Source organism: Mus caroli, unplaced genomic scaffold (genome assembly GCF_978045245.1).
Source record: "Mus caroli unplaced genomic scaffold, Mus_caroli_1 scaffold_5, whole genome shotgun sequence".
NCBI classification, from domain to species: domain Eukaryota; kingdom Metazoa; phylum Chordata; class Mammalia; order Rodentia; family Muridae; genus Mus; species Mus caroli.
The window spans coordinates 116,528,979-116,589,926 of NW_028227260.1; the positions used below are offsets into that span (position 1 = coordinate 116,528,979).

At 41.7% G+C, this 60,948-nt stretch overlaps 2 protein-coding genes across 5 annotated transcripts; one reads left to right on the plus strand and one right to left on the minus strand.

Moving 5' to 3' along the window:
* The first annotated feature begins 8,242 nt into the window (after positions 1 to 8,242).
* On the plus strand, positions 8,243 to 16,357 carry Pgrmc1 (progesterone receptor membrane component 1). Its single transcript, XM_021153310.2, has 3 exons — positions 8,243 to 8,669; positions 12,187 to 12,342; positions 15,068 to 16,357. Exons 1-3 carry the CDS (start codon positions 8,342 to 8,344, stop codon positions 15,169 to 15,171), a joined length of 588 nt encoding a protein of 195 aa, XP_021008969.1. The 5' UTR covers positions 8,243 to 8,341; the 3' UTR covers positions 15,172 to 16,357.
* A 2,155-nt stretch (positions 16,358 to 18,512) lies between these two features.
* On the minus strand, positions 18,513 to 58,042 carry LOC110286758 (A-kinase anchor protein 17B). Of its 4 annotated transcripts, XM_021153335.2 has the most exons (7): positions 57,661 to 58,042; positions 48,923 to 49,024; positions 33,968 to 34,736; positions 29,044 to 29,174; positions 24,934 to 25,168; positions 24,490 to 24,558; positions 18,513 to 22,909 (listed from the first exon to the last, which is right to left on the minus strand). In XM_021153335.2, the coding sequence occupies exons 3-7, from the start codon at positions 34,718 to 34,720 to the stop codon at positions 21,218 to 21,220; spliced, it is 2,880 nt and encodes a 959-aa protein (XP_021008994.1). In that variant the 5' UTR covers positions 34,721 to 34,736; positions 48,923 to 49,024; positions 57,661 to 58,042; the 3' UTR covers positions 18,513 to 21,217. The 4 variants fall into 4 exon arrangements, with proteins under 4 accessions (XP_021008994.1, XP_085694303.1, XP_085694305.1 ...); XM_085838177.1 differs by lacking the exon at positions 33,968 to 34,736 and having other exon boundaries at positions 18,514 to 22,909; XM_085838179.1 differs by lacking the exons at positions 33,968 to 34,736; positions 48,923 to 49,024; positions 57,661 to 58,042 and adding exons at positions 30,330 to 31,043; positions 33,211 to 33,958 and having other exon boundaries at positions 18,514 to 22,909.
* Positions 58,043 to 60,948: the final 2,906 nt, after the last annotated feature.

Below are 60,948 nucleotides of genomic sequence, written 5' to 3' on the forward strand. Positions count from 1 at the left end.
GTAGATATATGGGAGGGCCCAGAAGGGAGGTAAGGAGAGAGAGAGATGTTGTAATTAAATTATAATCTTAAAGATAAACAAAAAAGTTACTGGGCAGGAGAGATGGCTGGGAGGTTAAGAGTGTTTATTGCTCTGCCAGAGAACCTGAATTTAGTTCTTAGCACCCACATCAGGCATGTTACAATCACCTGTACATGAGGATCAACAGCCTCTTCTATTACCTGCACAAATGGAACTCTGTCTCTCTATCTCTTCCCCCTCAGTAAACAAAAAGAAGTCTAAAATTTTAAAAGTAAAAGTTTTGTACTTTTCCATTTTTAATCATCTCTTAGATTCATTTGTTTCTCTAGCTACAGCTAAAACGCCTATAAAAGAACTAAGGAAGTATAGAAGACCTTTCTGTCCCCTACTTTGAAAGTGAATATGTTTTTAATTGAAAGAACTTAAAAATCAAATAAACATGTGTTTGATTCAGCCCTAACCACCACGGCCAACAGTTTTCACCCTTGACTTAGCACAGAGTGCAACGAGCCTTGGAGAGACCTATGCCCTATGTTCTCTCCGTGATCTAGTTCAACACCATTGATCTCAGCTACCACCTACACAGGTTCCTATCACCTACCTTTCTTCCTCCAAACCAGACCTGTACCTGAGACACAAACCCAAATATCCGCCTGGGAACATTATTGGCTGTCTTCACTAGGATGTTCTGTTGTCTGCGCTTGTACAGCACGAGCCTGTATGTGATTCATCTCAACACCATTGTCGGTGATTCTAATTCAGTAGGTTAGATATGCTACATACAACAAGGTCTTGCAACTCTAGTGAGCTCCCGAGTAAAGTCAATGTTCTATTTAAACATGAGTTCTATTTAAACATGAAGTCTTGTCTGCAAGCTTGCTTCTTCCCTCGTGCACTTTCTAAGTCCCGTCTACCCAGCTCTGGAACATGTGCCCTAGCTATCTTGGAATATAGACCCTCAATCTCACAACTTTGACGTGAGACACACACACACACACACACACACACACACACACACACACACACACTTTCTCCCATGGTAAGACTCCTCACTGATATCATTGTTCAGTGTCTGCCTCCCTGATTTCAATCCTAATGCTCCTGCCAGCACAATACTTCCAACAAGGAAAAATGATCTCAAGAAGAGAGCGCAGGCTCTGGGTCCAGACTGCTAGATTTAAATCCCACTTCTATCTCTCACTGACTATGTGACAAGAAATTCCTCCATGTATAATTTTCTTATACAGAATAAGATGATAATTTAACTTGGCGTGTGAGAGGGTATTAGAGAAATAGAGTATTTATAGCAGTCAGTAACTGCATATTCTCTGAGATGTTGCATCATTCCTGGCTACAGCATGGTTGGAATGTTGAATGTGAAGAGATAGTAGAGGAAAGAAGTGAACAGGCCAGATCAGGAAGAGCTGGGTTTCCTGGGAAACTGATGGAAAGTACTATATAAGAAATTTACTGATAAGTGCCCTCGGCATCTATACCCAAAGGGGAAGGAAAGCAAATACTAGGCAGCAGCAGAAGCTAGCCTGCTATGTCTTTTCAGCTGAGCTTCAACTCCTCTCTCTAGGGAGTGAGGCAAGAAAAAGAGGTTTATATCCCCATATTAACCATTTGCTACCTGCAGGCTGCACAGATAAGAACTCCGGTGTGACTTGGGTAGGAAGGGCTCTTCAACCCAGTGTAATCTCAGACGATCTACTTCCAGACTCGTAGCTGCCAACACTTGGAGCAGTTGAGCAACCAGAGACAGAGTGCTTGTATCCTGACTGGAGGTTGAAGGTGAAATCCGAATAGTGCACCAGTTAGGTAAACCTTGCTTCAGACTTTGGACTTACTTTCACTGTCAACAGGGAGTAATTACAAGGTTTTTCCAGAATAGAGCAAGTTGTATCATATCTCTATGCCTTCCTTCGTTCAAATAACTTCTATCTAATTTCTTCGGAAGCAAATTGGAATCATATGGGCATGTTGGTGAAACTGTTAGAATGGAGATAGAATAGTGGAACGGTAAACACCTACCATTTAGATTCAGGCTGACTGTGAGTTCTGACCTGGTTCTTTACTAGCCAGGTAATATTAAGGAAGTTCCTCCTGTTCTCTCGACTTCAGTTTCCTTAGTTGTGAAATGGGGATAATATAACCAATATCCTTACGGAGTTTCATGAATAACACATAGGGTTAATCCACAAAGTATTTAGACTAGTACATGGCATATAATCCATGCTCAGACAATGTTAGCTATTATTAAAGATTCAAGATTTCCCAGGCTGCTGTTATTTGCTTATCGGTTGCAGTGATAAAACATTGATCAAAATCAACTTGAGAGAAGGGATTATTTAATCTTACAACTTCCCAGAGGGAAGTTGAGGCAAAAACTCAAAGCATGGGCCTGGCAGCAGGAACGGAAGCAGAAGCCATGGAGAAACACTGCTTTCTAGCTTGCTCTCCATGGCTTGCTCAGTCTGCTTTCTTACACAACCCAGAAACACCTGCCCAGGGGCAGCATCACCCACTTTAGGTTGCACCCTCCGACATCAATCATCAGTCAAGAACCTGCACCATAGACTTGTCTACAGGCCAATTTTGATGGAGGTATTTTCTCAGTTGAGGTTCTGTCTTCTCGAATGACTGTTAAACAACAGCACCAGCAGCAACAACAACAACAAAACCTAACCAAAACATAGGCTTTACACAACATCCCTGAAAAGAACAGATTTGCTTATCGGAGAAGTCACTGTAGCTGGAGCCTAAGCATCAGGGCAGGTAGTGGTAAGTGAGGGCCTAAAGTTCTAAAGGTAACAGTGGGTGGGAGAGAGCAGATTCTCCTGAGCCCTGCAGGATTCTGCCAGGGGTTGGTTTGTTTTTACTGTAAAATGGATAACCATTTGGGGATGTTTAGGTGGTTTCCATGTTTTTCCTATCATGTATCATTCTGTGTAATTTTTCAATATCAATCTTTGTTCAGGTTTCTGAACAAGTCCCTAGGAAAATTCCTAGAAGTTATTGTCTTCATAAAAGGATTGTTAGGAATGATTTGAGGCATTTGATACATATCACCAAGGGACTTTATAGAAAGCCTATGTCTAGTTACAACATAAGTGAGTTCAATAAATATTTGAGTGCCTACTATGTATCAGACATGGTCTAGGGACTAGTGAACAAGATGTATCTTGTATTCTAGCAGTTTCCTTCTTGCCAGAATTTGTCAGAATACTTGTCATATATATGCCTGCAAACTCCAAGTATTTCTGTTTTTAAGAACTCCAAGGGGAGAGAGAAAAATGTACTAATAATTGGAATGATGAAAACTGATACACTGCTTCTTTGGATTTGATTAGTGCTGTGGTTGAATTGTTTCCTATGCATTCTCTAACTAATCAGGCAATTGTCCTAGCTTTCTTGAAAGGCCTTTTAGAACCAGGGAAGATTATTTAAAGGAGGCAGTTTGAAATCGAGAAAAGACTTAACATATATCTTGGGTCAAGTACATAGGATCTAGGGATTACTTTCCAGCCACAAGTATGTACAATGAAAGTTATGTGGAGGGGGGGGGGTTTAAGTAACAAGGATCCTTGGTTATTTCTTGGCAACTTGAGAACCTCCACCCTGGATGACACCTATCCATGTGGTATGGATTCTAACAAAAGCCAGACAGGTGGAATGCTTTTGAACAATCTCAATGTCCCAGAGTTACCAGCAGTCCATTTCATTTAACATTAAATCAAAATATGTATATTTTGAACTGTATCCCCTGAGGTTTTACAGTGCAGATTTTCTATTCGCCACATAAAGCAAAACTTCTTTCCCGGGTCTGGAAAGATGGCTCCGAAGTTGAGAGCACTTGTTCTTGCTGAGGACCCTAGTTCAGCTCTCAACACCCACATGATGGCTCACATCAGTCTGGAATTCCAGTTCCAGGTGATTCAGCATCATATACTGGTCTCTGTGGGGACCTGGCAAGCACATCGTGCACACACATAAATGTGGACACAATACTCATAAACATAAACTAAAACAAAGAAATATTTTTTTAATTTTAAGAACTTACTTTCTTTATGCCATTCCCCTTCCAGAAAGACATTGATCTGAATAGCAAATCTCTGGCCCACCATACAAACGATTCCTACATATTTTTTTTTAATAGTACTTACCTTGGAGGAAGAGGAATGAAGAGTGTGAGGAGAGGGGATTTATTTTCCGCTCTGTTTTTCCATAGTTTGAAGTCTAACAGTCTTGCTATACAGCCCAGGCTTATCTTAAACTCATATCCTTCTATTTCTACCCAGAATCTGCTGGGATTAAAGGTATGTGTTGCCAAGACTAGTCCATAATTTTTACCTTTGAATAAATATAACTTCGAAAAGTTCCAACAGGAGATGTCTAGAGAACCTAATGACTTTCTTTCTTTCTTTTTGTTCTTTTTAAACATAGTGCTTGTATTAGAAAAGAGTAGGTCAATATGTTGTCATTTGAAAGTACTTCTAGTGTGATAAAATAAAATTTGTATGTGCCCAAGTTTCATTTTTGTTATTGTTTTTATTTTATACATTTAAGTACTTCTTAAGCTTGTAATAATGAACATGTATAAGCTTTATTTATTTATCGATTTATTTATGTATAAAAGTAAACCATTTTCCCCAATACTTAAAGTGACTTGTGCATCTGGGCAGTAGTGGTGCATACCTTTAATCCCAGCACTCTGGAGACAGAGGCAGGTGGATTTCTGAGTTTGAGGCCAGTCTGGTCTACCGAGTGAATTCCAGGACAGCCATGGATACACAGAGAGACCCTGTCTCTAAAAACAAAGGAGGAGGATATATATATATATATATATATATATATATATATATATATATATATAGAGAGAGAGAGAGAGAGAGAGAGAGAGAGAGATGGAGAGGGAGGGAAGGAGGAAGGAAGGAAGGGAGGGAGGAAGGAAGGAAAGAAGGAAGGAAGGAAGGAGAAATGCCACATGCACCTTGTGAAAAATTAAGAATAACATTATTGTGTCTCCTTTTGGGCTTCCCTTTATGTATTTTTAGGGATATCATCTGTCTTAGTCAGGGTTTCTATTCCTGCATAAACGTCATGACCAAGAAGCAAGTTGGGGAGGAAAGGGTTTATTCAGCTTACACTTCCACATTGCTGTTCTTCACCAAAGGATGTCAGGACTGGAACTCATGCAGGTCAGGAAGCAGGACCTGATGCAGAGGCCGTGGAGGGATGTTACTTACTGGCTTGCTTCCCCTGGCTTGCTCAACTTGCTTTCTTATAGAACCCAAGACTACCAGCCCAGAAATGGTATCTATCACCCACAGGGGGCCTTCCCACTTGACCACCAACTGATTAAATGCCCCACAGCTGGATCTCATGGAGGCACTTCCTCAAATGAAGCTCCTTTCTCTGTGATAACTCCAGCCTGTGTCAAATTGACATACAAAACCTGCCAGTATACTGTCGAATTCACACTGTATATAGTTTTTCATGCTATTTTCTCCCTGTATACGGAAACATAAACATTTCCCCATGATGTGATGATATTTGAATAATCCAACTATGATTTATCACAATATACAGTGAATTAATTAGCCACTTTATTTGAACTTGAACATTTGGGTTGTGTCCAGAGTTTCCATTTCAAAAATGAATGTTTGATGAACATCTTCCTAATGAAATCCTGGTCTTCATTCTAAGCAAGATTGATTCCTAGAAGTGGATTACTGGGACAAAAATTCTATTGCTAGAAGCAGGTTTCATGAAAACACTTATGGCTAACAAAAACTTATGCTGATGTTGATGTATGGGAGCATCCTCACTTTCCTACCAGCATGTTATTCGTTTCTGCTCTTTATACCCATCCTATACAAAGGTGGCAGATGACGATGTTATTTCCATGTATTTCTTAATTACTAACAAAACTGAACATTTTATATGCTTTTATTCACCACTGATATTTCCTCATTTTTCTCCATTATGACTAGAGGATTTCTCTAGTGATTTTCTTTTCTTTTCTTTCTTTTTTTGTTTCTTTCTTCTTTGCCACATGGTCTGTGAGTGTGGTATGTGTTTGAGTATGCAAACACATGTGGTATGTATTGAGTATGTGTGTGTATGGGGGGTGCACTTGTGTGGATGGCAGAGGTTGGAGTATAGTGTATCCCTTAATTACCCCCCACCTTAGATAGCAGGGCAAAAGATAGTCTAGTTAACCTGTTGCCCACTCTCCAGCTCTGCATTAAAGGCTAGCTGCCAAACCTCCTAGCTTTTATATGAGTACTGGGAATGGCGAAGCTGGTCTTCCACTTGCATGCCAATGTGTTTTGCCCACTAGGCCATTTCCTCAGCCTCTTAACGATCTTCCTATCAGTTAACATGAACACTGAAAGATAGATTCTTTTTTTTTTTGACCATATTAGTTTCAAATGAAAATTTTTTCACAAGTTTATTATTTTTTAAGAAATATCTTGATGGAACACAGGGCCCCCAATGGAGGAGCTAGAGAAAGTACCCAAGGAGCTGAAGGGATCTGCAATCCTATAGGTGGAACAACAATATGAACTAACCAGTACTCCCGGAGCTCGTGTCTCTAGCTGCATATGTGTCAAAAGATGGCCTAGTCAGCCATCATTGGGAAGAGAGGCCCATTGGTCTTGCAAACTTTATATGCCTCAGTACAGGGGAACGCCAGGGCCAAGAAGTGGGAGGGTAGGGGAGTGGGTGGGGGAGCTTGTGGGGGACTTTTGGGATAGCATTGGAAATGTAAATGAAATAAATACCTAAAAAAAAAAGAAGAAAGAAATATCTTTGCTGCTCACAGTACTCTGTGAAAGGGATAACTGGATTCTAACCTGAGCTGAGTGCTCTCACTTTGAGCTTGTTTCATGATGATTAAGTTGAAGAGTTTTGACAAAAGATCTGGAGGGGCCGGTTTAGCTAATCCTAAATTTAGCTCTGGGGGAAAAATGTGTGGGCTGGATATAAAGAGTGTTTGACTCATTACACTTTAAGAAGATGGGGGGGGGCAGGGATTACAGCAGTCTTTGCCAAAATTTTTCAGAATTTAGCCAATTCTCTGCACAAATCTCTTGCATGTAAGTGGTGGTGGTAAACTATGTACAGGCAGGATTGTATGGAAAAGTTGTGCCCTGCTCTGCAGATGTGTGCATGGCTTGGTTTTAATTATTCTCCTTTTTCTTCTGTTACCCTCTCCCAATTACAGTTTTTTAAAGGGGCAGCCAGATTAGGTCTCTGAAAAATAGGCACAATCCTTGTTCCATAGAGGCCTGCTCCCGCGTAGCCTGTTTGCACATCAGAGGCCTAGGGATCTAAAAAGATAAAATCTAGGATCCTTCCAAACTCCAGCGTTTATCAGGTTGCTGTAACTTGCAAGGGTAGTTTCCACAGACTTCAAATAGAAGAATGCTGTCAAGCAACGAAACTTTGAACATTATTCTGGTATTTTTATAGAAAAAAAGGCTCAACAACAGAATGTCAGTTGTTGATTACTGATGCCTTGTGACTAAACATAATCGATGATTTCATAAAGAAAAAAAAAAACTTTAAGAACAAACGCAAAATCTGGCGATCTGAGCTCCAGATTTTATAGAATTGACTGGCTGTCCTTTGGGTGTTAGTCCCACAGCTTTTGGGCAAGAATTGGAGGAGAACCATCCCAAAATGGATGTTCGAATAGTCTAGGTCTGTAAGGTGAAAAGGAGTTGAAGGCATGATATTAGAGTATCCCGAAACAGCTACCTGGCTCTAAGGGTACGGCCCAGGGAGAGAGTATAAGGGGCATTAAAATAGAAGCGAAGCAAGAGAAATGCGACCTCATTTTAACTGACGTCATTTGCCTCGAGGAGCGGGCCCTAAAGTCAAGGCTTTCCCACAGGGTCGGCGGGAAGCTATCCACTGTACCCAAGAGACTGAGCTGTGTGTCTGCGAGCTGCTCTATGATCTGAGGGTGCCCGGAAACCGGGGCAGAGGCCCAGCAGGTAGAACAGAGAGGTGGGCTGGGCTCGGTGGCCCTGGTTGACAGAGCGGTTGAGGGAGAAAGACCAAGACCCCCGAGGCTACATAGGGGGCCCGAAGCAGAGGCCGAGCCAGGCCCGAGCAGGGCGGGGCGCTTAGGTGGCCGCGAAGGGCGGGGGCTTATAGGTTCCGCCCCCTCGGAGCCCCGCCCCTCCCGAGCTTTTCTTCCTCTGTCAAAGAACGCTGCGCGCCACTGTTCGCTGGGAGGGCGGAGGAAGCTGTCTGACTGTTCCGGAGCTCTGCCTAGCCGAGCCCAACCTTTGCTCCAGAGATCATGGCTGCCGAGGATGTGGTGGCGACTGGCGCCGACCCGAGCGAGCTAGAGGGCGGCGGGCTGCTGCACGAGATTTTCACGTCTCCTCTCAACCTGCTCCTCCTGGGCCTCTGCATCTTCCTGCTCTACAAGATCGTTCGCGGGGACCAGCCCGGTGCCAGTGGCGACAACGACGACGACGAGCCACCCCCGCTGCCCCGCCTCAAGCGGCGCGACTTCACCCCTGCCGAGCTGAGGCGCTTCGATGGCGTCCAGGACCCGCGCATTCTCATGGCCATCAACGGCAAGGTGTTCGACGTGACCAAAGGCCGCAAGTTCTACGGGCCGGGTACGGAGGCAGGGCCAGGGGGTCGTGGAGACAAAAGAGGGGACCCTGGCGTGGGAGCGGGGCGGAAGAGAGGCCGGGGGAGGTGGGGCGCCCCCGTGGGAGGGTCGGAGGGAAGGCGGGCGGCAATGGGTGCGGGCCGGGGGCACGAGGCTCTGGGTGGGTGGGGGCGCGTACGGGGGGGGGGGATGGGATGCCCGAATGAGGCTGAGCCTTGGAAACCGCGGGTGGGAGGGACAGCGAGGCCCGAAGCCCCGGGATATTAGGGAACTTTTCGAAGGTAGTGGGCTTTGAGGCGGGGGTCCTGAAAAGAGGGGGAGACTTCGGATTTGAGGGGGAAAAAATGAAGGTGTCTCCAGAGAGGCCCAGACACTTGAGAAGACGTGGAGGCCGATGACGCCGGAGGAGCCATGGTGGAATGTAAGGGTGTGTAAAGAGAGAAAGTGGAGAAGGGGATTAGTGTCAGGTAAAGCAGCATTGTTCCTGGAGGAGAATGTGTGTGTGTGTGTGTACACTGTGTGTGTGTGTGTGTGTGTGTGTGTACACTGTGTGCATGCGCAGTGAATGTGTGTTTGGTGTACACCGTTTGTCTGGGGGGTGGCGCTTGGAATGTGACATGTGTTAGGTATGTCTTTGGTATGTGTATGTGCGTGCAGTGTGGGGTGGACTCAGGCTGGAGGATGAACAAGCGACCAAGCTTGATTGGATGCATTAAGAGAAGAGTGTGTGGTGAACTATGGTAACATGGTGAGATGGTCAGAAACACCATATTTAGTGTATGATAGAGTGGGGAGAATGGGAGGTGGAAAAAATAAAATGAAATGAAACGGGGGTAGGTGGGAGGGAGGGGTGGAAGGGTCCTGAGAAACAAAAGGGTAAGGCTGTGAAGCCCGATGGGTGGGGGGATTTCAGGAAAAGCCAACCAAGGGGAAAACAAGAGATGGACAACTCCCCAGAGATGAGGCTTTTCCAAACTGGTTTGCCTATCACAATCACCTGATGCTTATGAAAATACAGATTCTTGGCCTGACCATCCATAGCCACACTTAGATCTCTGGGGCAGGGAAGAGGGCTAAAAAAATCTACATTTTACTACTCTGCTGTAGGGAATTTGGGAATCAGCCAGATTTGGAAAGCCCTGCTTTCTAGAACATTTAGAGAGGAAGAAGAGGCTTTAGCTCTCCCAATATGGATTCCTCTAAGCACCAGGAACTCGGGGGTGGGGGGGGGGGGTATGTTCACATGCTCATTGGTCTGAGAGGGAAGACTAGCCAGCACTAATCCAAACCAGACATGCCCACTCCGTTAAGTCTCCAGAGTCCAGCCAATCAAAATCACATGTGCCAAAGGCTTTTTAGTGAACTCTCACCCTTCGTTTCTGCTTTCAGACATTTTAGAAAATTACGTTCTGTAGGCATGTGAGGGCAAAATAATTGGAAAACTACATATTATTTGTCACTGTAGTCACACATTATCCATAAACAATGGTGTGATTACCCATAATTATTAAGCTAAACCATAAAGTAATCAACACAAATGCACGAGGCCTCGTCATCTGGTTGTATTTGCTAAGTCATCACACGGGGATCCTCCGTGCTTTCAGAGAGCACAGCTGGAGTCAAGCAGTCTCCATTCTAACCAGGTGGGTTACAGTTTGCAGAGTCATTCTGCCGGATATCGCTGTGTGTACGGGAACAGCTACAACTAGGAGTCAACCAGCACTCTACATTTTGGCCTTGCTGTTGTCCCTGACCAGCTGTGTGATCTAGTGCAACGCCTTATGGTCTCAAGGCCTTAGTTTTCCCTCTGGGAACATAAAAAGACAAGCACGCCCCCAATGTGAGGAGGCCAAGGAACACTGATAATATCATAGTGGAAATATTTTCTGTTACAGAGTACACCTAAAAGTGAAGCCATTTGAGTGTCTAGTACTCTGTGTACAGCACAGTCGTAGGTGCTAGCGAGTAGCAGTGAGTGAAAAGCACAAAGCACTGCTCACCAAGCATCTAGTTAATATGCTTTGTAGTGAACAAAATATATTCTCTAAAGACTATTAATGTTTGCCTTAGATCTTGTTTAAGTATGCATTACCAGTCCAGGGACTGTAATTTCTAAAATGGTAAGAGTCCAAACCAAAACTTTGACTTTGTTTCCAAGCAGTAGGTGCTACTATTTCCATTAGCAGTATATATTTTGTGAAAAGCATATGAATTTTGTTCTTTTTAAACCTTCTCTAGTGGCAGCATGCAATGAGGACTGAAACCAGCCCCTATTTTAGAATCTTAGTTGCATTTACAAGATGATCCTAAGGGCTTGAAGTATATCTCAGCAGTAGGGTGCTTTCCTAGAATATGCAAAGCCCCAGTCCTACAAAAAATGGATTTTAATATGTTAGAAAGAAAAACAGTTTGGTCGTCTAAAGTTTCAGATAACCACAGTGTAATGAAATACCAGCCATTCCTAGTTAGTATGATGATTTTAATGTCAGAGTTGCTATCTAGCCTCCTTTTGGGAAAACGAAGCATTGTTTAAAGTACCCCGAATTCCTTTCATTTGCTTGTGCAATATTTAACTCTAAATAACCACGTTAGGTGTATTCAGATTGATCCACTGTCCTCAGACAAAAGCTTGCTATGATGTTATACATAGTAGCATTTTTCAGGTTTTAGGAGATTATTTGAAGGATTGCAGCCGTTTTCAGTGAAAATTTTAGTGTTTTCACTGCTGTTTACACTCATTTGTATGCTTACACTTAATAATAATACCAAAACTGATCTCCCTTGTTGTGAGTTCTGATTTAAATAAGACAGTAAAGGTTATATAACGTAGAGAGGCTTTTGAACCACTGGTATTTGTAAAACAATTGCTCTTGCAGATGCCTTAGGGTTCATGTCTTGCAACTAAAGATCATTTAAAACATATCAGAATATGTTGATAAGAAAATGTTTTCATTTACACATTAGTGGTTAGAAACTGTAACTTTGACTGTCTTGGCTCAAGCACCCAGAATAAAGCCAACCTGTAGATACAAAGTCTTTGAGCTGAATTCTAACCCATGGAGTGTATAATCGAACAATCCCCATTAAGGCCACCGTCAAAAGAATTACTTGAGCTTATATTAGCTATGTGCAGGACATAGATTTCAAATGCTACACATCTTTATTTCATTTTACTTACCGAAGTGACAGTAAGTCTGTCAATGCCCTTATGTAATGATCAAAGTGTATACGTGCAGCTCAATCATGGAATGTGAAGCCAGGAAGTGGTGGACTCCTTTAATCCCAGTACTCAGGAGGTAGAGGCAAATGGATCTCTGTGAGTTCAAGGCTATTCTGGTCTACAAGAGTGAGTTCCAGGACAGCCAGGGCTACACAGAGAAATCCTGTCTCAAAACAAACAAAAAAATTAAAAGGAGGCTTTCGGTGTTGAAAGCAAGGAAGCCATATTCTGTTTATGTGAGCCAAAGAGAAGTGTATTATCAAGTAAAGAATCTGTCTTTGGTTTCATTTTGTCTTTAAAGAGGGGCCATATGGGGTCTTTGCCGGAAGAGATGCATCCAGGGGCCTTGCCACATTTTGCCTGGACAAAGAAGCACTGAAGGATGAGTATGATGACCTTTCTGACCTCACTCCTGCGCAGCAGGAGACCCTGAGTGACTGGGACTCTCAGTTCACTTGTAAGCATTGCTTTATATTTTGCCTGGATCAAATTTCTACCAGTAATGCAGATTTATGATCAAACAATAGTTATTACTAAGCACCCTGAAATCGGGTGCATTTTGATAGGCTCCTGAATCTTGGACAGGTCAAGTTCGTGGCATAAAGGAATGGTAGCGGTGCTGAGTCACTTACTATGATGACATACCAAGTTTTCTTGATGTGTGCATTTTTGCATGAAGGGATATAGATTCCATACTAGCATTTGAGCATGTAGAGAAAGGACAGTGGGCCTCTTGCCTACAGGAAGAAAGATTTTCATAAGCTCTGTCTTGTCAAACTTACTGTTTAAAAGCAGCCCACAGCTCTCTTGAAGAATGGGAAACTTGTGTTCTGCCAAACAGCTTCTCATTGACTCTGATTTAACCTACCTATAAATTAGGCCTCACCTATAAATGCTGCTTATAATCTGCCCAGCAAACAATGGTGTCTGCATTGTTTTTAAAGAAAAAAGAAAGACTTGTTTCAGACTTATGTATGTATGGGAGGGAGGGTAAAGCATTTACAGTTAGGGTAGAAATTAAGGGGTGAAATTCAAAGCATGAGACTGCAGGAACAGGCTTCAGCCAAACCTAAGTCCCAGGGGTTAAAATGATCATTTTAAGTTTACTTCCCTGGCACACATCTGAACTTATAATAATCTTTTCCAGATTTTATGAAATGTCTGTGAGGGGGAGGCTTTTAATTTCCCTATCCCCACAATCAGTTTGAGTCATGCACACTCTTTTTGGTTATATCCAACTATCTTCTTCAGAATAACCTGAGAGGGCTCTTGGTTAATAATAAGCCAGATGCGACACTACCTTTTGAGTTTGGATCTTGAACAGACCAAGTACAAGCATAGCTTTCAAGTCAGGACGCAAATCTTTGGACTTTGAAAACAGCCCAGCTACCTAACATAGTCACTAACATTTGCCCAAGATGCCTGTGTAATCATAATCTTCTATATGAAACTAGTGAGTTATGCTTTATAATCCACAAAGCTCTGCTCTAGAGCTTTCTGGCATCAGTGGGGAAAAGGTGGTTTTTTTTTCTTTTGCCCACAATTCCTTTCACCTAGGCCTAACCCAGCCTGTTGTGACACCCCAGCTACACTCAGAAATCACTGTGGATTCCTCTTAAGCAGGTTTCCACTTGACTTTTATTTATCTTGCACAGTCCCAAGCCACCCCCCCAACACACAAACACACTTTATACTATGTTCAAATAGGGAAGTTTCAGTTGTTCCCAGCGATTATTTCACATAAAAGCAGCTTTAGTTACCTGTTTAGACAGGTTGCTTACTCTCATTCCTCCCCATATCAGAAAAGAAATGTGCCTTAACCCTGCATTCACTTGATTATAATGGAGCTTGCTAATTCTGACTTCACACCTAAACCTCTTGGCTACAACATCTTCACTCCCTTCCTAGACCCTTGCCATTCCTTTAATTACCCATAGCCTTTTCCCATGCTGAAAAAAAATGTCTTCTGCTGTCCTGCTGATGTTCTTAATTCCAGCCCATCATGGTCTAACATCCTCCAAGTTGCCCCTAGCACTGCTTCAGCTTTCTGTCCCTCCTGATTCTTTTTTTTTTTTTTTTTTAAAGATTCATTTATTTATTATGTGTAAGTACACTGTAGCTGTCTTCAGACACTCCAGAAGAGGGCGTCAGATCTTGTTACAGATGGTTGTGAGCCACCATGTGGTTGCTGGGATTTGAACTCTGGACCTTCAGAAGAGCAGTTGGGTGCTCTTACCCACTGAGCCATCTCACCAGCCTCCCCCTCCTGATTCTTGTCTGGTACTAATTTCTCAATTCTGGCCCGGGCTCTGGCTCTGGCTCTCCTGTCATGTGGCCTTCTCGAGTGGCTCCCTTTTTGCAGTCCTCATTTTGGTTTGCAGGCTGTCCAGATGTCACTTCATTAATGGATGTTTCCAGCTTTCTTTGAAGCTGTCTCATATCCTTTTACTTTAATTCTAGTGGGCTTACCCTACTCCTGGCTGTGGTTCCTTCACATCTGCCTCTGCATACCAGCCTCCTGGTCACCCTGCTCAACTGCTCTTACTGAATTCTGCCCTGCATAGTTGGGTGATAACATTGCTGGAGTGCTATTTTGCTGTGTCATTCTTTCTCTTACAAACTTTCAGTACCTTTGCCACCTATAGGCGAAGTTCAGATTTCTCAGGCTGGCTTTTCAGGTCTTTCATAATATTCCCACACACTGATTAGCCAGACTTATCTCCTACTGTTTCCAAATGCCAATTCTACTCCTGCCGACATGTTCTTACTGTTCCCGAGATATGCCCAGTCTTGCCTATGTGCCTTTGAATATGTTTTCATTTTTCTGGAAATTTCACCCGACATCTGTCCATACATTTCCCAAAGTGTATCTTTCTTCCATGAAATTCCTTACAACCTCCCTAGCTCATAGTGAGGTCTTAATATAAATACTTCCCACAGAGGCTCAGGTCATTTTGATACCACCTGACATGGTTTGCTGCTTTATATTTTAACAAAACTCTTAATTCCATTTTTGGCAAAGAGTATGATATAATCCATTTATATCTATCAAGAAGCCTAAGACATTGCTGAGTATATTGTGTGGACCTCTCATAAATGCTTTAAAATGAAATGTAGTGATTCTGTTGTAAAGCATGAGAGTGACTGATTGTGTGGTGTTTTTTTTCCCCTTCTACTTCCAGTCAAGTATCATCACGTGGGAAAACTGCTGAAGGAAGGGGAGGAGCCTACCGTGTACTCAGATGATGAAGAACCAAAAGACGAGACAGCTCGGAAGAATGACTGAAGCATTCGGTGGAGCATATCTATTTTTGTATTTTGCAAAATCATTTGTAACATTCCAGTCTGTCTTTACAACATGGTGATTTCAATATTTAGAAAAGTTTTGAACTTGCTGTAAATTTTTTAAGTAACATCACTAGTGACACCGATAAAATCAACTCGTCTTAGAATGCATGATGTGTTTGTATGTCACAAATCCAGAAAGTGAACTTCAGTGCTGTCATGCAAATGGTAAAGCTATTTCTCTTCTATCTGTAGTTAGAACAAACTGAATTACAATTTGATTTTCCTGAGAGAGGGAAAACTTGGGTATTTCCACATACTGGTCAAAATGGTAAGTGCACACACACTGGTCAAAATGGTAAATGTCCTAAGAATGAAAAAGGGTCAGCGTCTAGCCATGCTGTATTGTAAAAACAAGCTCATTTTACCCAACTGACTTAACTGCATGATTTTTGTTTTATCTACCCCTAAAGCAAATCTGCAGTATTCCAAAATCTCTGGTATTGATTCAAACCAGAAGTCCAGTAACAAAATGAAAGCTCAATACTGAACTCAGTTAGGGCAAACCCATTGCCTGTGTTCCTGGACTGATTTCTCATCCGTGTCCCCATGTGGACACTCCCACACACAGTAACTCTCACACACACAGTCATTGACAGTTGGAACTAAAACAGCATCGGAAAATTCAAAGGAGAACTTTGCAAAAGAAAATGCTCTTGCTTGGAGCAGGGTGATGGTTATGTGGTCATTGACCAGATGTAAACTTTGAGCGGAATTACAGGGCAGGAACAGGTATGTGCTTTTCCAAAAGCCTTCACTGACATCTCTGAAGAATGAGAAAACACTACATGGCACTAGCTGGGTGAGTTTGAAAGGAAAATACATTCCTAAGGTAACACTTCAATCCTTCTGTTGTTACAAACTTGTAGTCACTTCAAAAGTAGTCGTCAGGCGTCTAGGTCTTGGATAATACTCTTTTGGTTAATACTAAACCTAGCTTAAGTAGACTCTACAGTTGTGTAAATTTGTAAAAGTATTATCTGAACAACTAGTGAGGTTTCAAACTCTTGTAATTGTAGTTAAATAGTCATTGTATTTTCTTGTGAGCTGTGTTTAATGGTTTTACCTCAAATCAGAAAAAAAAAAAATGAAGTGCTTGGGTCAGTTAATAAAAAGGTTTTACCCAATATAGTGAGGCTTTCATTTTTTAAACCTAAGAGCCAGGGGGTGGGGTGGAGGTGGGAGTAGCTATGCCATGGCTGATTCTGGTCATGTCATGGCTAGTGTACTCATGAACTCACAGCAAGATCAAACCAGCCAACATTCAAGCAGCAACTGAAGAGGCGTTCATAATCCCAAGCCACTGAGGAGCTATTGGGAGCTGATTGCAACTAAGGTAGGAACAATCAGTTTTCTTTGGAAGGGCTGCTAGTAGGTTCCTCATGCCTCAGTACCTTGTACCTGTGTACACATCCAGGCAGCACTAATTAGATGTGCTGGGGTAGTTTTCTAAAGACCACTGGGGATATGTTGGGGAGGGTCCAGGAGAGTTTAGATATGATCATAATACTTGGAATACATGTGTAAAATCCTCAGAAGAATAAATTAAACATTAATCAGATTTTGTCATTTCACTTTAGCTTAAAATTGAGTTTAACTTTTGGGTGTTAGACTTATGTGTAGGTAAGTTAAAGGCCTGCCTGAGCTACATAGTGAGAAGGAAGGCAAAGAAAACGAGAAGAAAGGCAACAAGTTGAGAAAGAATGCAGAACTGCTATATTGCGAACTCTCAAATCCTGCCTCAGAGTCCACTTTGTCATTAGGATGTCCCGTTACTACTGAGCGTTAGGGGAGTGTAGGGGGCTTATGGCAGGAGGAATGTGGCTTTTATTTTCCTTAAATATTTTTGAGGATTTCATACATACAGTGTTTTTAACGGACTCACTTCCCACCTTTACTCCTAACCCCCCTCAGATTCACTCCTACCCCTTCCCAACAGTATGTCCTCTCTTTCCATAACCAAGTTCAGTTTATGCTGCCAATACACTCATAGGCAAGGGGCTATTCACTAGAATGTGGTCAACCTACCATGGGACACGGAATGATTCGGTTTTGATTCAGAACAATCATTCACTTATTCCTTAATGTTTCACGAAGAGCTTGTGGAACCCAAAAAGGAACATTACAGCTCTAAAGTGCCCAGAGTTGAAGGTACAATCTGTCTTCATTATAATACTTGGAAGCAGTTCGTTACTTATTTTATGTGCAAATACATTTAACTCTTGAATGATTCTAAACTCCCTGGATTAGACTCCCCATTCTGTACTCATAGTTTTGGACATCTATAAACTTCAAGTTTCCCACACAACTGAGAGAATGAGATGAAATGAAATCCCATAGTACCAATTTTGCCACCATTTAACAGCACCGATTAAATGTGCTATGCCAAACATGGTGGCATACATCTGTAATCCCAGCATGTGGGAGGCTGAGGCAAGAAGATAAGGAGTTCAAAGCCAGCCTAGGCTACAAGTGAGACCCAGTCTCAAAAAGATGCACTGAGTGTTTAGCTCTAAACAGGACATCTATATTAACTCCACCCATCACTAAGGTTCAGGGGTTATCACTTAAGAGGAGGCAGAAAGAGCATAAAAGGCAGAGGCCAGGGGAAAATGCTGTGAAATGCTGTCTTCTGGACATGATATGGCTGTAGCATGCATTTGCAGCAGCTGTGGTTACCTGCGCCAAGACCAAGCCAGCCAAAATCCCAGTATAAATGATACGGATGACGTCCAGGCTCTACCCTATACTGAGCAGCTATTGGCAGAGATAGTTGCTTGGGGAGGGGAATTATTCTTCGAGGGTGTGGTCACTGGTAGGTTTCCCACGTTCCCACACATGTACATATGGGTAGCACTAACTAGACTTACTGGGCCATCAGAAAAAGACGACATTACCTTGGAAGGGGGTGTGTTAGGATTACAAGGGGAAATGGAGAAGTGGAGGTGGGGAACAGATAAGAGCATATTTCGTTGTATATGTGTATGAAATTCTCAGAAATAATGTTTAGATGTACTTAAATAAGAATGATTTTGAGTCTAAATGTGATTTCAGTTTATCCACAATGAATAAGAAACAGGCTTTGGTTCCTTTAACTCTGACAGGTTCAGTTCCTATCATAAAAGTGAAGTAGAGTTAAAATATTTAAATGAGTTGGAAATGTTAAGGGTGCGCATTGATCTACCCCGGAACAATGATCAGTCAATAGTCACTATTGTCACTATTGACAATTTTATTTTTAAATGTATGAAAATTAAATTATGCATCATTTCTCTAACAATGCAAATAAGCCAAAAAGAGCAACATTAGTGTAACATACCCTACTACAGATAGAAACATCCTCCCAAAGTGGAATCAATGAGCATTTATTTTAAAATTAACACATTGAACAGTTTTGCAACAAAAACACATTGATTTGGTTGTGGTTTCAAAATGCCTAGGTTACATGGCCTTCTACCTGAGAAATTCAAACAAATGAACAAAGCACTTAGCAAACTTTCCCTTTACAGGATTAGCAGCACATACAAGGGAAGCGCAGGGAAACCCCTCTTTAAATAAAACAACGTTAGGCCCTTGTTTGATGGGACCAAAAGAAGATACGAGGAAACACACTTCACAACTTAAATATCAACAGTATCAAGAACAAAAGTAGTCATAACAGTTTGTTCCGTTACATTCTTTACTAAGCCGCCAAGTGACAAGCACAGACAGAGTAAGCTATCACTGTTCTCGTGTAAGGCCTACAGCAAAAAAGGGGTTGACACAGATCTACAATGCGTTACCACAGACGGGTACAAAACTCCAGGGTTCAGCAAAAGCAGTATTGTTACTTGGAGGCCCCAGGAAAGCGTTTAGCAAAGAAACAGCGCGAAAGTGCTGAATCAAGATGACTTAGCACCACGTCTATCACAGGGAGAAAACCCAAACCTTTGCACATGCTGCTAAAATCTGCAATTATATTGTCTTTTCTTACCGAGCAAAAATACCTAAAATCTCTCGAGAAACAATATCAAATGAGGGAAGAAGCTGAGTGGGTTTTTTTTTTCCATTTGTTTGTTTCAAAACAGTCAGCTGCTTTCTATTACAAACCCATAATGTTTTTTGTTTCAATAGAATAACATGTGGGGGAGGGAAAGGAGGCAGCTTTTTAATTGGAAGAGAGTAATGTGTTGCCAGAAAACTCTCTGACAAAATATGAGCTGTTAGTGCTTTCAAAGGCTACTTTGGGCAACATTACTTTGAACATGAATAGTCATTGCTAGTCCTCAAAAACAAAACAAAAAAGGCACTCTCACCACATGTGCAGTCTTTCAGATTCAGTAAGTCAAACCCAGTTTTAACAGTGAAACCAACTACTGGCTTCAAAGTGAGGTTGTTTCTTTCTTAGTAATCCATGTGGATCTGTTACATTCCTTTCTGAACTTTTAAGTGACTGAACAATCTCTCTTCAAAGAGGAATACGCAGATCAATGAAAGAACCTGTGGCTTTTCCTTTAGGTAAACCATAGTCATAACCACTGCAGACACCAGGCTGCTCAAGAGGCAGTTTAGGGGCACTCAGTGTGTGACACAATAGTAAGGATAGTAAGTAAGTCCACGGACTGACATCCTACCTGTATCTGCGAGCAGATGCTTTCCTGTAGAATGTCACATTGAGACTGAACTGAAACTGCCATGAAAATGCTACCCTTCGCCGAGTCTGCACATTCTAAACAACTATTCTTGTTGCAGATGGTCTCTAAGTTCACCGATAGCCAGTTGCCAGGTCGGGTAGAGCTTTGTTGGGAAAATGAAGGTCAACTAACTGCCCTGAGGTCCTGAATCCAATGTAAGGCAGAAAGAGTTGGCCAAACTTTCTACAGAGCATGCACTGTGCTAAGGGGTAAGTCTTCAGGAATCTACAAATATCTCAATTTAAAAACACATTTAAGAAGTCCAAAACGAGTCAGCAAAAAAGATAAATCACTTATTTAACATCGTTTACAAATTCCGCACACAAACAATTTTTCCACAGCTAGAAAACTGTGGACTTTTCTTTAAGTCTTCCTAACGCCATGACTTTGTTAAGGACTGAGGAGGCACTTGTTCTATAAAAGTCAGTGTGGGGGATAGTCAGTGACTTTTTACAAACTGATGTCACCCAACCCTGAGTGAAAGGATTACAGAGCCTGAAATAGAATACTGTCACAACTTTTCTTCCCAAGTGCCATTATTGATGTGCCAGGATGTTTTGATATTTCCTTTGCAAATCCCCCTGATTTTATAAATTCGATCCTGGTGCTTTGATGCAAACATATGGTGGGGTCCATAAAACAAACAAGAAAACTTCAAACAGTCCCAGCTACTTAGCCGTCAAAGGGCAATCAGCCCTTTTAGATTCTTCTAGAACTGTCAGTACATAAATGACCCTTTGAGTATTATGAATATATTCATTTCCTTCCAGTGAATATTCATGAAATTCTAGTCATAAAATCTACCTCTGGATTTCTTCTTTATCTAAAATTATTATGAAGTAAAATTTAGCAAAGTTTGTTACCATACATGGTGCTTCTGACCCAATCTACGAACACATCAAAAGATGTCTATTTGTCCACTATTGTCCTCTTTGAAGATAGATGATGAATGATGCTATGACAGCAAAAGAGCCATCGAAGGCTAAGTCAGCCATCTTAATGCTAATCTGCTCCTTTACTGGCACCAAATTAAAGCTTAATGTAAAATCTGTCCTTGGATCAAGAAGTTGTGTAATTACAGTGTTTCAGCAAGCTTTAGAATCTACAGGTTTTCTATTTGCAAAGCTTGCTGACATACCTGCAGTTACTCTGACCCACACTCCGAACTTTGGCAAGAGGAACAAGCTTTTGCACTTGAACCCTCTTCTAGTTCGTGCACTGTGGTTGCTAACAACAGAGCTATATTTGGTTTGAAGTTTTTCCTTCTCGTCAACTGTTTCTTGTAAATAAGGGTGTTCCTGGTCAAAGTGGCCGTCAGAACATTTTAAAATACAAAGAGCTAGAGTAGCTGTCTCCTAAGTAGCTTCCATACTCAATGTGCTCCTGGTTGTCATCGTGACTGACATAGTAATTCTCAGAATCAAGCATGTAATCTTCAGAATTTTCATATCTTTTGAACCTTCTTACATCCTGGTTATATTCTGACTTCCATGGATTCTGCCTTTTCCTGGAGAAATATCCCAAATAGAATGCTCTAGCACGTTTTGGCGGCATTAGTGGCATATGAAGGGGCCTGTATTTCACATTCTGGTCAAGCATACTGCTAGTAAGTCTCCTCTTCTTCCTCGTGGTGGTTTCTAATTCATCACTGGAACTGGACTCATGGTAATATCCTTCATCAAGCATGTGTTTTGGGGCTAGTTTCCCCCTAGTTTTGCTTATGTTCTTGTCAACTCTAGTGGAATCACATTCGTCCTCAAGCCACGAGTATCTCAGTTCAGACTTGGACCTTTTACCTGGTGCCCTAACTTTGTGTTTAGAGTATTTTCCCTCGTTGTCATGTTTCCACTCTGAACACAAGGTCTGCTGACTCGACTTCGTTTTCTGTTTGCAAGTACTGATTTTGTCAGTACCAAGAGGTCTTTTTTCCGGGGAGCTATTATAGACAGCCATAGACCTTTCCTCCTCCTCTTGGTTCATGCTAAGAGTTTCACTGAAGCACTCAGAATCGCTACTAATTTCCTCCAAGAAGTCTGCCAATGGCAAACCTACATCTACTGACCTTAATGATGAGGAAACTGGGCTTTTTCTTATGTGTTGAGAATCTTTGCCTCCGTGACTGTAAATCTTTTCCACAGGATAGCTCTCTCCATCAGTTGGAGAAAGGTGCTCAGCAGTTTCACTTGCTATGTCCTTGCAATGGTTTTTTAATTTCTTTGTAAATTCTTTGGCATAATTGATCTTGCCTGTCTTTTGTGACTTACTCTCAGGATCTTTAATATACACTTGCGGCCAGTCCTGCTCTTCATCCTGCTCTATCCCTTGCAGGCTCTCCGCTTCACTCAGGCTGTTTGAGTGGTACCCCTGTTTTCTTAAATAGATCTGAAAGCCATCCCCCTTAGCGTAGACATCTCTCTGCCACTGACACGTGCTTGTTAGGTGACTTGCTTCAAGACAGAATCGGGCATACTCTGGAGTCTGATAATAGTTTAATAGATAGTCAATAAATTCATCTGTTTCATAGATCTTCTGTTTCCTGCCACGGTTGATCACAGCTTGTCTAGAAGAATGGGATTCATTAGAACAGGCGTGGTCTTCCTTTGCAAGGGACTGATCTGCAATCATTGTACTCTGTAAAGAATTCTGGTCAGAGACCAAACTGTAATCACACCCATCACTTAACACTTTTCCAGTTTCTTCTTTTCTAGCTGAGTGTCTCATTTGTTTCACCCCAGGAGTGTGTGAAGATTTCTGTAACTGAGCCTTAGTTCTTTTCTTCACTTTTTGTTTTTGTTTATTGTCAGACTTGGAAGCCTGATAGCATCGCTTCTCGGCCTTTTGACTAAGATCAAGTGTGGAAGCCTGATAGCTTGGCATTTCTTCCCAATCTAGAAGATGCCGAGTGTTTAATTTTTCTTCCTCGGGTGATTTCAATGCAGTCCCTAGGGTATGATGAGCTTCGGACTTCATAACGTCAACTTCCTGTGGATTACACTGTGTGGATCCCTTTAAGAAAAAAAAAAAAAAGATTTAATGATCTCTCATGAAAACTCAAATGGGGCCAGCAAGATGGTTCAGGGGGTATAAAGGTGCCTGCCTCTAAGCCTAATGACCTGAGTTCCAACTCGGGGACCTATATGTGAGAAAGGAGAGACCTGACCTCAGCAAACTGTCCTCTGATCGCCCCACATACTCACACAGTGGCATGTGTCCCATCCCCATTCACACACAAAACAAACAAATAAATAAATGTAGATAAAATTTCAAAACAAAACACAAAGAAAACTGCTCTGGAAAAAACAAACAAACAAACAATAAAACAAGATAGGTCCAGATTAGAAGCAATACTATTCTGAGGAAACTACTAAATTAAAATGTTTTGATCTAATAAGAGCAATTTTTATTAGATTTGTGACCATTCCATGGCATTTAAAACACCTTACTCTTTTTAGTTGCTCAAAACTTGACAAGCCTACAGTTTTAAGTCTTCCAATAGGTGCTAGGGAAACAGGGAATGCTCTGTAGCCTTCACAGGAAACCCTAGTACAAGAAAAGGCATGTGGGTGAAACAAGTCCAACAAGGTCAACTGACTTACTAAATAAACTGTCCCTCTATTTCATACTCCAATCTTTCTCTATGGATTGCAAGTTGAGGATGTCTCTGAGTTGAGCCACCTGGCCTGCCTCATTAAGATGAAACACACAGGGAACAAAGATGCAGTTTAGTGGTATAGCATTTGCATCTTAAGTCAAAAAAGAAAAGCCAAACATCAAGTAGAAAAATATCACTGTGCCCATGAATTTGCCTGTGGTCAAATCTGATGCAACCTGTTCTACACAGCTGCAGAGTAAGGGAAAGATGATGCCCACATACCCATCCCCAGGAAGGTTTGCTGTGTATTCCCACCGAGGTCTGCCACACGGCAGAGCACAGCACCTCCCTGGTAACTTGTAATCAGTGTAAGCATTAATGGGTTTCAGAATCGTGCTCTCTACCCATTTAAAGAGGTAGATTTTACAGAAGAATGTCACAGGTGGGCATCATTAAGGTAAATCCAAAACCAGTCTAGCTGGGCTTGCCATCAATAATCCAAGTATGAAATTTTTTTTTCTGATCCTGCTTTTACCAAGTTTAGTTATCCATAGGACCTATAGTTCACTATCCACAGTAACAAACAAAATTGGCTTACTAGAATAGCAGCAGCAGTCATCCTTCCTATTTAAACCACTGCATATGGACTTTTAAATGAATACTTCAGAAATATCTCTGGCTATTTTTCAAGGTATCTGATTCTGGCTATCTCTAGGAGCCCACGAACGGATAGAAATACCTTGGATAAATGAAAAAAAAATCTGTGAAGAAGATAACTGATCTGTGAGTTAAGAAATTCCTTACCAGGGCTAGAGAGATGGTTCAGCAGTTAAGAGCACTGATTGTTCTTCTGGAGGTCCTGAGTTCAAATCCCAGCAACCACATGGTGGCTCACAACCATCCATAAGGAGATCTGACACCCTCTTTTGGTGTGTCTGAAGACAACTACAATATATTTACATATAATAAATAAATCTTAAAAAAAAATCCTTACCAGACAGTTCAAGAGAAGGCTAATGTGTGTTTGACAAGGCTTGAGGTTCTTCTCTTTTCTCATCCAAACCTGTTACGGACAGATGGATGGATGAAGTTACCAGAAGGCTACAGAGGGAACACTTGCACCACACCCACCCTTTGTGTCCCCCTAGCATTTTTCTGTCATATCCTATAGGAACGCAAAAAAAAAGATGAAGTAGCTAAAGTGTTCTGAAGTTTAAACACAGGAAGTGAGGACCGGGTTGAGATGGCACTGCTTTAGAGACTGGTTTTGGAAACCCATGGTTGGGGTTAAGGAAGAGCAATTGATTTAAAGGAAACGCCTATACATGCCATGCAGTTCATTGTTGGTGGGACAATACTTAAAACCAAAGGCTAGGCCTCAGAAAGACTAGTACCTACCAAAACTAAACTAAAGAGAATAGTTAGGAAACAGCCTTACTGCAATTTTCTTCAGGAGTACCCGGAGTAACCGAAGCGCTTCAACCCGCCTCCGAGCCAGCAAGTACTTCCGCTCCTCCCACTCTCCAGAAGAGTCTAGCTCCTGACGGGCCTCAGGCTTGGTTTTCACTTTTTCCTTTCTTTGACGGTGTCTGTCTCTTTCCTTCAGGGCTCGCCTCCTGTCCCTGGCCTTCTTTCTCTTTTCTTGGGCTTTCCTTACTTCATCTTTTCTTTTTCTGAACAACAATTAAGATTCATCATTCATTCAAGCAATAATTATTAGCCACCCGGAAGAACTAATAATCATTTAGGCTTCCAGAAACCTATGTCTGATAACCTCAGGACCTGGAATTGACAACTCATGGTAAAAACAAAGAACAACAACAAAATAAACAAACAAACAAACACAACAACCAGAGGCTGGGGGGATTGCTCCATCAGTAATGTGACTGTCTTGTGCATACAAGGACCTGACTAAGCAAGGTGTGTACACTTTGATCCTAGTGCTGGGGAGGTAGAGACAGGTGGATCCCTGGCACACTCTGACCAGATAGTCTAGAGTATTTAGCAAGTTACAGGCCAGTGAAAAATCCTTTCTCAAAAACAAAAACAAAACAGGAAAACAGGTCGACAGCATCAGAGGAATGACAACTGAGGTCCTCTGGCCTACACACACACACACACATACACACAAACACATACATACATACATACATACATACATACATACATACATACATTTAAAAGAAATAAAACACATGCCCCCTAAAATAAAAAAAAGAACATCAGTCAAAGGAAAAGACACAATTTTGTGTGTAAAATGCAAATATATAACGGATACCTTATAGACACAGGAGGAAGGACAGAAAGAAGGGAAGGAAAGAGAGCTCTGGTACTTTTATGTGATGCCCTGAAGAATAGGCAAGAAAATGAGCAGCAGATTCTATTCTGAAGGAAAAAAAAAATAAGGGCTATAGTCTGAACTCACAAAACTAATTCTAAGATAGCTGAAAAGATCAGAAAAACAAACAGGCCACGAAACCAGTCCGCCCAGTTCCCTGGCCGGGGGAGGGGGAAACCGGGAGTCTCAGACATAGTGTGCCCTGGTTAAACAGGGCGTTCATCACAGTCACAGAAGGATGCCATAGTTCTCACAAGCCTTAAATCCAGGGGGAGGATTTAGTGTGACAGTGATTGCTCCTGCATACCAGATACTTAGTAAAGACAAAATTCATAATAATAATCCTCATAATCTGGAAGGCTTCATCAGGTGTCATCCTGAGTGGAAGCCTACCATTTGAGACTGGATATGCCATGCTGAGAAGTTCAGGCAGCACATAGGCTCTGACTGGAAAAAATATTGTGATGGGTGGGTCACAGGCCCCACCCTTTGTGAAAAGGGGTAGACTCCATCACCTGCAGAAAACTGTGGAGACTCAGGTCTGGGTTAGTGGGCTACCTCTCTGGGCCATGGGTTTCAGCTAGCAGGACCGAGAACCGTGAAGCTCAGGTCCTATGGGCCTCTCTCAATTTTCTACAGCATCCTTCCTTTTACAGGACATTTAACGCTGTACATGATTTGAAAGTGCTGAGACCCATACATCAGTAAGGATCTCAGCTCTTTGTTTGCTTCCCCACTGGGCAACATAGAAGACATTCCTTGGCTTGGATATTAGCCCCCATGGGGTATACAAGTAGAAGTTTCTACAGTGGGGCTGGAGAGATGGCTCAGTGGTTAAGAGCACTGACTGCTCTTCCGAAGGTCCTGAATTCAAATTCCAGCAACCACATGGTGGCTCACAACCATCCATAATGATGCCCTCTTCTGGTGTATCTGAAGACAGCTATAGTGTACTTACATATAATAATAATGATAAATAAATCTTTAAAAAAAAGTTTCTAGAGCAAGTGTGAATCTACCCAGTACACAGACTGCAAAGTGGACAGAAATAGCTCCCAATAAGCAAAACAGGGACACCCCTAAAGTGAATGTAGATCCAATGAACAACTGAGCCTTGACAGGTCTGGGCTCAGACCCTGTTTGAACAGTATGAAGACAGACTTCAACTTTAACTGACCACACCCCTCCACCTAGCCAGAAACAATCTGTTCTGATAGGTTTTCATTATTTACTCACTTATTCCGTGTGTATGGTGTTTTGTCTGCATGTCTGTGTATCATATGTGTGCTTGGTGCCCTCAAATGCCAGAAGAGGGGCTCATATTCCCTGGGACTGGAGTTACTGGCAGTTATGAGTTACTACATGGGTCCAGAACATCTGGAAGAGGAGCTAATACTCTTAACCACTGAGCCATCTCTCCAGCCTCCTCATTTTAAAAATGTAATTTATTGGCCTTTGTGTTTTCCCTCTTTACTCTAAGGTTATATGTTCATGTGTGTATATACAGACATATTCTCAATGGAAAGGGAGCCTATAGAAGAAACCCTTTTCCAACTATGTATCCAAGGGAGTTAATAATATATAAGATATATGAAGAACTTTAAAAACTACCCATCAAATTACCCAATTAATAAGTGGACATACACACTAATATACAATTCTCAAAAGGAGTACAGATAGAAAATAAGCATATGAAACAATGTCTAATAACCATCATCATCAAACCAAAACTACACTAAGAGACTGGATAAAGAGATGGCTCAGCAGTGACGAGTACTGGCTGCTCTTGCAGAGGACCCAGGTTCGGTTCCCAACACCCACATGGCAGATCACAACTACCCATAACACCAGCTCAAGAGGACCTGGCATCCTTTTTGGCCTCCAGAGATATGAAGCATGCTCATAGTACATGTAGTCAACACACACACACATAAAAAAAAAAAAACACTTTAAATTCATCTTAAAACTCCACTACAATCCCATTTCACCTCTGTCAGAATGGCTATTAAAAAGAAAACAAATAACAACTAATGCTAGAAACGATACAGTGGCTAAGGGAACTAGATAAATTCAGTTATCACCTCATGAAAATGTGGTAAGAAATAAAGGGCTATTACCTGGATCTGGAGTTAGCCAGAGGACAAAGGATTATCTAAATGGAATGTTTGGCTTGGAATTTGATAAAGAAATGGCAGAAGCTCTGGCCAAATTTCCTAGATGTGACCAGGCAAAAAAAAAAAAAAAAAAAAAGGAGAGACATGGAACAGTGTTCTTAATATTTTTTAATGCTGTGGTTTATATAAAAGAGAAGGGGCCAGGGGGTGAAAACTGGGTTATCAGAGCCCTATAAAAGCTGGTGTCTGTCCTTTTTTGGCAAATGTTCGGCAATGGCCTAGGTAGGCAAATAATCTAGTTAGCTAGGCTGAAGCCCCAGCACTGGTAAATAATGTGGTGAGACTGAAGGAAGAAAATAGAATACCCCAAATTCACAGTAAGAATTCTGGCCAACAAGAAGAATGATGGTCCCAACAAATCCACAAGTCTGGATTACTTTGATTCTCGATCATTTTAGAGGACAGAAAACTTTTCCAAGTTAGTTTTTTATTTTAAACTGGCAGTCTAGGTAATATTGGCAAACTAATACAATTTCTAATTTGGATTATCACTATAAACTTTCAGCTCATGACTATAGCCCATAGATGGGATGCTTGCCTAGTAAGTACAAGACCCTGGGTTCAAACCCCAGTGCTGCAAAGAAGGAAGGAAGGAAAGAAGGAAGGAAGGAAGGAAGGAAGGAAGGAAGGAAGGAAGGAAGGAAGGAAGGAAGGAAGGAAAGAAAGAAAGAAAGAAAGAAAGAAAGAAAGAAAGAAAGAAAGAAAGGAAGGAAGGAAGGAAGGAAGGAAGGAAGGAAGGAAGGAAGGAAGGAAGGAAGAAATTTCTCATTCTCAGTTAAAATCCTTTCCCCCAGACTTCTTAATCTGACCGTTCCTATTATCCTTCTTACTCGTTCTCACTTCCAGGCATGCTTTTCTGGTTTCTTGATTGTATCTATTTCATTATCTGCAATGTGTAAGAGTGTCTTTGATGGAGTTTTTGATCTGTGCCAAAGACTACCCCATATTATCTACCGAATCTAGCCATTCACCCAAATGAATTAGTCCAAATCTCCAAAGGAAAAACCTCTTCATTGTTAAAATTCAGCCCGCTTACCTTTCAGCTACTTCCTCTTCTCTCTTCTTTTCTTTTTTCCTCTCTTCCTCCAGCTCCTGTAATTTTAGCCTTTCCTGATTCCTCCTCTGTATAGCTCCTTCACTGAAATGTTTGGTGGTATCAAACATAACCTGTCCCAAAACAAATCAAAGCTTTCTTAGAAAGGCTTGTCTGTCAATGGACTGGATGGATCCCAGGTGAGAGAGAGGAAGCGAAAACAGTGCACAGCAATTGAAAACCAAATGAATAGGAAATGCGCTCTTTGAATCCCAGCCATGATGCTCTGTTGCTTATGGGCCAAGGGCTGAATGGTACTTGCAGGTACTAGGATGGTCTCTGGCAAAACCTTTGAAATACAATATCAAATTACTGTAGTTCTTTCATACAACTAAACTTAAGTGTATCACAATATGTTTTGGTTATTTTTATTTAATTTTTGATAATTTCATACATGTTTGCACTGTATTGTGAATATAGTCATCTCCTTACCCTCTCTGATTACCCTCCCACTCTAACAACCCCCCACCTCCTTCCCAATGTATGCCCCTCCCACTTTTACGCCTTAAATGTTTTGTACAGGAGCCTACTTTACATATGACCATGGGTAGCATCCCAGGGCAGTCTAGGCACAGGTGAGAAATATATTACCTCTAGTAAGCCATACAGGTCAACCAGATTGATGAGTTGATGTTGTTGTTTACGTCAGAAAAGATAAAAATAATAAGCATGGCATGGAATAGGGTAGGCAGAAAAGAGACAAGAAAACTAAGCTAATAAGATATCAGATGAACTACAGTTCATATCTTGAAATAGAATGAGTAAGTGGGGTAAGGAGGTATTCTCATAGGCTAAAAGAGGCAGATGCTCTGTTAGCTCATCAGTATACAGGAGGTCTCTACTTTCATCCTCAGCACCATGAATACAAAAATAATAAACAGGAAAACTAGTTATTGAAATATACCCAAGTGGACTAGGGATATAGCTCAGTGGTAGAGTGCTTGCTTGGCATTAGCAAAATCCTGGGCTGCATCCCCAGTGCTGCAGAAAGTAAATAAAAAAAATAAATATGCATTAAAAACAATAAATTCATTAGCCATGGATCCTTTTAACACAAGTAGTTACACACACACACACACATGAAACTGAAAATGCAAATTCATGCCAACACCAAAGACTGGCTTAGAGAAGAATTTAGCTGTGTCTTTTCCATTGTTGGGTTAGGCCTTCAGGGTGATAATCGATGTGCCTCCTTAGAGATAGCTACTCGGGTCAGCATGTGTTGATACCTGTGCTGCCAAGCTACTGTACAACCAACCGGGAAATGCAGAGTTCTTGCTTGAGTACCCCAGCCGGTCCAGGGGACTGAGCTTATTAGTTCCATGGGATGTGTGAATCAGGCCACAGCCCTTGCTCCCAGCCGATGGTTCACAATAAACCTGCCAGAAGCCTGCTGAGTGTCTAAAGGCTGCTGTACTTCTGCCTAGGCCAAGTGATGCAAGGCTTCGGCTGTAGCTCCGAGCAGCTGGGTGTCGCCACAGCTAATTTTTTCCAGAACAAATTTCCAGTTTATGTGGTCCACTGGCACTTATTATAGTTTCTCTGGTGTTGGAAGTGAGAATGCCCATAAGATGGTGGTGAACACAAGGCTTGGAACCCATAGCGTAGGAATGTGGAAAAGTCCAGAAAATCACATATCATGGATACCTTCAAAGAGGACTTTTATGAGGGAATCCTCTATGTGGCCGTTGTTGCCTACCTTGGCCCAGAAAAGAACTTTAATTCATTAGTACCACTTACTTCAGTAACTCATGAGATTGAAGAAACAACTAAATGACTAGATTTACCACAACATTTTCTTCCAGGTTTCTAAAGACAAAATTATGGTCATGGATGAAAAATGACCTTATTTCTTCATCCACTGTTTCCTAGTATTTCACTGTTCATAAACTATGTAGTCTCTCATCTTGATTGTATTTTTAAAGGCAAACGTTTTTCTATAGCTGTGAAATTAAACAATATGATGTAGTTACTCTACTGTGCTTCAGTTGCTAAGTTCAATGCATCCTACTGTAGTAGTAAAATATTCATTTCAATTAAGAGGCTATTAATGCAGTAAGTTAGTTAAAGTGAATCACTAGAAATATAGTAAGTGCATTATAATGGAAATAACATGGTGTATACAAAAACCAAGTCAGCGATTTGAGACAAGAACCAAAAATCTTACAGTAAAATACCAGCATATTTGTATAGCATATGCTACTGAGCAAAGAAAACTTGAAAATGTATTAACAGAAGTTTGATAAATTCATGCCTTGCCCAAGGAGGAAAACCAGACTCATTTTTGCTATCTTGTGCATTAATATATTGTTGCAGGCATGAGGACTTTTATGAATTCTGTCTTGCTGATTTCCCGTGTGAGGACAGTTTATTGTGCTGTCTCTGTGTCTGTGTGGTGCATCCTCAATTCCAAGTGGCCTAGATTCCCTCTGCCTATCAGGGTTTTTTGTTTGTTTGTTAAAGACGGTGTTTTTCTGTCCTGCAGATCTCGCTTTTGTGTGTGTGTTTTACAATACATCTTTCTCCTTTTCAAAACAGTAGCTATTCTTTTCCTTCAATACTGTTCTCGTCTTTGGTTCTTTCTAGCTTGAAAAGGCTGTCAGTTTTTCCCATTAGAAATGGCCTGAAATTGCACATTTAAGAGACTGCATCTATACTGTTCTGTTCCATCACAATGGGAATCGTGACTAAGTGTGTGCCTGTATTGCGCTCTTAGGGTTTTGCAGGATTTAAATGAGAACACAGGCCAGGTGTGGTGACACCTGCCTGAAAACCTAGCATTTAGGAGAGTGAGGCAGGAGGATCACAAGCTTGAGGCTAGACTTAAGCTACAACAGAGTGAGTTGCAACCACCCCATCTCAAAACAAAATAAATTAAAACTAAAGTTAATTAAATGCATAAATGAACTACCCATCCATTTGTATATACCTGTTTCTTAACACAAAGTGCTTATTTTTCCCCTAAACATACTAATAATCAATTAAACTATGAAACAATTAGAAGATTTATTAAAATATATGATTATAAGCTATCCTGGCAGTATATACCCAATATAATTTAATGCTAGACTAGAGGGGCTTTTTTTTATATTTGAGATATAGAATTTTAGTTAAAAACCCTGTCTTTTTCCTCCTATTAACTATAACTTTTAGCCAATTGGGTCCTTTGGTTTGTATAAACAGAAAGTTGAAATCTTGGGATATTAAGGAATTTCAATTACAGATTTCTCTGGGCCTGTCAGATAGTTCCCTATATTCTTGCTCATTTCAGCAACAGATTTTCTGATGGAGAGTGACAAATATAGAAGGTAATTTTTAAAGATATCTCATTGTAAATCATTTCTGAGATGCAGGAATTAATTATAATTACTGTCGAAATACACACATATAAAGCCTATAGAAGAACATTAAAACTGTCAGAACAGGAATGAAGTAATGGAGAAATTTGGGTGGATATATATATATAAAACAGACTATGTATATGTGCATGTTTGTTTTATATCTATGTATTTTAAATATAAAAGAAGTAAAAAAGCAACAAACTGCATTATCATAAGTTTGGACACTAAAAAGTATAACAATCCCCACAAATTTCTCCACAGAACCTAGGGCTTTGTGGATGCTAGGCAAGCCCAAAGCTCAGTTACATCCACTGTACCAACTCCTATGATCTTGGAGACTTGAGTCTCAGAGAGTCCAAGCTGTTCTTGAATTCCTGATCCTCCTGCTTCCATATCGTAAGAGCTGACACCAAAGATACACACTGCCATACCTAACTGAAAATATAGTATTTAATGTTGTAAATCCCATATCTAATAGAAGGCTCAATTTATTTGTGGCTTTATGTGACAAAGTTAGTAGCCAAACCCAGAATGGATAAAGCAGCTTCATGTCTGTTAGTAACTGCGTTCTCATTTAGCATGTGACACTATTTTATTTTATTTTATTTTATTTTTTATTTTATTTTATGTGTATGGGTATTTTACTTGCATATATGCCTGTGTACCACCTGCATGCCTGGTAACCACGGAGGCCAGAAGAGAACTTCAGATACCCTGGAACTGTATTACAAACGTTCGTGAGCCCCCATGTGGGTACTGGGAACCAAACCTTGATCCTTGATCCTTGATCCTCGATCCTCTCCAAGATGCTCAGAAGATGTGTCTCCAGTTCCAGTGTTTTGATATTTTATTGGCACCTTATATTTTGCTAAATAGCCATTGCTTTTTTTGAAAAAAGAAGTATATTGTTTAGGTATTAGCTAATTGTGTATATTTTCCATTTTTTTATATTGTGCTTATATATTATAGAAAATTAACAATAGTTCCATTTTGGTAAGTCTAAATGTGTCCAGGCCTTGAAATAAATCTTGATGAGGGTAAATAAAGCAGGAAGATGACCAAAGCAATCCCAGACATCAATGAAGTAGCATGCCTACATAGACAGGCTGGTTTTGAAAGCAAAGGACACGGGCCTTTAGGATTTTGATTCATGGGAATGAGGGAGAGAAGTGCTCTCCTTGTGATTTCAGACTTCATGACTCCCTCTCACAGCAACTGTCAAGTACAACAAGCATAGGAAATTGTTCCATGGGAGGCATAAATAATCCTTTAATGACCTCACAAGGCTTGGGCAGAGACCCAGATGGTACGAACCAGCACTTTAAAATCACAGAGGGTGGGCTACCTGATTTCAGAAGCTTGGATATTCACATTAAGCTTGTGTTTCTTCCTAAACATACATGTATAAATGATAGCATGCATCTCTGCATCACTGATTGATCAGAGCCTAGTGGAATGTAAATACATTTAAATTAGATGCTTCTTTCCAGTGGAACAGTGAAAACTGAAGTCCGGATCCTTCTTACCTTAATATTACATGCCAGAGCTTTGCCATCGTCTCCTTTAAGCATCAGCTTCATTCCTCGAAGGGATTCCATGGCTTTTATAAAGTCAGTTGACTCCTGGTATTGTATAAAGGCTTCGAATGTTTGCAAGCCAAAGTTGAAACCCCCAAAGCTCCCACCTGTCATCACTTCTCGGTAGGGGTCAAGCATGGGGATATCCACATTCTTGATCTTCCCAAAACTCTCAAAGACTACTCGGAGGATCTCCTCACAGGGCTTCTCTCCACTGGAACCTTTAGGTGCAAACCACTTACAGGGCAAGCCTTCAAAGTAGATAGAATCAGGGCTCTTATCATGGTCTTGTTCTTCAGCTCCCTCAATCACTGAGGCCTCTTTCCCTTTCGGGAAGTGTTCCCACTCTCCCTGGGCATCTGTCGCTACTACTTTTAAGTCAGTTTTCAAACCATTAAGCTTGATGATCTTCCCATGTAACTTGGCTTTCAGGATCTGAACCAGACTTCGTGTTTCAGCCTCACCCTCAAATCGGATGAAGTCTTTCGTACTCTTGGAGAGTCGCACTGTGGTGAACTGGTCAGGGCAAATCAGACTTTTCAGTTGGTCAAGAACTTCCCAGTTAGAGAAGGGCCTCACAGGTTCTATACATTCTGGGAGCAACACGTTGATCATTAATTTTGCTATAGGCTTGAGGTAGAGGTGCTGAGCAGCACAGAGCTCTGTTGCCTCAGAGTTATCATAAACCACTGTGACTGTCATGGTGTCCTCACACCACCTTAGAGGACAAAAGAGAAAAATTTAATACAGATGGAGCAAAACACAGATTGGGACTGTGAAATGGTGTTACCATTGCTAGTCTTAGATCCAACAGATAGAGGGAAAACATACTAAGAGTAGAATTAACATAGTACCTTATAGCTCTTGAAACTAATAAGCAATTATAGTAGGGTTATAGGATACAAGGTTAACCAAAACAGCCAATGGCATGCCTATATGCCAACAACAAAGTTTAATTAGATATTTAAAGCATGATTCCAATTCAAGTATGGTGGCTTCTGCCTGCAATCCCAGCACTCAAGAAACAGAGACACTTGGATTGCTATGACTTTGAGTACATCTTGACCTAAATAGTTCCAGATTCTCCTGAACTACTAAAATGAGACCCTTTCTTAACTCCCCCTTCCCCCAGCAACAACAGCAAAACCCATGATGCATTTATATTAGCACCAAATCCATGAAATGATTAGGCAGAAATCTAACAAAAATCTGCAAAAGATCTATACAAAAGAAACTACAAAACTCTGATGAAAAATATCAAAGAACTAAGTATGTGCAGTAAATCAATAAGAAGGATCAACATGTCAATTCTTTCCAACTAGATCTGTATGTTAAACATAACCCCAATAGAAATCTTGACAAGTTATTTTCTGGATCAAATATAAATTCTAAGGCCAGCACATGGTGGCCCACACCTTTAATCCAAGCATTCTGGAGGCAAAAGCAGGCAGAACTCTGTGAATTCAAGGCAAACCTGGTTTACACAAAGGGTTCCAGGCCAGTTAGGGCTATATAATGAGACCCTGCCTCAAAAGAAAAAGAAAAAGGATTCTAAAATTTAGACAAAAGACAAAGACCTAAAATAACCAACTTAGCATTGAAGGATTGGGGCGGGGGGGGTTGAATGACACTCTCTGACTTCAAAAGTAATCTAACACCATAGTTGTTAAGATAAGATGGTACATATCAACGAAAAGACAAGTAGATGTATGGAACAGGACAGAAAACTCAGAAATAGATTCACATAAAGTTTATGAATGTATAAAGAAGTTAGCCAAGGTAATCTTTTCAATGACTAATGCTGGAACAATAGACATCTAATCTAAATATGGGCCAAAATGGGCTGAAAAGATGGTTCAGATATTTTTTTTAATTTTTATTAGGTAATTTCCTTATTTACATTTCCAATGCTATCCCAAAAGTCCCCCATACCCTCCCCCCCACTCCCCTACCCACCCACTCCCCCTTTTTGGCCCTGGGATTCCCCTATTCTGGGGCATATAAAGTTTGCAAGTCCAATGGGCCTCTCTTTCCAGTGATGGCCGACTAGGCCATCTTTTGATACATATGCAGCTAGAGACAAGATGGTTCAGATATTAAGAACCTCTCTGCTCTTGCAGAGGACCAAAGTTCAGTTGGCTCAAAATGGACTGTAACTCCACCTCCAGGTGATATTACACCCACCTCTGCACTACACAAGCAACTAGACTCCTTCATACATATCACCACACATGGCCACACATAACTAATAACAATTTTTAAATGAACCTGTTGCAGGATATTTGATCATTCTGTGAACCCTGAGATTGTATTACTTATTGGAAAAACCTGTTTCTAGTTGTGGTGTGGCTTATCCATTAGCACACACATTTAATCCCTCCGGTTGGAATACTGGCATGCCCTTAGTGTGTACCTTTAATCCCAAACAATGAAGGTAAAGTTTGTAGAAGGAAGTACCCATGTTTGAAAGGGGTGTCTAATTGAATGGCAGACAAAGTGACAAATCAGAGAAAAATTTGACAGAATAGGATACACCCAACTCTCACAAGAAGAGAGAGGAAAAAGGGAAGCTAGTTCAGGGGCAGTGCAGAGAGAAAGAGGCAGGCAGTTTTCCTGGGAGAGTTTTACAGAGACAGGTTGAAGAGAAACGAAGCTAGACACAGAGGAAGACAGAGTGAGCCAGAGAATTAGAAGGAGCCTAAAGAGTAGAACAGATTGCCAAAGTGAGTATGAGGCCAAGAGAAGCCAGCTTGAATCAGTTAGTTTGGAGAGCAGTTTTGAGCCAGAAAAGCAGAGTTGAACCAGACATCCAGAGCTCAGAAAGCTCAGAGCTGATTAACAGCAAGTCTATGAGGCTGAAAACATTGTAGGCCTAGATTAGAATGTATGGAGGTTAGAAGCTTCCAGGACTAGGCCTAGGTTAGCAGACTGAGGCAGTAAGCTTCTGAGATAACAATTATCACAGGTGAATAAAAGTTACTTTTACAGGAGCTAGCCAAACAGGTTTGGGGATGTAGCTGAGAGATAGAACATTTTCCTACCATGTGTATAGCCCTAAATTTGATTCCAACAACAATAGAAAAATGGACAAAATATCTTAACAGATGTCTCCCCAAATTATACTGATGAAAAAATAATTTTAAATAGTGCCTCTCATAGATTAATTTAAAAGTGTAGGTTATATTTTTAAATAGCTTAACAGAGATTAATTCCTAAATTATTTTAGTACAGATTTTTTTGTGTGATGTCAGGAAATAAACCAAAGCCCTTGCACACACAAGACTAGTACTTTACCACTGAACTACATCCCAGCTCTTAGATTTAATATTCAGAAATCATCAAATCAAGATTCAGAAATCAAGAATGCTTTGGAGAAAAAATGAATTACTATAAAAGATAACCTGATTTTCCCAAGAAGACCTGACTGTCAATATTTAAAATTTTTCATTTTATTACTTTCTGTGTATGAGTATTTTGCCCACATGTATGTCTGTTGCACCATGTGTGGGCAGTACCCATGGATCCCAGAAGATACAGTTAGATCCCCTGCAACTGGAGTTACAAACAGTTGTGAGCCATCATGTAGGTCCTGAGAATCAAACGTAGGCATTCTGGAAAAGCAGGCAGCCCTTTAACTGGAGCCAATTCTCCAGCATTGTCAGTCATTTTTAAAATGACCTCTGAAAATCTCAGGTAAGGCAATTAAAAAAGAGAAAGGAGATAGATATCCAGGTGGAAGGGAGAAAGTCAAATCACCCATTTGCACATAACATTATCTGATATACAGAAAAGCCTAAAGACTACCAAAATATGTTAGAATTGATAGACAAGTTACAGAATGCAAAATCAATATATAAAAGTTAGTACTGAGGGCTAAAGAGATGGCTCAGCAACTCAGAACACTTGCTGCTCTTGTAGAGAGGACCAGGACGTTAGGTTCTCAGCATCCACATAGCAATTCACAACCATCTGCAACTCCAGTAACAGGGGATCTGATGCCTCCACTAACACCAGGCATGCATGTGGTGCACTGACATACATGTATGCAAAACACTCATACACACAGAATTAAAAATAAATATTAATCTTCTTTCTTTATTTTTGAGATACGTGCACACTACACAGGCCAGGCTGATCTGGAATTCATTATGTACACCATACTAGCCTTGAGCTACTTGAAGTCACAGAGATCCACCTGCCCCTGCCTCCTGAGTGCTGGGATGAAAGACATACCAACAAAAACAAATCTGGCTTATATTCCTATACAACAATGAACAAACTGAAAAATCAAGAAGATGAATTCATTTGCAACACCTATAAAGATACCTAGAAATTAACTTAGAGGTTAAAGAACTCTACAATCAAATCTATAAAAGACTGATGAAAGAAACTGAAACACACACATCACAGAGAGACATATAGACAGAGACAGACAGACAGACAATGACAGCCTGGAATGCTCCTGGACTGGAAAAATTCATATTCTTGACATAGCTATATTGTTCAACATAATCTATAGATTCAATGCAGCATCCATCAAAATAACAAGGGCATCCTTCACAGAAACAAGAGGAAACACCCTTAAAACTTGTATGGAGCTGCAAAAAAATCCTGCCAAAGTAATTCTGAGCAAAACCTAACATGACAAAGCTGGAGACATAATAATATGTGATTTCAAAACATGTTATATAAAACTACTGTAGCCAAAGCAGCATGCTACTAGCATAAAAGCAAACACATTGATCAATACAACAGAATAGAGGACCCAGAAATAACTGATTTTTTTTCAAGGCACCAAAAAATACTTTGGAAAAAGTCTCTTCAATAAATGGTGCTTGGATATTACTATATATAGTAGGATGTATATCAGTCTTCTCAAAACACTTGAAATAGAACCAGAGCTAGAACATGACACAGATGTCTCCCAACTGGGAATATGTCCAAAGAAATGAAGTCAGTATGTCAAGAAGCACTCTCATTCTTCCTGCAGAATTAACTTGGGTGCTCATAGAATGGAGGATGGTTGCAGAATATTCAGTATATAAGCACAATGGAATATTATCACACTCTAAAAAGAATGAAATCCTGTCATTTCCACAACTAGGAAAAGCTAGGAAATATTATGTTAAATGAAATAAGCTGGGAATACAACGAAGCTGAATACCTACTTTCATAGAAATGGAAAGTAGAATGGTAGTTAGCACAGGCTGAGAAGAATAGAGGAAGAGGGACTGGAGAGAAGGTGGTTAGTGTACATACAGTACCGTTGACTAGCCAAGATAATCATTACTGTTCTATTGAACAGTAGGGCAACTATAGAGAAGAAAAAATTAATTGTATATTTCAAAACACCCAGTAGGTCAGGTTTTAAATATTCTCCACCCAAAGAAATGGTGCATGTCTGAGGAGATGGCCATATCATACTCTAATTTGATCATTACACATTGCATGCATATATTGCAATGTCAAATTATGTCCTTTGAATACATATAATTGTACTTTTAGCTTTAAAATTATGTGCCAATTAAAATTTTTAACTTTTTAAATGCCCCCTTTCAAGTCATCACAACTGCAATTCTCAAATTCCAATTTTCCTAAGACTGCAATAACAAAAACAGTTGTTCTTGCCCCTTCTCTAGTCATAGACTCTAGATCTTAAAATTAAATGCATGTGGATATTTCATTTTCAATTACTTTCTGGGAATAAAAAGCTAATTTTCAATTCTTATTTAAAAATCTGTCAAGGGCCTAGGACTCACCAACTAATCGGATTTTTGCATATATCATACTTTCAGTGCTACAGCCATGCCGTGGGAAATTAGTGGAACAGCTGGCGCATAGCTGCAAACAATCAACTCCATTGTGGCACCTGTTCTTGAAGGGTGCCTCAGACATGATTAGGGGGAGCAGAGAAAGAGACAGACACACACACACAAAGAGAAGCAGGGAGACAGAGAGATGGACAGACAGACAGACAGACACACACACACACACACACACACAGAGACAAGAGACAGAAAGAGACAGACAAGAGAGAAAGAGGCAGAGGGTTGGGGTGAGGAAACTTAATCAAAATGTATTGCATGAAAGGATTTTTAAATAAAAATAAGGAAAAACAAACAAGGGGGGAAGAAAGAATGAAAAAAAGGAGGAAGGAAGGAGGAAGGGAAGAGAGGGAGGTGTATTTACTGATAAGATGGAGTAACCATGATAGTTTTTAGAGGAAAGATGCTGCAGAAAAATTAATATTTTCAAAATGAGATATAATAAACTTGAATAATATAAACACGTATGTATGTCTACAAACACACATACATAAAGCTTGGAAATATATTGTACTGGCTATTTTTGTGTCAACTTGACACAGCTGGAGTTATCACAGAGAAAGGAGCTTCAGTTGAGGAAATGCCTCCAAGAGATCCAACTGTAAGGCATTTTCTCAATTTGTGATCAAGGGGGAAAGGCCCCTTGTGGGTGGGACCATCTCTGGGCTGGTAGTCTTGGGCTCTATAAGAGAGCAGGCTGAGCAAGCCAGGGGAGGCAAGCCAGTAAAGAACATCCCTCCATGGCCTCTGCATCAGCTCCTGCTTTCTGACCTGCTTGAGTTCCAGTCCTGACTTCCTTTGGTGATGAACAGCAGTATGGAAGTGTAAGCCGAATAAACCCTTTCCTCCCCAACTTGCTTCTTGGTCATGATGTTTGTGCAGGAATAGAAACCCTGACTAAGACAAATTGGTACCAGGAGTGGGGTATTCCTGTGACAACCTGACCATGTTTTGGGGAGGACTGTGGAAGGACTTTGGAACTTTGGACTTGAAGATCCATTCGTTGTTAAGTGCTCTGTCAGATGTTGTGTAGGAGCTTGGAAGATAATGTTGAGAACAGTGCAGAAGATGGAGGTCTGGTTTGTGAAATTTCAGAGGGAAAATTAAAGACTCTTTTCAGGGCCATTGCTGTTTTGATTGTGAAGATTTTGTAGTTCTGGTTAGCTGGGGCTGAAGAATCAGCTGTGATTAACAAGATACCAGAACTACTAAAGCAAAAACTTTGCATTACTGGGACTATTGATGCTGGTTAGCTGGAGCTAAGAAATTAGCGGTGATTAAGAAGAGACCAGCATCGTTGAGGTGACATCTTCTGGGAAGTGTTTTCTGAAAGCACAAAGAGGCTGTGTTCCAGAGATAGGCAAGGTTGTACTCCTTCTGCAGCGGGACTTGGTAATGTGTAAGGGTCACCCAGGTGGTACTGGTTTTGAAGGCATGAAGGGGTCATGCAGAGGAGCTGAGGCTCGGCACTGTGAGAGGCCATGGAAGGCCATTGGTGAAGGTGCAGCCTCAGTTGCAATTGAAGGCCCAGGACTGAAGGGGTCATGCAGTGTTTTGGAGATGCCAGTACCATGAGATGACCACCAAGAGCAGCAGCAGCAGTGGAGTACAGGCATCTGGAGCCCAGAGGACGACGTGTGTGCTACAAAGGGCATGGCTGGAGAAGTGACCCAAGCCCTTGGAGGAGCCCAGAAGATCGTGAGTTGGATCCCAGACGTTGGACGGTTGGAAATTGATTTTTGCTTTGATTGTGACTGTGCCCTGATATTTTCCCTCTTGAAGGAAGAAACTGTTTTAGTGGAGCCCACAGTTAAGAGACTTTTAATTGTAAAAAGACTTTGGATTTTAAAAGAGTTGGATATTTTAAAGAGATTGAAAATTTAAGAATATGTAAAAACTGTGGGACTTTTAAAGTTATTTAGATCTTGGGGATGAATAAGAATGTAAGGGTTGAGGCTTACTAGTGATGTGTTTGTGTGTCAAGTTGACAAGGGGTCAATTGTACTGGCTATTTTTGTGTCAACTTGACACAGCTGGAGTTATCACAGAGAAAGGAGCTTCAGTTGAGGAAATGCCTCCAAGAGATCCAACTGTAAGGCATTTTCTCAATTTGTGATCAAGGGGGAAAGGCCCCTTGTGGGTGGGACCATCTCTGGGCTGGTAGTCTTGGGCTCTATAAGAGAGCAGGCTGAGCAAGCCAGGGGAGGCAAGCCAGTAAAGAACATCCCTCCATGGCCTCTGCATCAGCTCCTGCTTTCTGACCTGCTTGAGTTCCAGTCCTGACTTCCTTTGGTGATGAACAGCAGTATGGAAGTGTAAGCCGAATAAACCCTTTCCTCCCCAACTTGCTTCTTGGTCATGATGTTTGTGCAGGAATAGAAACCCTGACTAAGACATATATACATCACATTGTTAACAATACTTCCTCTAGAAAGTGGATTGGAAGTAGAGAAGAATAATTTCCCCTTTTTTGCCTTGCATATTTTATCCACTTATTATTTGTTCATTCATTCAGTTGTGCTAGAAATGGAATCCAGAACCTCTTACATGTTAGAGAAGCAGCCTCTCACAGAGCAGATACCTAGAAGCAATCGCCAACTGCAGATACAAACTTGTCTAGGAAAATTAATACAACAGTCCCCTTTCTACCCCCAATGCAGCCCTCTATGTGTCATCACTAGCATCTGATTCCAGAATTGAAGGTTATATGAGTCATGACTGAAGCCTGGGAGATTGGAATGAAATTCTTAGAAACAAAGGGTCACATGGCAACTGTACTACTAGCTATATCACAGGTTGTGCAGGTGATTTTTAGAACACTGCTTTATTGATTTGGGTTGGGAGTGTGGCACAGTGGTAGAAAGCTTTGTCTAGCATGCCAGTGGCCCTGGGTTCTATCCCCAGTACCAGGAAGACATAAAGACTGCTTGATAGAGACATGATTGATGTATAATATTATCCATTTTATAACATAAACTGAACAAATGTTTTGGTTTTGTTTGTTTGTTTGTTTGTTTTTTGTTTTTCGAGACAGGGTTTCTCTGTGTAGCCCTGACTGTCCTGGAACTCACTCTGTAGACCAGGCTGGCCTTGAACTCAGAAATTCGCCTGCCTCTGCCTCCCAAGTGCTGGGATTAAAGGCGTGCGCCACCACCACCTGGCTTGAACAAATGTTTTTAATAAGTCTTGACACATGTATATACACTTTCAGAAAAACCATCGCCATGATCATGATAGTGGAAATAACCATTATTTTCACAAATTTTCTTGTGCCTTTTTGTAATCCTCCTGCCTTTGGCAATCACTCAGCTCTCTGCAAATTCACAACCTGTTTAAGAATATGTATTTCTTTAAAAAATTATATATTAATACACTAGCAAGTGCTTTCTTCAAAATCAGAATACTTTCCCGGTTCCAAAGTCAATGCGATAATCCTTATTTAATTAAATCTGTTAGAGAACCCTACTTCACTCTTAAAAATAGGTCTATAAACGTTTTTAGCTTTCTCTTCACATGGTCCTTGCTTTTTAAAAATAATCTCTATTTTATATGAGTTTTAAAAAAAAGATTTATTATATATAAAGTGTTCTGCCTGCATGTACACTTATATGGCAGAAGAGGGCACCAGATCTCATTACAGATACTTGTGAGCCACCATGTGGTTAATGGAAATTGAGCTCAGGACCTCTGGAAGAGCAGCCAGTGCTCTTAACCTCTGAGCCATCTCTCCAGCCCCTGCACCCCCCATTTTTTTGAAACAATTTTTTTAATGTAGTTCTAGCTTCCCTGAAACTTGCTCTGTAGACCAGGCTGTCCTGGAGAGATAGAGTTTGTTATATATTAACCAAAATACAGGTACAAGTGGAATTTCTGAAATCAAGAAGTTATTAGGCTATGACATAAAACTGACTGTAAAAGCCAAATTTGCCTTCCAATTTTGTGTTTAAGCAGGACGTGCTTCTGAACATTCAACGGTTAACTGACCACTTGCCAATTGCATTTACGGTTGGCTCAGTAAGCTAAAATCCATGCTTGTTACTGTTAACTGAGCCAAGAAACTGTAGCTGGGTAGATCACAGTACTTGGGAGAACTTACTAATGTTTCCTAAATCAACATAGTAATAAACTGCCTCCTAAATTCTTATCTTTATATCCAATAGATTAGTGTGCCTCTCAACCCTCACCAAAGACGCTTCTCTTTGCAATTGATGGTGATTAATGCAGAGAGTTAATATGCAAGGAAGAGACTAGTGTATTCTGCTCTAGATGGTAAAACTATATCATACCCCCTCCTCCCAAGGCTCTGAAATCATTGTGGAAGATGAATGGAAACTGTAAGAGCTAGCTGTAGTGAATGTCTGCAGTGAAACCATATTTTCTGTACACGACAGCTCTATTGCACACATGAACTCACAGCTGTTGTGATAGCACACAGAAAAGCTGCACAAGCCAGACAAATGCCCAGCGTGGAATGGGAAGGTGGTCAGTAAGCCATCATTACCTCCTTTAGCTGAGGAGCCAATAGAAGTTGATAGTTTCTAGGAGATGTCGAGTCACTTTCCTGAAGAGATGTGACCCCTGAGAGCCTATTCAAAAGGTGGTCCCATACCCATGCACATACCGGCAGCACTGAGGAGACTAGGTTAGTTTATGAAAGAAAAAAAAAACCACATGAAGTTGGAAAGAAATATTGGTGGGAGATTTGGGGGAAGAAATAAGAGGGGAAATGCATGGAGAATGAAGGTGGATTTGATGATTTACCTTTTAAAATACAGAAGTTAAATTTAAAAAGAAATCATGGGCTGAACAGACACAAGAAACCTTGCTTCATTTGGCAGTGGCAGTAGAATGAATTGCCACTGGTCTCATCCTTTTCATCAATCACTGTCATGCTCATAGACCAATTTACTCAAAAGGTTTAAGAGCCTAGTATAAACCACATCCTCATGCTTGTCTCCAAGACCTCATGTTAATACCTTAAGATAAAACACAGTACAACTTTAAAAGTCCTCTAGCATTTAAAAAAAAAAAAAAACCAGATGCTTTAAAAGTTCAAGGCCTCTTTTCGGTGGGCTCTCGTAAAATTAAAGACAAGTTAAGAACTTACTCCATAAAGGAAGAACCAGTGCATCAGAGTAATCATACTTAAGCAAGACCAAAGCCACAGAGTAGCTAATGGCTGACATCTGGAACTCCATCTTCTGGGCTTCAAAGGGCTTAGATAACCTCACTTCAGCTCTGTTAACACACACTTTGACTGATAGGTTTAGACACACTCCGCTTCATACTGTGAGACCCCGACTTGGAGCGTTTCTCCCTAGAAGGTAAAGCCCCTGGACGTTCCCCAAGCTTGTTTTCCCTGATCTCTAAAAATACAGCCAGAAAGAAGCTCTTTGTTCTCTATAGCCAGCAAAAAGCCTTTTTGTATCTACAACCATAGATGCCTGCCTTCCTGTGCCGAGGACACTGAGATAAAAATTCAGAAAGAACTCACTCCCCACTCCTGCCTTGTAAATTTCACCAAGGACACCCGGGAGAGAAGAACTCTCCTCCCAACTCCTCCCAATTCCTCAGCTAGCTGTTAAAAGCCCCCTACTGTCACCACTCGGAGTTGAACTCCCCTGTCCTGCAAGGCGGAAGGAGTTCGTCCTCAGCTAGCTGATAATAAAACCTCTTGCAGTTTGCATCAGGTGTAGTTTTCTCTCGAGTCATTGGGGTGCTGACCAGCTCATCCCGGCACTTGAGCAGAGGCCCAGCTTCGGGGGTCTTACAATATGTTCCACTGTCCTTGGAGGATATCCCACAATCCTGAAATCTCGAATATCCTGGGGTCTCCGCTGAGGCTTCACCTTCACCAATGGCCTCTCAGAACCTTTTTGGGGCAACTCCAAACCTGCCACAAGACACCAAGCCTCAGCTGCTCTCCATGACCCCATTCATCCTTTCAAATCAGAACCACATAGGTGACCATTACATGCTGACAAGTTCATCTGTTGGCTTGAGATGCCAATGTGGCTCCTCTGATTCACAGCTTTTGTGTTCTGACTGTGAGAAAATACTTCCCAGAAGATTTCACCTTGAGTGTACTCATTTCTTATTACCCACAACTGATTCTTCAGCCCCAGCTGATTCACACTCATTGTCTCTGTGAAACACAAGGTTTCACCTTAGTGATGCTGTTCACTTGTTAATCATACTGACTCTTCAGCCTCAGCTGACCAACAATCACAGATTCTTAATCCAAAATATAACACAAATGCCCTCAATAGAGTCTTTGCTTCTATCTGGAACTTCACAATCCAAGCCTCCATGTCCCATGTTTGCATGTCCCTATCTTCTAAGCTCCCAGTAAAACAGCCCATTAAGCTCTGAGTATACTGTTTTTTTCAGTTTAAAGTGCCCAAATCGTCTTTAATCCTCTAACAAAATAGTCCAGAGACTATTTTGGTAAGGTTCTGGTAAGGTTCATAATGAAACCAACGCCACTCCTGGTGCTAATATCTGTTCTAGTTTGCTTTCTTGCTGCTCTGATAAATCACTGACCATAAACAACTTGGGGAGGAAAGGGTGTGTTTGGCTGACATGTCCAGTCCATCACTGAACAAAGTCAGGGCACGAACGTAAACCGGCTGTGCAATATCGTTATTTGTGGGCTAATTAGAATGAAGTGATTTTCTCAATGGCCCATATAGTTTAAAAAGTATGGTTGCTGTACAGTGCTTACCCAGCATGCACTCTAGCAGTATCCTGTTGTTGTTGCTGGTTGGTTGGTTTGGTTTGGGTTTTTTGAATCAGGGTTTTCCCACATAGTCCTGGTTGTCCTAGAATTTGTTAATATAGACGAGGCTAGCCTCAAACACAAGGCCATCAGCCTGCCTCTGCCTCCCAAGTGCTGGCATTAAAGGTGTGCATCACTCCAGCTGGCTTTACCAGTATCGTGTGTCTAGGGTTTTCTTGGACTATTGTACACAACATGCTTCCAATGTTAAAAAGTCTCTGGGAGATTCCTAGGAACCATGGCTGCTTCCTTCACTCATCCAGCCTGTCTACCCTTCCACCATCTGCTCTTGCCTGCTTCTCTACCTAGTAGCAAAGCTGACTACATAAAAGCAGAATCAGAACTTAGGGAGAAGGAAACAGACTAGAGATGTTCACAGCCCAAAACAGGTTTGTAAATAGCAAGGCCAACTCAACAAATTCTTGCAGAGTTGACATCCAAAGTCACTCTCTCATTTCAGGACAGAGTAGAGAAATTCATCAGCTACTTCGTGTATTGATTAATTGATTTAGTGAAATTAGCTTTGAAAGATTAAAAACAATTTGTCATAGGAAAAGTACCCATCAGAAACCATCAGTTTTTTTTCTCACTATTGGGCATTTGCAGTCAGAATATTAGCAAGGACTTCTGAATGAAGGACATGCAAAAAAGTAACAACAGGAAAAGAATTGGGACAGTAGACAAAACTCAAGTCCCCTCTGAAAGCAGCCCTTTGCTGCCTTTCTTTCTTCTCCAGGCTTTGGAACCTTAATGTTATCGTTTTGAAAGCATCTAAGACATATAAAATTCTACCAACACATTTTGGAAGTCAGCAGGGCAGCCAACATTTATGTGGGTCAACCAACCTAGCCAAATGGCCAATCTGGCAAATACAGACTCTCCAGTAAGTCTTGCTCAAATACAAATATTCCAGAGCTCTTCAGTGAAGATGCTCACATATCTGGGCACATCACTAACCTAAACATCATTTCAAAAACCAACACTGACCATGTGCTCAGATCTTTGAATAACATCAAAATCACATCATTAAACTAAGCAGCACTCAGCTTTGCAATAATAGCCAATTTATGACCTTTTGTGAAATTCCCAGATTCTGATGGTCTGAAAGAACTCATATAAGACCCTGAGGCCCTCTGGACAGAAAAAAAGGGGATTTTAGAGACCCTATAGGCATTCAGGCATGACAGATTGGCAGCAATGAAATACTAAGAGAAAATCTTCTCTACCACTACTCCAACTCAACTGTAAGGCAGAGTTCAGTGTGGAGAGTCATAATTGTTAAATGAAGAAAACTGACGAGGACTGGTGGCACATGGCTTGTTATCCCAGTGATCAGGAGATGGACACAAAAGGATCACTAGTTCAAGGCCAGCATAGGATATATAACAAGATTCTGACTCAAAACCAAAACCCAAACAAAAGAGAATAGGAGGGCATGGAAAGGGAGGGAACCCAGGAAAGGAGAAAAACAGACTCATTAATTTATCTCCGTGCAAATTAATTTTCTTTATGCACAAAGTCCCATCCCCAGAACCACATAAACCACGCATGGCAGACATGGATATGGAATCCCAGCATTCAGGAGATAGAGACAGGAAGGCCAGAAGTTCAAGTTCACCCTTGAATATATAGGGAATCTAAGGCCATTTGAGGCCAGCCTGGGATACATGACAGTATATCTCAACAAACAACCAATAAACAAATAAATAAGCAAACAAACTAAGTGTTTACATGACTCTGCATGCTACCTTGTTGTAATCTGTGAACCCATGATAGCAAGGAAGGCAGCTGGTTAAAAACTATATGTACAAAGCAGCTGGAAGACCTGTCTGACAAGTCCTTTAGTCGTTTTTTTCCCCATCTTTAGCACTTTATTGGGAAACACCTTTTCTCAACACCTCCAGCCAAGAAAGCTGCTGTCTATCTTGGATTAATTTACCATGATGCTGTAGACCTACTACTTTCATTAATTCACATAGGGAAGGAAAAAAAAGGCCAACACGGATTTAAAGGAATGTGGCTGAGTATCTGCCAGGCTCTTGCTTCACTCCTTGAATAATCTGAGTATTATTCGTGGGAAATGCTTATCACAACATTGCCAGTGCTTTGCAGCTTGTAGCTTCGGTCTGAAAATTACCAGCAAAATTCCTGTCTACCAGTCGCCACCTACAGGGGAAAGGCCACCTTTACGACAGAGTGGACTCAATGGGTTTCTGAGCGCTTGTCTCCCAACCTTTCTAAAACCCCAAAGTGAACTTATTCAAATCCAAGTCTCATGGAATAGGATATATTACCCAATACCTTATGCAGAAAATGTGTCAAAGAAGAAAATATCACAGAGGCCACGATTCATGGGAACTCTTCATGGCGAGCACTGTGCTGTGGCATCCTAAGCAAGGGACACTGTCAGAGAGAAACAGGGACAAAGTCAAAAGTGAAAGAAGTGATTTACACATAAATAACACATTTATCATGTTTACCATGGACAGCTTGTAAGATTTATACAGTTGTACCTACACATTGCCACACATTGCCACTCTCCAAGATTTACACCTGCTTGATTAACAATTGCAGATATTGATGTGTGAAAATTATATAGAAGGAGATTCTCTATGGGGGTTACTATAACTTTGGTTAGTATCCTAATTATCTTTGACTGTCAACTTGCTATATAACCTAGAGTCATTTGAGAGGAAAACCTTAATTGAGGAGTTGCCTGCATTATACTCACACTCACTCGGGGGTTTGTCTTGATTACTAATTGATGCAAGGAGCCCCAGCCCACTGCAGGCAGCACCATCCCTAGGCAATAGGGCTTGTGTTGTGTGAGAAGGCATGAGCTTGTGAGTTAGCAAGTAATATTCATTTATGGTTTCCATTTCACATTCCTGCCATGGGATCCTGCCTTAGCTTCTCTCAATAATACATTGTGACCTGGAAGTAGAAGCCAAATAAACGCTTTCCTCCTCTAAGTTGCTGTCTGTCGTAGTGTTTTATCACAGCAACAGAATGAAACTAGAATGGTTAGCTATTCCTTCCCTTTAGGGATTTGTGTGTGTGCATTTCTTTTCCCCGATAGAGTCTCCCTATGTAGCCCTGGTTAGCCTGGAATTCACTATGCAACACAGCTGATCTTAAGCTCACCATCCTTCTGCCTCACCCTCATAAACTCTTGGGATTTCAGGCCAGAGCCATTATGCCTGGCTCCATTTCTTTTCCTAAAAGGACACACTACCCCTTTTAAAAGACTATTAGACTATTATTATTAGAATGTACACTTAGCATGAAAAGCTCTGTGCAGAGCTTTTAAAGATTGTTTCTTCAAACTATGCTATGTCAAAGGTCAGGAATAATCGTGTCCAGCTCCTTACCTATTGTCAAATTGGTCTCCTGGAACATTAAGGCAAAGAATCAGGCCATCGGCAGAATCCCCATGCCTGACTCCTTTACAGCCCTGCTCACGCTGGATCATTATCATTTTAGGTGTGATGTCTATGCTAGTATATTTTGACACCCCAAAGCACCTTTAATTTGCATTTAATTTTATGTGGGCTCAAGCTCTGCCAACCTAAGATGCATATTCAACTGCCTATTCATTGTCTCCAGTGAAACTTTTCCTTGGCATCTCAGCAAAACAAGAGCACCCGAACGCCTAATTCCCATCCCCCAATCCTGCCCTCCACTTCACACCGGCTCCTTCCCACCCAATAATTTTCATTTCCCTAAGTCTAGGCACCTCCACCCAGGGCATCAGCTGAAAACATAGGAGTTAGCTAGCCCTCTCGCCGTCTCCATTTCAATCCCTTCACCTTGAGTATATATTCTAAACCCATTGCCCATTTGTTGCTCCCTCCTAGGCCTGATCTTCTACCACCCTGACCTGAATCATTCTGGAAGCTTCCTAACTAGCCTTTCTTCTTCTATCCTTACCCTAGATAAGTGCCAACATGATTTAAAACAAAAATTTTCACATTTTTTTTGAGACAGGCATGTATACCATAGCCAAGGCTGGCCTAAAATTCATAGTATAACCCAGGCTCAAACTCACAGCAACCCTTCTGCTCACAGGAATGCCTCCTGAGTGTCGGGATGAATGAACAATGGGAGTAATTCAGATGTGCCTACCAATCCCCTACTCCCTTAGACACATTGGGAGCCGGAGTGGTGTGTTGTAATGAGCTCACCCTCGAAGAACTGAGTCAAAAAGAGACAGAAATTAGGACGAGTAACTGGAACCAGATGTGTGTGCCACCATGTCTGACTTAAAATACCCTAAACCGGATCATGTTAGATATCTGCTCAAAACCCTCCAGTGGCTTCCAACCATGCCTTAAAGGAAATCTAAACTTCTTACCTTCGAAATGTGCCTTCTGCCTGCTTCTGTCGATGCCTTCCACCTCCTTGTCCCCCTGAGCTTCCTCTCCACCCCAGTCCCTTAGCTTCTTTACTGGACACAAGACATTAGGCACAGTGCTTATGACTTGCCTGGCTCCTTTGCTTTTCTGATTTGACTCAAATGCCTGGTCTCCTCCTCAGAGATGCTATTCCTGAACAGTTAAAAGAGCACTGTTCTTATAACATCAAAGCCACCTAATCACAATGCATCGTTATCAACTTGTATTCAGAGTCCCTTTCCTTCATCCTCTCAAGTGTCATAAGAGCATGGAATGTATGCCTGCTTCATCAGTATTACCCCAGAGCCTAAAACAGCTGGAAGGCAGGAGAAACTCAATAGGGCCAAAGCTAAGTTAAACAGCGACTTTGCCTGACAGCTTCTTTCCAAAGATGTTACTTCTGTATTTAGAATCCCACACCAGCATCTCAAGGCCAATGTGCAACAACAATGCAGGCTAACATGCCTTTTTAGACTAGAGCTATTAACACTAATGAACAATGAGAGTAAATCAGGTGTACCTACCAATCACCTACCCCGTTAGACATTGGGAGCTGGAGTGGTATGTTATAATGAGCTCACCCTCGAAGAATTGAGTCAAAAAGAGACAGAAATTAGGGTGAGTAACTGGAACCTGATGCAGAAAACACCACAAGAGGACTAGAACACTTTGCACCACAGATTAGCAATGATGCTATTAACATTTCTCCACATGAAATGCTAGATGGTTTGAGAATGTTCTTTGTAGGTTTTAAATGTGCCACTATTGTTCCCTTCAAGAGCAATGGTATGTGCAGGAGAGCAATTTTACTTGACATAACAGTTGTACTATAGTATACAAGTCATCACTATTTGGTAAGCAGGGGCCACTAATGTTAAATGCCCTGCAGTTCCTGGACAGACTTGTATAATGTTGTTCAATGCTAACACAGAAATGGCTTATACCTAGCTAGAACACAGAGTGTGGTATGGGTCTAGGAAGATGGTTCCATGGGTAAAGCACACAAGTGCAAGGATATGAGTTCAGATCCCCATAACCCATGTATACCTGGACACAGTACTGTGTTTCTACAACTCCAATATTCCTGTGGTGAGATGGGAGATAGAGGCAAGAGACTCCTCAAAAGCTCAAGGAACAGCTAGTCTGACAAATGCAATACTCAATAACATGAGACTGTCCTAAAACAAGGTAGAAGCTGAGGACTGATACCCAAGGCTGTCTTCGGACTGCCACATATGTGCTGTGGTGTGGCATGCATGTACTCTCCTCTCACACACATGAACATATGCAAATATCATACACACACAAAAGACTTAAATGCTTTCAGAGATTTCTAGGTTAATAATTTGAGCATGCTATTCTTTAAAATATTTTGGTTCTTTTGGGGGGTGATTATAATATAATTACATCATTCCCCCCTCCAAACTAGCATGACATTTTTAATTGTTTTTTTTCCTGTATTTTACCCTGAAAATGTGTTTTGTTTTGTTTTGTTTTTTTTACATTTTGACCTAGATCCTATATTCATTCAGTATGCAGCACAGAGAAAACTAGTGTCTAAGAAAAGAATAAAGATTCAACAGAATGTGTCAGAATAGAACAGGCTTTCAGTCCCAGGCCCGAGAAAAGAAGCTGCCTGGGGATGATGCTCAGTTCCTGGCAGGCAGCTCTTCCATGATGAAATATGCCGCCTGCCAGCAAGCTGGGCCTATGTTCATTCCACATGGATAGTGCTATGGGAAGTCGGCTGGCAAGTTCCTGATTGCACAGTGAGGCAAGAGGGTAATCTTGAATTGGAATCTTCTAGGTAGGGCTTGGTTCCCTCGGACGAGTGTCCAGAGACTCCAGGGCCATGAGAAAGGAAATGCAGAGACTGAACAAGAGAAGCTACTGCCCCAGCTGAAGGGGTTCACTCTGTGAAGCTCATTCTTGTGTGTGTGAGATCACCCAGGCCTTTGAGACTTCCAAGATAAGCTAAAGGTCTTGGTTTTTACTGAGATCATCAGTTTTTCAGTGCTGACCTTCCCTCCACCAAGTCAGTTGCTTTTCCAAGTAGTATAGGCTGCCGAGCATGGTAACTTACACCCTAAATCCCAACACTGAAAGTCAGAGGCAGATGGATCTCTGTGAATTCAAACCTAGCCTGGTCTACATGTCAACACCCTGTCTCAAACATAAAACAAAACAGAAATCAAATCATATAGGCTAAAGCCTACTCATTAGGGGCAGGTTTTCTCACAAAGCACCTAGCTTCCTTTTCCTATACAGTAGACCCAAGAATCTACTCAGTTGCATGCATTTGGTACTCCCTAGGGGTTTAGAGAGATCAAAAACAATAATTAAGTACACTCACTCCTGAACAAGATCCTCAGGAAAAAAAAAAGAGGAAAGAGACATAGGCCCAGGGACCCAGGGAAGTCACACAATTTTTACTTCTGTCATATTGTTTCTTGCTTAGAGATTATGAATATGCCAGACTGAAGATATGGCTCGGTGAATAGAGAAAGCATTTGCCATGCAAGTGTGAGGACCCGAGTGACGGAGCTCCAGAGCCCACGCGATGCTGGGTGTGGCAGCACGTCAGTAATTTCAGTGTACTTGCAGTGAGATAAACCTGGAAGCTCTCAGGCTAGCTAGCCTGGCATGCCAAGGATGGAACAACAAAAAGACCTGATCTCAAACAAGGTAGAGGTGAGGACAGATAACTGAGGTTGTCCTCTGGGCTCCACACATTTACTGTGACATGCGTACATGTACACACTCAAGATAAGTAACTTCTCAGCAGGCTCAATTTATTACACCAAACCACAAATTCTCCTTAAGGCACTAAAAACAAGACCCTCCCCACCTCAGCCCCCCTAATGGGTATCATATCTCTATGCTCATATCCCCATTCTAGTTGATCCAGACTTCTTTGAGGTCTTCCAAAGATGAAGATTCCCCTCATCAAATATGCCCACTCATACAAACTTTACTTCAAAGTCTTCTTCATGGAACCTTTATAGTGGCAGGAAAAAAAAATCAACAACCAAAATGCGTTCAAGTTCAAGTAGTTCTGGTTTGAAATGCCATCAAGTAGCTAGGGGATTTTCTTGGGTCTGTTACCTGTTTGAACTGTAGAAGATCCACATGGAATATCCCTTGTCCAAAATGTTTGAGCTCACAACTGTCTCTATAGAAGAAGATATCTTTTTGTTTTGGTTTGTTTTTTGTTTTTGGAGACAGGGTTTGTCTGTATAGCCCTGGCTGTCCTGGAACTCACTTTGTAGACCAGGCTGGCCTCGAACTTAGAAATCCACCTGCCTCTGCCTCCCGAGTGCTGGGATATCTTGAGGGTGAAATGCAGATAGAAACACAGAGCTTGTTCATGTTTCCCATGCGTGTTGTATGCATAGCCTCAAGGTAATTTTATACAATATTGTTAATGCAGCTTCCTTTACAGCAGCCCAGCACATGAGGACATATGTGGACTTTTCCACCTGTGGTACCACGACAGTATTCAAAAGGCTCCAAATTTTGGAGTGTTTTAGATTTCTGATTTTTGGATTTGAGATACTCAACCCCTAATAGTGACCAGTACTTATCTTACAGAGGATTTCCTGTTTCTTATCTTTTATGTGTACTTAAGACAGGGTCTCATGCAGCTCAACTAGCCTCCAATCTACCAAGAAGGACTTTAATCCTTCTGTCTCTACCTGAGTGCTAGAATAATAATAATCATTAGCTAGCATGCTCTCTCTCTCTCTCTCTCTCTCTCTCTCTCTCTCTCTCTCTCTCTGATTGTATGTGTGCTTTTTTTTTGAAGAATCACATGAAATGAGCAAATACTTAGCCCCAAATAAGCATTGAATTATTATTATTATTATTATATTGTTATTATTGCTACTACTACTCAATTTTCACTGGACTTCCTTAATATGTCCCAGTCCTTATACTGTCTCTTCTGAGAAATGCTCCCTATAGTCCATGTAGTCCATGTTGACTTCAACTGTGACCTGCCTCCAACTGCAACTAAGCTTTTAAGCTTCTTAAAAAGCCAGGAATATGCTGGAAAAAAAAATCTGTAGACCTGAATGGAGATTGGATCTGAATTCTTAAACTACCACTACCAATAAAACTCTTCTCTCAACTACTCATAGTTAATGTCTTCTCTCAACTACTCATAGTTAATGTCTTCTCTCAACTACTCATAGTTAATGTCTTCTCTCAACTACTCATAGTTAATGTCTTCTCTCAACTACTCATAGTTAATGTCTTCTCTCAACTACTCATAGTTAATGTCTTCTCTCAACTACTCATAGTTAATGTCTTCTGAGGAAGGAAGAGTCAGTTTTTGTTAAGGGTCCTGCATGCTGCAGTGGATGGTCCCCAAGCCATGATTATCTAAGCAGCACAAATTGACTCTATGGGTTATTTTTTTAAGAGAACATGGTGTTGGGAGTCTGAGAAGAATTAGGAGGAATAATGGGGTAAATATGATTAAAAGGCTTCATATGCATGGTATGAAATTCTCAAAGGATTAATAAAATACTATTTCGCCGAGCTTTAATCCCAGCACTTGGGAGTCAGAGGCGGGAGGATTTCTGAGTTCAAGGCCAGTCTGGTCTACAGAGTGAGTTCCAGGACAGCCAGAGATATATAGAGAAACCCTGTCTCGAAAAACCAAAAAACAAACAAACCAAACAACAGAAAAATAAAATATTATTTCTTTAAAAGGATTCTATAATTATAATTAAAGTAAGATTTCTTTTACATCCTGAAAAAAACCGTAAGTTCCTTTCTCTGACAAAAGCAGGGCTGCATGCTGGGAAAATAAAAGGCATAGCTATCCTTAACAGCAAAGAGCTTCTTCTTCTTCTTCTTCTGCTTCTTCTTCTTCTTCTTCTTCTTCTTCTTCTTCTTCTTCTTCTTCTCTCTCTCTCTCTCTCTCTCTCTCTCTCTCTCTCTCTCTCTCTCTAACGTGTACACACACACACACACACACCATCAACAAGCCTCACCATTCTTTGATGACACATGGATCCAGTAAAAGGCTACACTTTATCTGAGTATGATATGAAAAATAGACCAATGAGCCACACTTTTCTTGTGTGATATTTGGTTAAGAATAAATGGGAGACCTCGAGACTACCTACTGCAGAAGATGGTTTCTGCATGCCCTACTCTCTACCTTATACTTCCTCTTCAAGTCAGCCCCAGCCATCCTCTGACGGGTATAGCAGCTGGTATTCCCTGGGCACCAATGCCTGGAGGCTCATTCCACTTTTCCGTGTGCTTTACAAGAACTGAAGTAAAAAACACTTTCATGGAAGTTACCCCATGCTTCAAGTTACTCCATCCTTTTGAGAGGATACACTCCCCACACAGGAATAAAAAACAGAACACAGAAATATGCGGCTACCAGCCGGGCGTGATGGTGCACGCCTTTAGTCCCAGCACTTGGGAGACAGAGGCAGGTGGATTTCTGAGTTCAAGGCCAGCCTGGTGAGTTCCAGGACAGCCAGGGCTATACAGACAAACCCTGTCTCCAAAAACCAAACCAAAAAAAAAAAAAAAGAAAGAAAGAAATAGAAAAAGAAAAAAAGAAAGAAAGAAATATGTGGCTACCAGAATCACACATGCTTTTTAAAATTTTCTTTTAAAAAACTGAATTTGAGAGATCCCCACTACATTTTCACAATTGAAAAGGCATCCCTATCAATTATACTTCACAATCTTACAGTATTTCAACAGTATGAGGTTTCAAAGTTAGATCTGAGACAGGAAGAACATCAGGTAAAATGGGTACCATCTTTGAAACCCTGTGGGAAATAAAAAGACCCAGATAGTCTCCATACTGCAATTCAGAGTCCCAGGGTTCCAATCAACACATGTTTAGAGTTAGTGGCATTCAAAAGTGGTCAGGTAGTGACTGGTTTCAAATTCACAATAAGCAGGTGTTAAATGTAAAAATGGTACTAGTCCCAGTGACCAACATGCTCAGAGACAGCAGTATCCAAGACATGAGGCTACCCAACTTGCTTTCTTCCCTGATACTTCTGCCCATCTACTCAAAGCTCAAGACTATGCATTCCAAAGGCTTCACCCTGCTTTCTTGGGTCAAATTAGAAGCAGTTTAATTCCATCCACGGTAGGAACCTCACAAGGCCCTTGGTGGTCATCAGTGGGCAGAGGCAACGGACCCTGGGTAGTGGTTAACTGGAATGAATGCCACTGAAGCAGATTGAGAACCAGAGCCCTTGGCTTTTGCATACAGCAGGGAGGAGGGCATCCTTCAGCTTTCCTAAGCAATCTAGTACACCCTAAGGAAAAGCTTCCAGTGACCTCAGCTGCAGCAGCGACCACAGCGCCCCCTAGTGCGGCACCAAGACCCAAGAGAGCAGCCGAATGGATCCAAGGGGGAAAGCCTAGGGGCATCTCTAGAAAACCTGGTTTCCAACTAGAGCAGGCCTGGCTACCTGGGTTCTCTCCAAAACCCCTCCCAAGTCCTCACTCAGGGTCCAGCGCGGCCCTGCCTCCCAGGCACCCAAGACTCCGGTAGGCCAGGGCGGCCGGCCAACCGGGACGCAGAAGGACGCAGCCGCCTGGTCGATTCTCAGAAGGGGGGGGGGGGGCGGTTATCGGGCGCCTCCGCAGCCGCTGTACCTTCACGCTTGGCTCCGCTGGGGTAGCGGTACGGCCCACCGCTCCTGCCGCCGCCGCCTCCCTCCAGCCGCCGCAGTGTCAACGATCAACCCTCCTGGTCGCTCTCTGCCACTGCCGCGGGCGAGGCCAGCTGTTGAATGGCTCAGGTCGCGACACAGAGTCGTCCTCGCCGCATCCGAGAAGGCGACGCAGGCGCGCGCGCTTGTGCCAACGCCCCGAGCGCTCCTCGCCCCGCTGCAGGCCCCGTGAGCTTCCAGGTGGCTGCCTCCTGCCTCCTGGCTGGGGGCTACAGGGTGCAGGTTTGCACGCCTGCACGCTCCTTTCCGTTGGTGGGCTCCTGCGGACCAATTGACTCCCCTCGAGAGCTCCGCCCCCTTCGCTGCCATCCCTTGACTTGCCGGCAGAACCAATGGCAACCACCGACTAGACCCGCCCCTTGGATTTCCCAGGGCCAATCGCCTTCTCCCGAGCAAGCATTAAAGTAACCCCGCCCCTCCTGTACAGCCAAGCAAGGGCCAAAGTTAATTCCATTGCAAGGTTCTAACAAGCTCAAGGTTTTGTCCAGTTTACTCACCACCCACCCCACTGCCTAATTATGTGATTTAGAGACTGCAGACACCACCAACACCCACCCACCCACTACACACACACACACACACACACACACAGCACAGTGCTACAGGCCTTTAATCCCAGCAAAGGCAGAGGCAGGCAGATGTATGAGTTCAAGACCAGCCTGTCTACAAAGTGAGTTCCAGGACAGCCAGGGCTACACAGAGAAACCCTGTCTCGAAAAAGAACAAGCACAAGAAAAAAAAAAAAGCGAGAGAGAGAGAGAGAGAGAGAGAGAGAGAGAGAGAGAGAGAGCCAAGACTGGGGGAGGTGGGGGGATGCAAGCATGAGGACCCAGCTCAGATCTGTAGCAAGGGTGTAAAAGTTGGAATGTGGTAGGGTGAGTTTGCAATTCCCATTGCAAAGGGAATGGGAATTAGGCCAGAGGTGGTGTTACTGTGTGGCTTTCTGGACCTTGCTGTTCAGCCAGGCTAGCTAGGCAATTGGTGAGTTTCAGGTTCAGTGAGAGACCCACAAAATAAGTGAGAGTCTCACAAAATAAGGAACAAAGCAATCAAGAAGACACCCGATGTTGGCCTGTAGCCTCCACACACTTGTGCACACATACACATTTTTTACAAGAGAAAAAAAAAGTATCACGGAGAGACTTACCCACCGTCATAGCTGAGAACTAGCCACTCTCTTGACCAGATCTTCCCCATCAAAAAGTCAGCAAGAACCTAGGAGAACACCCACTGGTTGTGGGTTTATTTTCTTCTTGTCCAGTATCCAGTACAGGAGCTTAGACCCTGTATGCTGGGAAACTTCCAGGGACCAGGCACCAAGACTCCCTAACTCTGCGATGGTCACTTTGGTCTCTGGCCTTCTAGCCTGAGGATAAGCAAAGGTAGCCTTGCCTCTCCTTCTCCATGGTTTTCTAACAGTTTAAAGACCATTCTCCTGGCCCATGTTCCAAGACACAAATTGAGGGTCTTGTCTGAATGTAAGCCAATTGCCTTAAATCTTTTGAAAACAGATACCAGGAACTAAGTGTCCCTTCCAACCCTTGCCCAGATGACATTTCTTTGAGTTCATCAACATGGAATTCACTTTCTCAGATGACAAATCACAAAGTTGACACTTATTAGATTTACTGCCAACTCCTTCCCTGGGGAGGTTCTCACAGCAGCAGCTGTCACAGGGCTGGTTTTGCTTGATTACCTGGTGTGGGGGTTAATGTTAATTTCACTCACTTCCGTCAAGACCCCTGCTGCTCACTCTGGCCTAAATAAATCTTCCCCCCTGCTTGATGATCCGACTCTCATCCTCTTTACACAATTGCCTCAGAGCCCCTGGGCGACTTGTATGCTTCTGGCTGGGAAGGTTCCCAACACTGAGTGTTGCCCTTGTCCATTTCACAGCGGAAGCTACAACTCTGGTTCTAAAATACAATAGGGTCCCCACACTGCATCCCCACTTAAAGGCCCATCACAGCTGCTAATGTTTTCCCACTACCCTCTTGCCTCCAGTGCTCTTAGAATAAAGTCCCAACCCACTGCACTGCTTGTAAAACCCTTTGTAATCTGGAATCTGGTCTCACCTGTCCAGCCTCATTCCTAGCTATTCTACTGCCATCTCAGAACACTTTACACTTTTTTTTAAATGGATCTTGGTTTTGTTTTTGGTGGTGGTGGTGGTGGTAGTTTTTTGGTTTGGTTTGGTTTGGTCCACCCCCCCACCCCACCCCCAGAAAGGGTTTCTCTGTTTAGTCCTGGCTGTCCTGGAACTCACTTTGTAGACCAGGCTGGCCTCGAACTCAGAAATTCGCCTGCCTCTGCCTCCTAAGTGCTGGGATTAAAGGCGTGTGCCACCACGCCTGGCTCTCAGAGCACTTTATACTTCTAATATAAATTCCTATTGTTTTTCCAGTGAGCTATGTTATCTTGCATGCCTATTATACAAAGTCTAGAATAAGTTGATCCTTATCAACCTCTGCCTGACCTACAAATCATAGATGTATCTTTTTTATGCACTGTGCAAATATGTGCAGATATGTAATTATTTGAGATGTGCTCTCATTATGTGTCAAATCTGGGATAAAAAATGTGTATGATTAAAATAATGTATATGATCTAGAGTTGAATACCCCATAGCTTAGGCATAATACACTTTTGTGCATTGATGTTCTTGTAAAATACAAACAAATTCAAATGCGTAGAAGGGGGGTTCCTCGGTCAGGAGCTCCTGAGGAGGATGTAAGTAATAACCCTGATTCCTTAGCACTGGAAAACAAACATCAAGGCTGCTAAATGGTTTTGGTTTGCTGGGGCCTGGATTAAACTCATGACTTCACACATGCCCAGGAAACACTTAAATACACCCAGGGGGGAGAACCCCCAGCAGCTAACTGTAAAGATTGTTTTAGACTTCAGATATGACCAAATGAATGAAGGGTTGGGAAAAAGTAACCACCTTTTCTTTCTCCCCTATTGAGGATCACTGGGTGATTATTAAAGTTTGGCATTTCACAAAGTTTGGCAACTTGAAGGCTAAAGATTATGGCTTTTTTTTCTTTCATATTCAGTTTAAATTTTAAAGCCTAAGTTATTAAAATGTTTTGTGTGGCTTTTTCTCCCTCATTTTGTGTCTCAGATCAAATAAGAAATTGATAGCATGTTGTAGCTGTTAATGGTCCAAAGAGCGAAGGCCTGAGCAGGAAGGTAAAATACATCAAAT

Bases quoted from the DNA above. Each gene is read 5' to 3' on its own strand.
- LOC110286758 (XM_021153335.2), bottom strand. From the start codon at position 34,720: ATGACAGTCACAGTGGTTTATGATAACTCTGAGGCAACAGAGCTCTGT. The intron at 29,175-33,967 runs GTAAGAAGGATC...GTTTTGGGACAG, and splicing joins CTCTGGCATGTAATATTAAG to GTTATGTTTGATACCACCAA. The intron at 22,910-24,489 runs GTAAGGATTTTT...TTTTTCTTAAAG, and splicing joins GCCTTCTCTTGAACTGTCTG to GGATCCACACAGTGTAATCC.
- Pgrmc1 (XM_021153310.2), top strand. From the start codon at position 8,342: ATGGCTGCCGAGGATGTGGTGGCGACTGGCGCCGACCCGAGCGAGCTA. The intron at 8,670-12,186 runs GTACGGAGGCAG...TTGTCTTTAAAG, and splicing joins CCGCAAGTTCTACGGGCCGG to AGGGGCCATATGGGGTCTTT. The intron at 12,343-15,067 runs GTAAGCATTGCT...TTCTACTTCCAG, and splicing joins CTGGGACTCTCAGTTCACTT to TCAAGTATCATCACGTGGGA.